Genomic DNA, 72,089 nt, shown 5'->3' on the forward strand with positions numbered 1-72,089 from the left:
CCAGCTGTGTGTGGTGATGTAAAAGAAACAAAGAAAAGTCTGTTGTTCCGACCAGTGGTTCCCAAAGTGGCTGCCTTGAGGATGAGCCAAGGTTGCCACAAGATTTATCACATCATTGTCTATTTATCGTGGGTTTTTTATAACGTGAACCGACCCGCAAAACTAAAAACGGCTTAGCGGACAGGATTTGGCTGCTTCAAAAGGTATTGCTTGTTAACTGACATCATACATGCGGCTCTACATGAACGTGAAGCCAGAAGTCACATGTCCCATTAAAATGCCTGCAATCTTTTTTTGTTTGCATGTTTAGCCGTGTACACCTTAAATAAGCTAATTATAATTTAGAGGATAATGAAAGAAATGCATGCAAGACATGCTCATATTATGCTTCTTGGCTTTTTCCCTGTCCTTTATCATGTTATATATCTTGTGTTTGTTAAAGGTTTACTAAGTGAAAAAGCCCAAAGTCCACCCCTTAAGGATTTACCATCTCCAACAGAAAACACTGTTCACAAACTGCTCCAAACAGCTCTGTTGTAGTCCAGCCTTTACTTTGATGACAAACGTGCGTCACTTTGTAACACACGTTATAATGCTCGCCTAGGCACACCCTCATATTCTGCTTCTGACTGGCGAGTAGTCCTTACCTAGCTACTGCACATGTACGACTCCCAACAAAGATGGAACAGAAGTGAGATGCCTCACTCTGTAGCTAAAACAGAGAGCTCAACACACAGGGTGACAAGAGGAGCTGCAGCAGGGTGCAGTACAACAAAAATATAGTTTTTTTTTTTTTTTTTAAATTAAACCATGTAAACCTATTCTGATAGAACCTCTAAATACAATTAATAACCTGAAAATGAGCATAATATGAGCACTTTGAGTTACGTTCTCATCTGTTTTTTTTTCTTGGTAACTGAGAACAGGCCTAAATTATTTACTTCATAGTGATATAATATATACCATATCAATATATCATATATAGCTTGTGGTGCCATGATAAAATCATTTCTTTGAAGTTGTGCCATGGTCTAAAAATGTATCCCTGGTTTAGAAGTGTAAACACAGTCTGCCTGGAGAAGTATGGTTCTGTGTCCAAAGACACTGTTTAATGGTGATTTAAGACAGAATTGAGGCTTTATGGCACACAGCAAAAAACTGTCTGCAGCAATAAAATCTAGATGTAGTCATCTCTCCATGAGGTCTTATCTTATCCAATGAAGTCAGCGGCCTGTGTACAGCTTTGTGATGTTTCTGGAAAGCTAGGTTAATGTTAAATATTTAATCGCGGCTGCACTTGTTGCAAACTGATAAACTGGAGGGTGTCAGGAAAATATTTGCTCTCCAGCAGAGCGGTAGCAAAGCTGTAAAACAAACCACAAGCATACAAGCAAACACTGGAACAGCTCGGAGAACAGAAAGAAGAGAGAAAGGGTGATTAAAGAGATTACTTTTTCTATTATTAAAACAATTTAAAAAAAAAGTTAATCCAAAAGAGCAGTTTTTTGATAAAAGATTTGCTTGTTTTGCTCAACCAACCGTCCATCCGCCAAAGGGTTTTCACTTTATTAATATCAAGTAGTAGAAAAACTAGCAAACAGTCATATTTAAGAAGCTAAAAATGACTTAACAAGTTAACAATTTCCAGAATTGTAAGAGCAAAGAAAGAGCACCCTCTGCCAGCTCATCCAGAAACTGAGGCACTGAGGCACACTCAATCTATAGCCAAACCAAAATGTCTCAAAAAGGCAAATACATCATGACGGATATGGGTTAGAAATGATGTTGATTTAGCCTTTGACAGAGAGTATGTAATGGCAGGCCAATAAGTCATCAATGACAGGCCTAAACTTTGAACTCTGCAGTGACAGGAACGACATTCTGAAATAAGGAAAGTTGAGTTTTCAAATCTCTAGTTCTCAAAAAATAATATAAATTGTGAGATATCAGCTGCAACATTTACCAATTTTAGTCCCTTTTTTAATGCTGTTTGTACTATTGCTTTTCTGGCTATGGCATAGGTGTCCCATACTGTGTAGGCCTGGAAGGCACCAGTGAAACTGTGTGTGTGTGTGTTCTTTTCTAACAACATTCGTGGGGTCCCAAAACCGGGAGTTCAGTATTACAGCTCAGTTCAGCTTTTTGGGACCCAAATGCTGGACCCCACAACTTTAAAGGGCTGTTTGAGGGATAATACTTTGTTTTAGGATTAGGGTTAGAATTAGGTCATATGGTTAGGGTGAGGGTAAGGGTTAAGGTTAGGCATTTAGTGGTGATGGTTAAGGTTGTTGTAAGGGGCAAGGGAATGCATAATGTCAATGACGGGTCCCCACAATAGTGCCCCCTGTGGTGTGTGTGTGTGTGTGTGTGTGTGTGTGTGTGTGTGTGTGTGTGTGTGTGTGTGTGTGTGTGTGTGTGGTGTGTGTGTGTGTGTGTGATGATGAGTGAGTGAGGTGAATGAGAGAGAGATTTATTTTTGTCTTTACAAAAACACTTAACATATTTGCAAGTTGTACCGCTTAACATTTAAAAGTGCTGACGCATTAAAATGTTTAAAAAAAATGTTATCTGGTAAAAACTTCATCTTTATCGATAACAGAACCGACAATATTATTAAAACACCAAAGCAGTTTGAAAGCATCCAAATCTCTAATGCGTTAATAAAATCTGGAGAGAGAGAAAGCGAGAGAGAGAGAAAGAGGAGAGAAAGAGAGAGAGTGAGGGAGAGAGAGAGAGAGAGCGAGAGAGAGAGAGAGAGAGAGAAGGAGAGAGAGAGCACATTCCTTAACAGCTCCAGGGTGATGAAAAGGTTAAGCCTGCCCCCTCTTTGCTGCTCTCTTTCGGTTGCAGCCCATCAGTCCTCCGCTGCTGCCTCCTCCAGTAGCAGCAGCAGCTCCAGTCCCCTCTTTATGCAGCAGCCGCGCGCTGAACAGACCTGGACATATCCAAACTTTAACTTCCAGCTCGTGTCTCTCCTGCCTACCTGCCTGCTCGACCTGCAGCTCTTCTCCTCCCCGCCCCGCTCTCCCCGCTGAGCTCCACATGAACAGCTCCATTTGCAGCGGACGCATGGAGATCTAATTTTGCGCTCAAGTCCCGTGGAGGCTGTTGTTGTTGTTGTTGGGCTGTTAGTGTTGTTTTGCTGTTCCCTTGGTTGTATGGTCTGCTCATGCGTCGGGAATGCCATGGCCACTCCGAGCGCACAGCAGCAGCACCAGGATTATTTCAGATCGGTTAGCAGCGAGTCCACCACCTACATGATGGTCCCGGCCGGCGGGCCGAGCGGGACGAGGCGCCGGGAAACGCCTTCCAAGATGTGGGTGGCGATGGTGGTCATAGTTGTGGTGGTGCTGCAGATAGCCTGCACCACGGGGCTCTTCCTCTACCTGAACATGTCCATATCGCAGGTAAGAGCTGCTTTCCACTCACTCTTAATGTCATGCAACAAAGCGGTTGCGCACCGAACTGGCAAGAAATACATCCGTTTATACTTACAGCTTAATGTCACTTTTACTGTTGAAGTGATGCTGGGAAAACACCGGGCGCTGCAAGTACCAACTGAAATATTGTAGAAATATTATTGCACGAAACTTCCTTTTATAGAAGAGATTTAGCGAAGTTCACCCCCCGCTTTCTGACTTGGAAAACAGCTTCGCCTCACTGGACTTGTTAAACAATGCAGTCCGGAATTTACAAGCAATAAACGTAAACGGAGAGGGAATCAGCAGCCTGTCTGTCCGCCAGCGTTTATCGGACTAAACGGGTTAAGTTGCTGTTCATCTAAACATGTTGCTTCCATTTGGGACGGCAGAGAGTTGTCCGAGGCTGTGGATTGCTTCTAAGTAGGTTACAGATGTGCAGAGGTGAAATATGCGGGTCAGTGGTGGAGGTGGGCTAACCTCCTGGGGGGTTTATTTAAGCCGTTTTTATCCCCTGAAATAATTGTATATTATATACATGATAATAGCTACTGTTCAATGCGCCTGTGCGTCTTCATTGTAAAGAGATTTTAAATCGGTGTCTACAATTTTTAAAGCCAGAGTTTTTTGCTGCAATATTTACACTGCTGATATTCTTTTTCCTCACTCCAGAAATCAATTAACAGAGCTGCTGTCACCTACAGTTTGTAAAAGAAAATGCTTTCCCAGACACTGTTTTTTTTGGATATACCTGTACATGTACCAGACACTCAAGCGTTTGCATTGAGACGTTGTTCAGTGAGTCCCAGCAGGGGAAAGCAAATCATTAACTCAGCAACGTCCACAGCCTGTCTTCATTTGCTTTTTAGAGTTCAGTGCAGTGAGGCAGAAACTATTGCACAAGTGCACTCTTACATCGCTGTCCTCCTTTCTCTGGTATCAAGGAGAAGCCTGCCTGATACATTTACTCCTCTAGCCCTCAGAGACTCCATTCATTCTCTCCACATGAGAGTAAATACCTGAGCATCTCTTTGACACACTTACTTGGAGAAGAAAATGAATGCTTTTTGCAGCTAGTTTTCATTAAAAACAGCAGGAGTCAATTCACATTTGAAGCTCTTTTGCCGCTGTTCTAATGCAAAGTGATGTGGTTCTTATGCAAAGTGAAACAGTAAGAGTCTGGTGTGGCTGACACAACATTTACACATTAAAAGGATCAAATCTGTGACTTTTTGGCCAGCCAGCATGGGTGAAATTAAACAAGCAACAAGTGATCACATCAGTCCAGGTATCTTTTCCTATTTGCCTTATTGTTTGTGTTACTAATCATGTGTACCAGTAGTTATCATGGGGTTAATCAAATGCTCATTAAACTCTAGAATAGATGCTTTTGTGTTATGCCCAGGAGGGGAAATACAGGTTGGACAATATAACACTATGACACACTGCCTTAAAAAGCTAAACATAGCTAAAATTAGGGATGTGACGGTATGGAAACTTAACCAATTAGAAAAGTGCCCCCAAATGCTTTCATTAGATGGATATAAATCAGTTTCCTGCACAGACTAAACTGCATTCTTGACTAGATACATATTTGAATACCATTTGATCTTTATGGTTTACGGCCTTCCTGCCCTGAAGAGAACATGATATAAAGGCAAACATATGAGAGCTTGCCTCTACCTGCTTCCAATTCACAAACTGGCATGAAATCAACAATCCCGTATCCGCAGTCAGCTGTGGAAATGTCTCTTATATCTGTTATTGATGAGATACTAAGTGAATATATACATTTATAAGCAAGTTAAAAGGCTAAGTTACAACTTGATCTCTTGCTTGATTTCAGTTGTGTTTATGATGCGTTGGCGGTAGCAGGAAATCACGTTGAAAAGTTTGGAGATGACACTGGACAAAGACTATAATGAAAAACATGGAGCTATGTATCTGCATGTGGGGAATCCCCTGGTTCTCATGCGAAGGCCAGCTATTTTTAATCTGGAAACAGGCCCTTCTTTGAGTTGCAGTAGAGTTACACCCGGTGCCAGCCTGGTTAAGACAAAAGCTGCTCGGGACAATGAACAGCACAATGAGGAACACGCCAGTGTTGCCTCAGTGCTGCGGCAGCATTCACACACAAACACACACACAAACACACACACACACCACAACAAACAAACACACACACACACACACACACACACACACGCACACACACACACACACACAACGCACACACACACACACACACACCACACACACACACACACACACCATAAGCTCGGGGCCTCATGCAACTATGTCCTCTGCTGATGTTGTGTCATTTGCAGCTGGATAAGGCACTTTGTGCAAACTGGTTTTTCACTTTATACATAAATACATACTCTGAATGTGTGTTTTGTGTTCATCAGTGAAAGTCGAGCGGATTGGAGTTTGTACATGCATTTCTCCGAGGCTGAAATAAATCCATTGGTTGAGTCCCATCTTAATGGGCTACTACATAATGAACTCAAGACTATTGTCCAGTTTTAAGGAACTTGGTACTGGAACTGTCACAATCAGCCGATCAACAGGAAGAACTATCATAATAATCAATTAATTATTTGAGTCAGACTTCTCCTGGTTCAGCTTCTCCATTGTGAGGATTTACTGCTTTTCTCTGTTTATGTGATAATAGACTGAATGTCTTCAAGTATGGACAGTTGGCAAGACATTTGAAGTGGGTGTCTGTTATCTAACTTCTTTACATTTAAGCTATTTTTTATCTGTGTGATGAAAAGTAATTGAGTTGGTCTGGAGGCTCAGGTTCTCATGGCATTTGTGCTTAGTCGTGTAAAATTTGGGTTTTTTTCATTTTATCTGTGTGTGTGTGTGTGTGTGTGTGTGTGTGTGTGTGTGTGTGTGTGTGTGTGTGTGTGTTTGGCATTCCATTCCTTACATTTCACTGGTCCACTTTATTATTGTTTGGGTTCACAGATCTGTGATCTCTGACTCACCCTTACATGCAACAATACACCCGATGTGTGTTTGTGCAAGTGTGTGTGTGCGTGTGTGTGTGTGTGGTCTGATTCACACAGAAGAAGTTTTGAGTTTAATGTGGATGTTTGTTAGGCTGTGTGTAGATGTGTGTTTTGCCCTAAAAATGCCAAATTTCCGTCTTTTCTAGCTGTGTTTGTGCTACTATTTGTGTGATGATCAGGTGACCTTTAATCATAGAAAGATGAGGAAAATCCTGAGAAATTAGTCTGGTCAACAAGGAAACTTTCAGGTAATATTAGTTCATCGGATTCAGTTAATCAGATTCAGGCTGCTTAAAGTTACAATTTAAAGAAGGTAATGTAACCCGGGTGATGTAGCACCCTTCTACCAGCCATTTTAAAGGACCTCAGTTCTTTGACAAGCATAAAATTAAATATCGAAACCTTATATGCAGCAGGACTAAAGTCATGTTCATCAATTTCTGTGCAGTTTTTTCACTCAGTTTTGAATTTATGTATATTCCAACAGTGGTGTTTGCATACATAACCCCAGCAGACACTTGTCCTCCTTCCCAACGTCCATTAGCCTTTTTCAGACTCCATTTGGTTGGATTCAATAGATGTTTTTTTAAACTTTAAAAAACAAATTTCAGGTGGCATCAGTTTGCCGTGTGGCCTAAGATCACAACGTCCCTGGTGTTATTCCGGCTGGGCATCTGTGTTGCATGTTCCCCCCCTCCACACACACATATTACCCTTCTATTTGGTAAAAATGTCTTGATTTTACAGTTAATAGTAGAAGAACTATCTGTAATTATGTTGATTATGTTTAAAAAAAGGAATGCTTGATTCTTTTGTGGTATGTACTTTCACTCAATAGTGACTGCAGAAGACCAGGAAACATGAGGTGAGAGAAGGGGGGGCAACTATTATGCAACTGTAATATGCAGCAAAGGTCCCTCAGCCAGATTCAAACTAGGGGCATTGCGGTATCTTTTACGCATCTTAACCACCAGGCCACATTAGGCTTGAATTTTAAAGTTGGCGTTACGTAACCACAGCTGTTTTAGTCACTGCCTATGTGTTTTTGTCAGGGGTTGAATCCACTTGATGACATCTAGTCACAGGAACAAGTGGCACTTTAAGTGAGTGGAAGTCAGCCACGAGATCTTGCTGCCAGCTGCTTAACTAGACTGATTGCACCCAGGCTAAAATACCTGGTAGAAAATAATGTTAGTCATTTCCACCCATCATCACACACACACAGCCTTTTCTCATTCCAGCCTCCCTGTGTGGCCTCAGCTGCTCTTGCCAAGACACTTCTGACACTACCTCCTATAGCGCAGTATAGAACAGTATAGTCAACGCTGTATGTTCATCTTAGAGTTTCACACTGGATCAGGTTTCATTGCTGAAGGTGAAGGTCAACCTTACCATTTAGTAGAGCTGGGTACCAAACTTTGAACTTTTAGGCACCGACTGAATTGCCTCGATAATATCTAGTATTGAAAAATGCCCCGTCATTCAACACCAAATTTCAATACCTAGGAGTAAATCTCATCATCGTCAGTGAGCCAATAGGCATGCAGCATGCTTGTAGCAAGCATGCTTGTCCAATAAGTCTTGTGATTGGCTGTCTAACGTTACACGTTGTAGAGAAAAACACTAAGTTAGGCACAGAGAAAGGGGCTCACGTCTGTGCTGTTGGATTTTGAGAGGCTTGACCAGAGTGTGCCTCACATAGGTGTTAAGGTGCATTTAGGGAATCAATGGATATCCTAACAAAAATGGCAACGTTTCATGCAACAGTTGTGCCTTACAGGAGGGTCATTGAGTGGTCAAGTGTGCTTGCGTTCGTGTGTGGGGACTTTTTACTTTTTACTTCTCCACACACAAACAGAAACACAGGTGGGCACACAAAGACACATGTTCATCATCAGAAACCAATTTAGAGTCAAATCCTTCACTGCAAACATTTTGATTTAATTCAAAGCCCCTACTAATATACTAATATAAACCTCCCACACCAGACTCCATTGCCAAAACACACAATTCCCCCCCCCCTCCCTTCCTCTCTTGATCACACCTTCCTTCCCTCTCTCTCTCTCTCTCTCTCTCTCTTTCCATCTTTTCACCTCCCCCCCTGCAGTCTCTATGTATTATGGTTCAAGTCCACATTGGAGAATCGAGTTACAGTCAGTTTTAGGGCTTGAGGGGGACGGGACAAATATTTCAGGAGTGACACAAGCAGTTTTCTTTTTCTTTTATAGGGTAAGGGTTGAGAAGTTAAGTGATTCTTTGGCAGTGTGTGTGCGCATGTGTTGTCTGTGTATCTAAGCAGGCCTTGGGCATGTCTCCGAAGTTACGTGGGGTGTTTATATGGGTGTAGCACACAAAAAGAACAAGAAAGCGAGAAAACAAGAGGCTTACATTATTGTTAACACACATATTGTTGATGGAAGGTGTAACACATACATTTGGCCTCATGTCTTCATGACTCAATGAAGATGACGGGGCCAAAATGACGTCAACCAAATATTTGCTGAATAACAATAACAATACTTGCAAGCCGGCCCTTTTTTGGTCAAGAACTGGCTCTTTGTTGTTGTTATACCATTGAGAAATCAACTCTCCTCCCTCCATTGACTTGTATTGTGTGGAGGTGTCTCCACGTCAATTCAGTCTGCTAGCAAACAACAGAAACATGCCTTAAACCTCCTTTGTAATATTCATTACCAACAAGGTAAATAATCCATGACAAGTGGATACAGATGTGAGGAATCAGCAGTAAATATCGGAAGACTGTGGGATCCTGACACTCAGCTAACGTTATGTCCGACGTTATGCAGTTTGTTACAAGTCAAATATCCAAATGTCGGTTTTAGGCTAACTATACTGTATGTCTGTAAGTTAAGCTAACGGGACTTAAATGCGCTTCTGTCTGTATGATCATACATGATTCCTGTCATCTTCTAACTGATAAAAAAAAATCCTAATTTGATTTCCTGCAAAACAAAGCTCTCTTTCACTTGATATATGCTTTGTTGGTCACAGGAATAATACACACACACACACACACACACACACACACACACACATTGGGAGACACAATGTCTTTGCACAGGCCTGCATGCACACTCAGTGGTTTCATGTCATTTGGATGTGGATGAATATTGGACGGCAGGGACCACAGGAGAGAGATGAAATTGGGCAAGAGAAGAGGGATGACAGAAACAGATGATGATACATCAAGATGCAGATCTTTAATTAGACTTTTGATGCCTAAACTGCGTCCTGTATTTCTCTGTATTTTTTCAAACACTGGAAATTTCAGATGGAAAATACAGACCTGGTCTGGAGAGGCCCTAAGTCATGGCAGGAAAGCAAAATGTGTAGTGGTTGTAAATTTAAACACAGCTGCATGCAACACCCAAGTAGAAGCAGTGATAACTTCATATTTATCATCACAGAGGCTCATCAGAGGTTCATCAAGCAGCAGTAGCTCAGTCCGTAGGGCTTTGGGTTGGGAGTCCCCGTACGGACCATAGTACGGAGTGTGGACTGGTAGCTGGAGAGATGCCAGTTCACCTCCTGGGCACTGCCAAGGTGCTCTTGAGCAAGGACTACTGAGAGATCTTGTACAAAAAATGAAGTACCACAAAAAAGTAGTTCATTTGGTATCAAACATGTCATGTTTCCTCACCACAAAATGTCACATAGGAGATCACAAAATTGTTCAGAGCGAAGCAGAATGAGTTAAAAGATGGAGAGTGGCAACAGGGGGGGAGAACATTTGTATGTTCAAAGAGATCAGAAGAGGAGTCGGCAGCTATTCGCTATGTCATCTGATGGAGTACAGATATACAAACCCACACACACACACACACACACACACACACACACACACACACACACACACACACACACACACACACACACATACAACCTTGGTTTAACAGTTGACACATGAAAACAGGATATTTGAGTTCCCATGTTGGAATCCATGGCTGGAATGCTCATTAGGATGTGGCTACAGCTGTGGTGTGTGTGTGTGCGTGTGTGTGCCAACAGCTGGTGCTTTGTGTTATCACTTTATTTGCTCAGTCAACATGGCTATAAAGTGCTGATAAACGCTGTTATACGATTTTAGGGCACTAATAGACCTCTGCTACATCTGGTAAGTGCTGTTAAACCTTCTCTATACCTGGTAGCAATTTCATGTTGCTGACTGCAGAGTCATTCTCACAACACTTTTTGTAAATCCCTATCTCTGGCTGATAGCACACAGTAGTGATGTAATGTACTGTATAGCCACTTTGTGAAAGCTTCTACATGCATGTTGTTTTTTTGTATATTAAATTAGTTTCAACTTTATCATCGTTGCACAGACTATAGGTACTGTACTGAGACAAGGAAATGCAGTTCAGCAGTGCAAAAAAGCCGCATTGATTGCTTGGTCAAAAAAATGTCAGGAAATAGTGAAAAAGTTCTTAAGAGCCTATGGTGGCATCATCAAATGTCTTGTTTTGTACTAACAGTCCAAATCTGAAAGTTAATTCATTTACTATCAGAGAAAAAGTCAACCGAAGATTTTCGAAGATTAATTCTGTTGACAAATCATTTCAGTTCTCGAAAGTAAGTTCAGGTTCAAAATATCAAGAAATGATATAACAGTGAGACATGAAAGGGAGGAAAGTTCAAGAATAGCTTTTTCTAGTACACTTTCTTAGTAATAGTCCAACATTGCCAGAATCATGATGAAAATATTTCAAATAACTAATAGCATATTAGCCTACTTCCTCCATGTTTTTATGTACATGAAGTTTGTTGGCGCTGGATAAAAGTCCAATTAGTTTTTAGTATGCGTTTGTTAAATGATACAGACCTTGGAGCCAATTCATGAGCTTTTACTCCCATATGAGGACTGATGATCAAAACATGATGCCTGTGCCAAATCGTTCCGCTTAGGTAAATAATATGGTCCAGATTTTATAATGTGTGGTGTTACTAGGAAACAGATGGTTAACAACATAATATACTGTATATAAATTGGAGAATGGAAGTCCACCTCCTGCAACAAAGGGTCCTTCCTCACATCTATCCATCTTCCATCATTTCCGATCTCCAGTATAAGAGCCCCATATGGCTCCCATCATATGAAAACCAAATCCTTGTCATACTCTCTATACGTGTATATCAAAGCAGAGGCAGGAAAAGAAGCTGCTTTTCCTCGTTGGAACATGTCCAATTGAACAACAGATAGGCCGTGAGTTTGGTGAGGGGATGACATAAATAGAAAGAGTGGAAATTAAGAAATTTGAAATGGGTTTTCAGGTTTTTTCCAAAAGTTGACTGTTTGGTTTTAACATGTTTTGCCAGGGTTTTTAGAAGAACGAAAGCCAGTACATTACAAGTACACATCCTGTTAAATCTGGAATCATTGAATGCAGCACTCCAGAGAAAAATGTCCAAATAATGAGTTGCCTTTCACATCTCATCCTTGCTAAATAAATGTTTCTCCACCACTAAAGCTGAAATGATTAGGGGATTATTGATTAGTCATTCAACAGAAAAGCATCTATTTTGATATTAAGAGAAGTTCCACCCTCTCGCTTATAACAACTGTTGTCTGGACCTTTCCAGACAACAGTATTTCACTTTGTATAGATAGACCAAACAACGACCCAATTAATGAAGAACAAACATTCTGCGTGCTAATCGATAAGGAAATCACAGGAATTGTTAGTTGCCGCCCTAGTCACTACAACAAGTGGCAGTTCAATTTCCAACTCTGTTGTGGGTTAGGGTAAAGTGGAAATCCTATGACCTCAGTTATGTTTTGTGATGCTCTTAAATGTGCTGAATGTGTTTGTTTTGCAGGTATAATGTATAATGTAGCCCAATGTCTATCCATTGTAAAGGTGTGTGTGTGTGTGTGTGTAAAAGTTCTCAGTCTAACTAATGATCTAACCCTGGGAATGGGCAGACATCTCTGCCCTGGCACAAGAAAGAGGGCTTGTTAGTGTCAGCTGAAAGTCTGTCTACTCCAATGATTTCCTCCCTTAAAAACACACACACGCAGCACACACACACACACACACACACACACACACACACACACACACACACACACACACACACACACACACACACACACACACACACACACCTCTCTCTCTCTCTCTCTCTCTCTCTCTGATATCAGCATTTTGACTCTGAACTCTCAGTAACAAGAGCCTCCTGTCGCCCTGTCAGCTCTCATTTCTGTACCAATTAAACAACCAGTGAACTCTTTTCTTCTGTCATCAAATCTCTCCCAAATTATCTTTTCCATCTCTCCTCCCACTCATGTCCACAACCTCCGCCATAAACCTTAGTGTTGACGGTCCCTTTGTCAATCTCTTATGTCTCATTGACTGTGAAGAACAAGACTGTTTTTGGCATTTTAATGAAAGCAAATCTGAACTTATTGTTACTTTGGTAAATTAAAAAAGAAAAGAAAAAAAACATGCTGACTGATGTTCCACTTCCTCAGATCTTCACTAAGCTCCAGACTGCAGCTCATTTTTGGCCTAGTGTCTCACAACATAACACATATGCCTCGTTAAAAACTTGTAAGGTTCTTGGACATGTGTGATCGCAGGTCATCCATGAATCAGTTACTCAGCCATTGGGCACAGATTTGGCTTTGTCTGCAGCTGCTGAATGGAAAAGTTTAGTAAGAAAAGCTCTGGGAAAAGAGGTGAAATCATGAACCTGGGCAAGCAGTCAAGGCTTCCCTTCAGGCAGAGACTTTTAAATAATGTTGTATGTTTTTGGTAGACGTTTTGGCTGTTAAAAGTTGGAGGAGAGCAGATGTTGGCTCGATTGTTAGATTAGGGCACAGGAACTTTCGTCATTTTAGCTCTCTATGAAATTAAACCTTGGATGAACGAATCAACGAATTGATGATGTTTAGATCTGCATCAGGATGAGTCATCAATTTAAAGAAAGCCAATCCTTGGTTCTTGTATGTCTTAATATCTCAGATGATTGCAGTTCAATGCCTAAATTTAAGGCCCAGTTGTCGCTGGCATGGATCTAAATCAAACAGACCTTCTAGGGACAGCAAAGAAATGCTAACATACTGTACTCGTTTGGAGAAATGCTAACATACTGTACTCGTTTGGAGAAATGCTAACATACTGTACTCGTTTGGAGAAATGCTAACATACTGTACTCGTTTGGATGAAAAGACAGAAGTCCTGTTTCCAGAAATAGGCTATCTTGGCCTATTGTAGAGGAGATAAAATCTTGCATGGATGTTATGAAAACACACGTCCTATCTGGAATCTGTTTCTCTGCTGATCTCAGGCCGGGCTGCTTTCAAAATATTATGAATAGGATGGGACAGTCGAGAAACATCTATATTGTAACAGAATTTTTAAGGGTTTAAAAGTCACAATGGGTTATTTTAGTCTTCCCCTGCATGTTTCTGCAGGGATATCACAACAAACATTGGGACTTAAGAGTCTACAGCCATGGGGTGTGGGGGGGGGGGGGGGTACCAAGTTTCATGGCGATCCATCCAATGACTTTACAGATCTTTTGGTCCAGACCAAAGTGGTTTATTGACTGATTGACCTTGCCATGCCTAGAGCATGGCTACAAACTTCAGTGTTTTGAAAATCCGAGAGCAAATTTCCTCAGCCACAAGCTTAAATAACAACTTTGACCTTCTAATACGTAATAAGGAGAAAGGAGTTCAGTGAGAGTGAGAACTGGAATAACATCCTGCTTTAGATTCTCTGAAAGGTGAATGTATGTTGGAAACAACATGATAGTGGCGAAGAATCTGTTTGAATCCAAACAGGTTTTCTGGCATTTAAGAGTTGGCAAATGTTGGAGTTGGCAGCGAAGGCAGCATTTAATGCTTCTTGTTAGATATTCATGTCACGTAATCAATTTGGTTTAGCCAAATAGGGCTTGACTGATTCAAGTCACGGCTGATTAAGAAAGCTGGTCACTGACTATGCTGTGTTTGGTATTGTTTTAATTCTTCATAATGCAAGGTAACAGTTTAAAACAAATCAGAAACATTAAACGGGTGTATATGTGCTGAGCTTATTTCTCAGTTAGCAATCTGACATTTAAACTGCTTCCATTTCAAGGATTTGGTGCCTCATGATCAGTCACGGCGGTAGCGACAGCCCATGACAAATAGTGCTTGATACGTCAAATCCATTTAAACTTTATCTGTCCCCAGAGGGGCGATTTGTTGTACAATTCTCAGTATATTAAGAGTTTTGTGTAGAAGAAGCATGGCATTTTAATAAAGTAGGTGTTCAAGCGTGTTTTTTAGCAAATATTTTGTCTTTGTTTCGGTGCAGAGGATATAAATACTCTAAAGCTAAAGAGATGTGCTTTTGGGTGAAAAAGTATATAAAGAGAATTCATAGAAGTCAACAGTGTGTTTATTGTGATAGCTGGTCAAACCATCATCTATCCATCTGCAGAAACAGTATGTAACACAGGCAGCCACTCATGTATGCATTACACCCCCCCCCCCCCAGACTTCAGTTCAGCACGTTTATGTACATTGTTGATCAAAGTGTTTAACAAGCTCAAAAAACCCATATTGGATAATATACAGAAACAATACAAAGTAACCAACAGTAGAAAGAAGGTCAAGGTGTCAAAGCTCAACTTAAAATTAAAAGCCAACAAACAGAAGTGGGTCTTTAGCAAAGACTTGAAAGTTTCAGCGGCCCAAGCAGTTCTTATATGAATAGGTAACTATTCCAGAGATTTGGAGCTGCCACTAAAAAGGCTCGAACACCTTTATTTTTATCTTGGGTGTGGGAACGAGGACCATCTGATTAGAAGACATCAGTGCTCTGACAGGTGTTTGGACATGTAAAAGCTCTGATAAATCAGAAGGCGACAACCCATTTAAAAACGTAGAAACATGCAATAATATCTTAAAAATGAATCCTGAAACGGACAGGAAGCCAGTGGAGCAGGGCTAAACTGGGGTAATGTGGTCACGCTTTGTAGTCCCAGTTTTAACTGGGACTACAAAGCGTGACCACATAACGAAGGACGGCATTGCACCTCCAAAAAAGTTATTAATTAAAAAGGTCCAATAGCAAAAAAAGATTCTTCTCTTATCCCTGGGCTACTGGTTTTGTGTTGAGCATTACATGAAAAGAAAATCTCATTGTTAGAATTTGGTGTTTTTAATCCCTTGTTGTTTAGCCTTTTCCACATTTTTAACAATAACCCTGTCTTAAAAAATAAGCTTTTCAGCAATTCAAAGTGCCCACTCTCCTTGTTTTTCCATCGTTGTGGGGACGTCTAGACCCCACCAGAGAAAACACAGATCAGCTACAATCTGTGCCAGTGCAATAACTTGCGAAGGCCTCACTTGAGTCATACTTGCTCGCCACCTCTGCACACAAAAACACATTAAGAGACACTTTTGCCCACCCATGCTGTCCCTGCCCACCCACAGGCACCCAGAGGACCCATCATGCTACACTTCATGGAGTGTTCTTTGGTCTAGCATTGGCTTTAGTTTTTTTCTTTTCTTTTCTTCAACTTGCCCAAATTGAATTTAGACTTTGCATGCATGAAGCAGATGACTCTTTGGATTAAGCTCAAACTGTTTATCAGAACTACAGCTAAACGAAGAGGATACTCCACTTAAAGGACTACAAATAATGTTGTTTGCCTAATTTAGATTGGTTGTGGAGCAATCATTATCGCCAATTTGTAGCTGTCGTAGAAATCCATGTCTTGACAGATAAAATCACCAATAACGCATCAACGCTGGGTCCAAACGAACCAAGAAATGCCGCTTTATTTTGTCTGAATTTGGTCTCCACAACTAATGTATCTTTTCTGGTCCTGGATATGCCATAATCCACCATGTGCCAGTCAAAAGATTTATGCCATCCCTATCACTTTGTAGAGTCGGGAAATATAAAATTACCAGTTAATGATTACCAGATATTTGTGCTCCAGTCATCGTTAAATATTTCACATGGGCTATACAATCGATCAATTGAAGCCGAGTGTAAACACCACTGTTTGCTCTTGATATTAGCCTGGACGTGTTATTTACAAGGTGTTACAGATAAATAGAAGTCATATTGATATATTAACTATTAACTTGATGCACTATCTGCCAGTTGTCCGTTGTGTGTTTGAGTTACACATCACATTTAAGAAGTTGCCCCAGTTTACCAGCTGGTATTGAAATTTTGGGAGCCATTTGAAAAACTTGGAAATGACTGACTCGCCTGAATGCACCATAAGTTTTGCTTTCTCTCAGACCTGACCATGTTTTGAGGCTTTCATAGTACGCACAATCAAGAAGATCCAGCCTCTGAACACAGCTCATTTATCTTCCTTTTAAACCTTTCTCTGTCTCTACCCCACTAAGTTGGACGCCTCAAGCGGTTCTGTCAGTGGTATTTGTGCACAGGTGACTGAGACAAACTGGAAAGTCCTGACCTCTTCGTGCTCTTGTCTTCTTCTTTTTCTCTTCCTCGTTCTAAGCCAATTGACAAGAACCAGAAACTTAACCCTTGGAATGAGAGCGAAAGCTTATAGCGACTCTTAATTCCTCAATGCCACTAATGTAGATAACACAGCTCACACTCCCATAAACAGTTATAATAAACTCAGAGATAAGTTTAGCAGTGCTTTTATTTTACCTAAACAGTAATACACTCAATTGTTTTAAGGGACAAGGGAGTTAAAGAGTCAGAAAGAAATGACCGGAATATCAGCAGGCAGGTCCGCCCTGCTTTTGTATGTCTTTAAAGTGTATTTAAACTGGAGGGTATCCAAAACAGCAAAATTGACAAAGAGAGGTCATAGTTCCACACGCAAAGGCAGGGAGTGGTATTCTGCGGTAACCTCTTGCTGTGAGGTTGTGTACACCGTCACTGACACTTGTGCATGAATGCATTCACGCAATCATGCAAACACAAGCACGTCGTGTGCATAGATTAGCAGGGCAGCTCGCAGTTAAACACAATAACCCATACACACGTTAGATCACTTACAGCATTCCTCACCACAAAGAAAAGCTAACACACGCACATGCTAACACGCGCACACACACACACACACACAGGAAGTAAGTGCTTGCCAGTAATGCCATTAATGCATCTAAGGAGCAAAAGATTATTTTCTGGACTAATTTAACAATGCAGTGGGTGAGATGAGACAGCTTGTGTGGACCATATGTAAAGTTTTCATGTCCATTTTGTTGAAGAAGACTCACTAACTGATCATTATCGAATACTTTCTAAAGCGTAAAGGATTAGGTTTATTGCTGTGATTTAAGGCTCCAAAAGGGAACATTAAAGAGGGAATTTGGAAGCCAAAGAAGAAAAACAGCATGTCTCGTTAGTGAATGATGGGATTGTTTTTAAAACCCCTATCAAGGAGGTTATGTTTTCGGTTGAGTTTGATAATTTTTTAGTCCGTTTGTCAGCAGGATTACGGAAAAACTACTCGCCCGGTTTTCATGAAACTTGGAAGGATGTAGAATCGGCCGAGAAAGAACCCACTCAATTTCAGAGTGGATCTAAATCACAGGGCAGGTACACAAATGATTTCTCACTTTTGTGAGATTTGATCACCATGTCTGTCTCCGTTCCTGGAATTAATCTCAAGATCTCGAGATATTTCTCTAACCTTATTTTTAATGTAGACTGATAAGATGTGGGTAAGGTTCTCTGAACCGGCATGTTGTCTTTGTTTTGATTGTGTGGTAGAAATCACACTTCACCTAACAAGGGCTTTATCACCGGCTAGCTGCACGCTAAGAAATATCTGAGTAATAACACTTGTATGACTGAATATTTTAACAGAAATTGTCCACACAGTGATTCACAGGTGTATTTGTTTTCGCTTTTAAGACATTTTGTAAGTTTGTTTTTCAAATTTCTTATCACATTTTGGGCATTTTTTCCCGAAGTGTTTGTCATTTTCTTTTCGACCTTTGTGACGTTGTGACGTTGCAGTGTGCAACCACAGCTTAAATGTGCAGCAACGAAACCCTGATTGTTTAAATGCAGAAAGATATATGGACGCTGTGCACAATGTACTCGTATGATATATATCAGCACATGCTTTTGAAGTTCCAAAGTTGTGTCGAGACAAATCGATTTAATTGTTTCTTGTGATTAAAAAGACTTCCCTCCTTATTTTAACCTGACCTTTAAAGTTGCAATCAGAGCAGCTCTTTGAAGGTTGCGTGTAGGCTATAATCATCATTAGTGTCGAGAGAGCAGAAGTCAAAGTTTGAGGGGACAGGATTTAGAGTGAGTCTTTGTGAGAGAAAGGAAGTCCTGAATTGGTTAATCTGGCAACGGTGTGATTGAAATTTCAATGGCAATCGTGAAATTTTAAACATACCCTCAGTTTGTCTTGTCCCACAGAAAACAGCTAAAGAACCGTGGCTCTGTGGCTTGGTCACAGAGAAATTTAAACAGGGAAGATGAAAGAAATTTGATCAATAAAACAGAAACGAGTGACCCACACATCCTCAAAACTGCACTTAGTATTAATTGTTCATAGTAAAGGCTCTTTCACTTTTGTGCTCTGGGAGTGAGGGGCAACTAAACAACTCCCTATCATTGCGCGTGAGTCAGCATATTGTTATTTAAACTGTTTCACTTTTCATACAGCTCATCAGAAAAAAAGTGTTGTCTTGGCCTTGACAAAGCCAACTCATCTCTACATTTTAAAAGGCACCTGCTGCTGTTATCTAGGGACATTTACAAAGACCAAACATAAATTCCCAGATGACTGGCATTTTCAGGAAAGACAAGTGAGCCATTGAGGCGTGAGGATCAGTTTGGGTGGTTTTTAACCACCTTTAGGCCAGGGTTGAGATGTTCTCAGGTTTCCGGATGAACAGTGATTCGAGGATTGAATTTAGATTGAAGTCCCATGTTTGAAGCAATCAATGTTGAGGAGTTTAAAGACATACATACGTAAACCATATACTGTTATTAGCAAGCTTAATACACATTTTGCATTTGATTATGTTTCTTTCTTTGTCTACGGTGTGGTTCCTTGAAGCAAAGTGATGCGGACATGTGCAGCCATGCCAGGACACATGTGGTTTCATGGACCCATGTTAAAAACAGTGGTTTCTGCTCCCCAATCCCCTAATGATTGTGCCTCAGAAAGCTGTTCTCTATGTGTGCTGGGGCTCTGGCGGGCCTGTGGGGGAGTGTCTTTTCACTGCAGACAAAAACTTGGCCTGCGCTGTGAAATGAGGTAGAAACTCACAGTTTATCCACTGTTCATAATCAAAATGGTCTTTGTTTTTTCCCTCGTAAATACTTTTGTCTACGGTTGGCAATCAAAAAGTTCCCGGCATGATCGCACTCCAACATGATGGATTGTTGAGAAAGCTGTTGGTCATTTAAAGTATGGCAGGGATGAATCGGACATCTTTAACAAATAAATCAACGGTCGGCACCACGCTTGGCTGTCAGCCAGATACACCGGCACCCTGAAGGGATGATAAACTGAAAAAGACACACATGCTATTACATTAAATACCTTCACAAATCATCGATACGGCATAAACCCCTGCACGCACATTTAAAAGAAAGTACATAAACACACACACACGTTGGCAAATAAAAACTTAAATGGACTCACTCTCACCCTTGCACACTTACACAATTACCAGAAGCTTGTGTGTTTATTCAACATATGGGTCCACTGGTTTAGGTGAAATAAAACTACATGCAGTGCGGTTTTTAATGATTGCTTTGGGTCCGTTTTCACAAAAGCGAGTCAGAGTATAACTGTCTGAGGCCAAACAAACTCCCCAGTCAAATTATTGTAGCTTAAGTGCAAAGGTCATAAATCACCAGCTCACCAACCTCATAATAAATATGGGTGGTGTTTATGGACAAAATAAGACTTTCACTAAATCTGTTGGGATCACACCAGCAGCAACGCAAAATCGGGCCAGGGAAGAACTTGGCGCCCTACTTCGGACGCCCTTGCCCCGATCATACCCATCTTTAAACTCAAACTAATATTTGCCAATCACTACTTTAACATCTTAGGAAACCTACAGTTTTAAAAAAAAAGTGACATTTAGTGTTTTGGGCTTAATAATGAGACATACCTGTCTTTTTTTTGCAACTCCAAGGCTACGGTAGTTAATGCCTAAAGCAATTTTCTTTTTTTTTTGCAACGGTCGAGGATTTTGCCAACACAAGAGTTGCTATTTCTGTGGGTCGACTCACAACAATCTGTACAGCTCCGTCTATCTTATCCACTCTGGCTGACACCAAACGCTTGTGGCTGGCTATGTAATTAAATCCCCTTTTTTAAATCTAACCTTCAAAACTCTTCATGATTGCTTTTTTCTCACCAGAAAAATTTGAATCACTTAACAAATCAGAAGTGTACATAGCGACAATCTTTCTAACAACTGGTGTTAAACATCACCACAGACGGGCTACGGTTTGGACCGCGAGAGAGCCACACAATATACACAAGTGGTATTAGATTTTGGAGTTAACGTAGGATCGGTGCATCCCTAGTGTCCACTATCATGGCACATCACCTCGACGATACTTTTTAATGATGCGGTATTCTAAATACACCGTGTACAGTATACATCTGGCAGTTCATGCAAGAATCCTTTTCTCCTCCAGTCACTTACAGTAAGGCATGTGCTGTGAGTTATGCTGCAGGGTGTAACTCAACCTGATGAAGCTGGTTCCTTGTCTTATTTCAGTCTTATTTCAGCCCTGCACTTGCGTATCTCCCTGCCTCTGTATTTGGGTAAAGCGATTTATGTGCAGTGCCACTGCCAGTGAGGTCTCTGCTGTTATTTCACCCCAACGCTTTCTTGTCTTGACTGTTTTATCACAAAGCAGAGAAAGTAAACTGAAATACAGCCAACTCTCTCCCTCGCTTTCCCTATGTGTTTGCTGTTTTCCCCCCAAAACGCACACGCACACCACACACCACACACACACACACACACACACACACACACACACACACACACACACACACACACACACACACACACACACACACACTCTTGAGCCAGACCTCTGGCCTGCTGGATTTGAGTTACGTGGCCGAATTCTCCTTTTCCTAATCCCTTCAAATTAGAGTTTTGGTCTGCCAAGGAACTCCCAGACCAGCGCACACCACACACACACACACACACACACACACACCACACACACACCACACACACAAATTGTAGCTGGGTTTCCAAGTAGCCCTCTGAGATATTCTTTTCAGGGTTTAGTGTCCAGCAAGGGCCAGCTAAACACACACACACACACACACACACACTCTGAGGGCAGGCCACACACACACACACACAAACACACACACAGCTACACACATGTAATATGTGCACACACACACACACACACATTCAGTCACACAGGGGAGGGAACAGTGAAGCATTGTTCACTGCTTCCTGAAAGAGTCGGCATCAGGATCACAGGAGCTCCGTCAGCCTGGACCCTTCCTCTCTCTCTGGAGCCCAGTCATCCAATTCAGTGTGGACAGCCATGGGACCGCAAGTCTTGTGGCTAAGAGAGGATAAAAACTGCCTAAGTGTGTGTGTGTGTGTGTGTGTGTGTGTGTGTGTGTGTGCGTGCAATATGAGTTCTAAAAGCAGATCAACAGGGACGATCCCAGTTTAGCTCTTGTACTTAAAAGAACAGTAGTTACAAGCTATGAGTGATTATGGTTCAAAGCCGAAACATAACATAATGACAGTTTGACAAAACCTTTCTAACTGTTGTTTGGCTTCAGCAGCTCTGCAGTTTCCTCACAAAACAATCTGGCAAGAAAAAAAGCGATTTGTTAGTAGTAAACCTGGTGTCAAAACAATTCAGTACAATATGTGAATCCGAAACTCGATTTTTCTCTCTGATATCATACTGCCTGAGGAATGGGAACATAATATTGCATTTACCCATCTATATCCTTTAATGAAATTACCACAATGAACCGAGATGTTAAGTTATGTCACAATACAAGAACACTGTCTATATAAAAACCCTGGTTTTGGCAAGTTTTGGTAGTTGACATTTCTGTTTATTTTTTTTGGTGTTGCCAGCAAGCAGACTTGCCCGTTAGCTAAATCTAATTCCAATTTGGCGCACCATATCGCTATTTTCCAAGCTACTGTATCTGTCATATGTCATTCTGCCTGAAGAGAAAATGCTTTTTTATTTGGGTTTCATGACTACGCAAGTGATTGACGTCCTGTTACTGTCCCAGTTGCTCATCCTCAAAGTGGAGAGAGAGCAGACGACCAATATCTTGGTTTGAGTTCAGCAGAGCGGACAGCTCCGCAGTCTTGTGTTATTAAGACTTCATGACAATTCATAAAATTCTGAAGCAGCATCAGTAATAACGTTACAGTGGCATGCTGTGGTGTATGTGGGGAACCTACCGGTTCTTGTGTGTACTATGAAATTGAATCCTGCCGGAGCCAGTATCAAGGACCACCAACATGTGTAGGCTGTCAAATCAACTGAAAGCTCCTCTATTCTGTCAGTGAATTCAAAGAAATGACACCATATTTAGAAAAAACAAATTCAGAGGCAACGTCCATTGAAAATCATAATTACAGATGCATTCCTTTTCTTCTTACATCTGTGCCAGACTCATACGTATGCATGCAACCTAGTTTTACAACACAGCTGGGAGTTTCATCCGATCATTTGTGTGTTGCTGAATGTTTTTAGCATGTGTAAGCCTGCATTTTGGCTGCTGAACCAGCCCGGCGGACTCATTGCTTAAAAGCCCAGGAAAGGACAAGCCATCAATTGTCAACACACTGAGAATATACACCGCTCAGGGGACAAGTTATAGACACAAGAATTTAAGAGTTATTTGCCAAAAAAAAGGATACATGCCATTTGTGAAGAGAGAAGTGTGTCGTTTTAGAATAAAAATGGCACAACTGCAAAGCAGATTATGGGCTACTAATACGATTGTGATTGCTCTGAAGACCTTTGGGAATTAAAAGTAATATACAAGTCAAGTTATTTTTATTAAAACACACTGAGACCTTTTACAATTCTGAGGCATACCTGCTCTCAGTTTATTGATTTGTGAACGTTGAATCATCGGGGTGTAACTTGTTCCTGAAATGAAAGCTAATAGGACCAGTTTTGCAATTTCGGGAGTGGAGTCAGGACTTGGCAAAGAGAAAATTCTGGTGAAGGAGCACTCAGGAGAGGGGGAAGGGTCTTCTAACTGTTGATGTTTAAAACCTGTGGCGCAGTTCCAGTTGCATGCTCTCAGGGCATGGTAAGGATGTACAGTCCCCTATTTCTCCAGAAGCTTGCATGTCTCTACTAGCCCGCTGAATCTCTCACATTTTCCTTCTCTGCTTTTCAGCAGTTAAACTAAACCGAAAACACAATGAGAAAAATAAATAACTGATACGATTCCCTACTTCCTACCCATTTTTGAACTCGGCCTTCATTTTGATGTCAACTATATATGTATGTTGCACGGTTGTCAGACCAGGGGCATAAATTGGGTGTGGGGTGTGGGGGGGGGGTCCACACATCAGCTTTCACCACACAGTTTATGATGCTATTGCTGCGACACAATCTGGCCACAGAATCATAAACACCTGGCAAAGTACTTAAAACCACCTCAGTGGTAGTTACCGCTACAGTAAAATCAGGAAAAAATGTTGCTATCATGACACACATGCACACACACGCACACAGACACACACACACAGACACACATGAAAACATAATACCAGCTTGTAAATATCTTGCAGGGAGACCAAACTTGGAAGAAGGAAGAACCACCTTAGCAAGAAAAATATTTAGGCAGCATCTTCAATTGTTATCAAAAGAAAAAAGGTGCTCACCTGTGGTCTTTTCATGATGCTTACTTCCTCATTGAAGTGGTAACGATTAACCATTGAAGTGTTTGGCCAGGTGGCACATATATTGGCCAGTTAGCTCATAAAGTGTCAATTTAAATGGCAGTGTTTTGAAATGGCAAACATGTGACTTGATGTCAGATTGTTGTGTCTTATGCAGAAAACCGTGTTCAGGTCAATTAAAAAGTGCCATTTTGAATTGCAAAATGTGCGTAAAGCACAAAATGTGTTTAGACTTTTAGAGACTTGAAGGAGGTGTGGCTTTCTGTGTGCCAGTTTAAATAAGTGTGCTATGCATGTAATTTTAGTGTGTTAGCAATTGGAAAAAAGCTATTAATACAGAAACAACCACTGGGGGAAGGAAACTAAACATAAATGTTGAGTCCTAACTTTCTCAGTAATATATTTAGTGCAATAAAACTCAAACAGACTGTGTGGCTCTAGGGGATGGCAGGCAGTCGATCCACCACTTTGATCTAGACTGAAATATCTCAACAGCTTTTGGATGAACGGCATCAAATTTGGTGCACATGTCCACGGTGCCCAAAAGATGAATCCTAAAGAATTTGGTCATTCATCCCCTTTTCATTTCGCACCCACATGATGTTAATATTTGTGGTTTGGTGTGAAATGTCTCAACATTTGAACAATTGAATACCTACATTCATGTTGCGCTCAAGATGAATTCTAATGATCTCGGTGATGCTCTGACATTTCAAATACCAAATACCTGCAAAACAATAATATTAGCCTTAGCTGCAGTTTGAGTTTAGGGTTCATTAACAAATGCTAACATGCTAAGATGGTAAATTGCATACCTTCTTAAAATGAGCTTGTTAGCATGCTGACGTTGGCATTCAGCTCACATCCACTGGTGTGACTGCAGACTCTCAGCCATGTTAACAAGTACCTGCTAATTACATCAAAATTATATAACCAAAATATCCTGTCGAGTTAGTTTAGGTATTCAGAGTTCATTTAATATGTGATGGATTTGCATTTACAGTGTAAAGTTCTCATGACCTAACTGAAAATAAATTGTCTTGTTTGTCGTTTATTGTCAGTGGCAGGGAAAAAACACAATTGTAAAATACAAAACTGTCTTCGAACCAGCAATAAGTATAAACATGTCTCACTAACTATGGGGAGAAGTTTCTTTGTGCAGCTTAAACCCTGAGAAAAGACCGCGTTTCAGTGTGATGATGATGTCTCTCGGCATACCTCGGTTTAGCCTCTGGCCTCGTTACTATATACTAATGGAGCAGAAAGTCTCGTAATCTTGTTTTTAGCTGAGGGCAGTGATGTGTACGGGCTTTATCTCCTCACTAACAGGGATAAGGCACTCCCTACCATCCCTCTCAGAACTTAATGGACTCATATGCGCAAACACACACAAGAATGCCCTATAAGTTCAAAGCTTTTATTCTCACATGCGAAAAACACTCCTCAATAACAATTAATCCTTCAACCAGAACCACCAAAGCAGGGAGTGTGTTTTGGCAGAGGCGCCGGGGAAGAAGCTAAGCCTACTTCCACTCCATTTGTTGCTGCGAACCGACTCAGATCCACTCATCCATGTGTGAACCTCCCCAACACCTCTGCCAGTAGTAGCTGTCATCACAATAGACAGACTGTCTCTGTCGGGGTCCACTGTCAGCAGTTTCTGTTGCGAAGTGTCCTGATTGTATTCATGAAGATTATGAGCTTCTGTTCTTCCTTCATGACGTTGCAATGCTTCCAAGACAATAAAGGGTATATGGATCTGTGAGTTTTTGAAATAAGCCTTTATGCAAATACCTAATAACTTCCTGTTCAATAACCCAGCAACACTGTCTCTAATCAGTCTGTTTATTGGTTCCACGTATTTATCATTCTCATTCTCTATTTCAGAGCTGTTCATACTGTTCATAATGTAATATAATACTGATATAATAACAGAATACTATTTATTCCAGCACCCTTTGCACTTTGCTCTATAATTAAAATAATAACTATCATAATTATAATTTTACTCCTGCACTCTTCATTGCACTATTGCCTCAACCTGTCGATATTGTTTATGTTTATAGTGTGTATATATTTTTTGTTTTGTATAAGGAAGCGCATTGTGAGCAATATGATCCAAAGCAAAATTCCTCGTATGCGTCCTCATACTTGGCAAATAAAGCTGATTCTGATTCTGGAATACTTTGAGGTACTTCACTTGAATACTTGTACGCCACTTTATGCTGCTACTCCACTACATTTTCGAAGGAAATAATGTACTTTCATTTCAGATTAAAACATGTACCCAAAATATGATTATGTCAAAAAATGTAATTCATTATTATAGAGTAAACTTACAGTATATGAAAGGGGCTAATATGCCTAATGAGTACAATTGTTACAATTTTGAGTAAAATTTTGCCTATAATACTTTTGCACTTTTACTTGAGCAAACCTTTGAATGCAGGACTTTTACTTCCACTGAAGTTGTTAGTGTTGTATTGGTACTGCAACTTAAATGAATAGTTGACGCCCCCAGTTTGGCAAAGCAGGCAGGAGTACCGGCACAAACGTTGAAGAAGGCAACAGCTAAACGCATTTAGCCACCTAAAAAAGGCTCACCAAAACTAATTTTCTGTCTGGCTGCCCGGATAGCTCCGTTGGTAGAGAGGATCTATATATAGAGGTTTACTCCTCGACGCAGCGAGCCAGGGTTCCACTCCGACCTGCAGCCCTTTGTTGCATGTCAGTCCCCCTCTTTCTCCCATTTCATGTCGTCAGTTGTCCTGTCAAAAATAAACGCAGAAAGTGCCCAAAACAAAAAAAATTGTTTAGGTGTAAGATTATTTAGAATATTTTCACGTCTTTACCCTGCTACCAAACAGCCCTCGGGGCGTGCCAACCACAATCTACTGCAGGTAATACACCGACTATGAATACGTGTCTCATACAACCCCACTTCAAAGAATCCAAAGTGTCTAAACACTTCTTACACTACTGGTCCTATATTCAAATACAGCTTTAAATGGGGACTGTAATGAGGAAGCTTGTTCCATCCACACTAAAAGCTTCAGATTTGTAATGTTTGCCCAAATTTATGATCCCAGGTGCAGAAATGTCTCTGCCAACTGGAAGAAATAAATCTCCAAACTCCAGACTTTAAGAAATACTTTTGTCTCTCTCGTCTCTTTAGTTACAGTATTAAATGCAAAAATGTTAGTTTACTGAAATTATACATTATTTCTGGATTTTTGGACCAACTAAAGTTCAGACAGTTGTGGAAGCCTGCTTCTCAGCTTAATGGACCTTTTTATATTTCCCCTTATTTGACATAACAAGGCTCCCAGATTTGACCTGGATACAAATTTGCAACCGGTATGTACACCGACTGGAACAATTACATGTGTGTCCGATTAGACTCATTATGATGTTTCGTCCCACAATAGACACGTAAAGCCATTAAAGACATGAGTCATCCAGGACTGGGGAACAGGCTGTTGAGACGTGGCCCCATCTTTTTTTCAAAGAAATCCAGTTTTTCCCGTAAGTGCCCTGTCCTTCCCGCTTGATTGGGGCTAATTTATACACAAACTTAGACAAACACACCTCTATCTTCACAAGGAACAGGGAAATCCACTCATGCATCAACATGAACAGTATCGCTGAGACAAAGAGAAAGAAGTAAAGAGAAAGAAGAAAAGAAAAGGCAAATGGAAGGCAGAAACCACCGGGAAAGAAGACAAAAGGAACAGGTTTCATTAGAAAGCGGGGGTCAAGCGGAAAGAAATTAATAAAAATAAAGAACAGGGGTGAAGGAGTCCAGCTCTGTAATCTCTCCCTCCTCATCAGAGCTTGTTAAAGAGTCATTAGACGGGCTTTCAGACCGTGACGCTTACAATCTCCCTGAAGGGCACACGCGCACGCACACACCACACACACACAACACACAACACACACACACACACACACACCACACACACACACAAACACACACACACACACACACCACACACAACTGAGCTACATAAAGCCTCTCTCTACATTTCAGTTCCCAAAGATGTCTTATTCGACCCATGCTGCCCCAAAATTACATGAAAACATTTATTTTTTCAGATTCAAGTCGCTGCCAAACAGGAGGCGTAGCAAAAGGGAAAAGAAACAATTTCCCCTTCGCCCAAGAGAAACTGTTGTTGGAGAAATGTAATTATCTTGAATTAGATGTCTCATTAGGAATGCACTATATGTGAGGGGAAAGTCTTCATTAAGACATGCATGCCCTCAGTGTGACATAACGATTTGTGTTACAGCTGCCTGAGCCAGCAGTCCGTGTGCCAAAACATTTGGGTTACATTCGGTCTCAGGTTCTTTCACTGCGCCGACTTCCGCGCTGTACTTCTTTGCCTTTCAGTTTCTTTGTACGTCACGATAAGACAAATATGCAGTGTCCCCTGAAGGACAGTTACACTTCAGGAGTGAAAGAACATTTTGGAAAATGTGCACCAAATCCAGAAATGAATAGCACAAGATGTACAGAAAAGCTTAAGAGAGCCATGCAAGAGGAAGACTGCTGATACACTGAAAGGGCAGCATACTGTATTAGAGAAGTGCAGAGAGAGAGAGAGAGAGAGACCGTGACAACTAGTTTGACTTAGCAGCATGAACATCCCATGAACTAAAAGGAGATGGTGGAAATCATCAAAAAGCAAGATCCATAATTACTATTACCTTAATTAATAATAACAGCTGCAGAACATGCATGAGAACTTTATTCCTTTATTGTTCTTCCGTGCTCAGTCGAGGGTTGTGTGACTAAGCCTGTCTGTTTTGGCTGATGAGCAGTCTGTTTGTCTTTGTGTTCCAAGTTGCAGATGCCAGTAGGTGTGGTGGGGACATTATTTATTGGAACACCTGGGCCTGGTGTTTCCAGTATAGGAACGCACACCACGTGTACCACATAGGGGGCGAGAGAAGAGAAACGCTGTTCCCTATGCTCCACGCTTCCGTTATTCTGTTTTCCATTTTAAGACAAAACACTCTACGCTATTTCATTTTCATGCATACGCGAGGACACCACTGACTTATGGCAGCCACACTTCGCAGCTTATTGGAAACAGTCTGTTTGTTGTAATGTGCGTGTGTTGTTTTTGTGCCAGCCTTGGCGTCTTGTGTGTTGTGCATGGTTTTTGCCAGGCTTGGCGGTGCTCGAAATTTGGGGCTCAACAGTTGTCCCATAGGTGGTTGTGGGCATGTAACGTATATAGGATAAACAATTATCCTTCGTAAAAAGTTGGTAGGTGTTGTCATTTTAGTCAAATACCAATCCATACCACTTTTTTTCATGCAACAGTGTAACAACAAATTGCCAAGGCTGACAAACTCAACATTGACAAATTATGTGTGTGGTAAACTATAAGATTTGGTTTAAAAGTTTAAAAAAAAATAGTAAAATATCTAAATTCAATCAATAAACAGTGCATGGCCTTGAGCGGCCACACAACAAATTGGGTAAGCCAAGAATAACAAGGTGGTTTAAGTGGCTAAACACTTCAACTTGGGGCTGTCGGACATTGGGGGGGCAGAGGTTCCGAGTCAGGCGCCAAAAAGCTTATCTTTTATCTTAATTGTGATTGGTCATTTGCCCAAACTAAATGTACAGGATTTTTTACTTTCTTGTTTTGTGTGTAAATTGTCCTTTGATTACAAAATTTTACTTTGGCTCTTTTTTAATGTCTGTGAATGCTCTGTAAACAGCCGGTTTAGAGATTGCAATATTATTTTCCACTTGTAGGGAAAAAGCCTGCATTGAAATCGCTGAGGAATCATATGGACTATTTATTCTGTATATTTTATGTTCTGTTAAGAGCCCGTAGTCCAGAACAGAGAGTACATAGTATGTCTAAAACCCAGAAAGTTCAGCACTTGTCTAAATAATTAAGAGATGGTTATTGACCAACAACATTGTAAATATCTTGTAGAGATATGTTTACTGTTTGTGAGGATCTAACTTGTTTCGATCTGTGTTTGGTGTGTAGGTGCGTAGCCAGGGGGTCACAGAGGAGCTGAAGTGCCTGAGTTTACTGAATGCTCTGGATAAGGACCAGGACATCCCCGACCAGCTGGCCCAGCTCTTCGGGGAGCCCTGCATCAAACTGGCCGAAGGCATCAAAGCATACATCTCCAAGGTGAGAAAAGACATTTAAAACTACATTACTGACATTCAGAATAAGTGCAGTACATGCAGCGTTTCATTTTAGATTTCTGTATTTGCTTTAGAGAAAAAAATCCTACTCAATCACTATTTGATTTATGATGAAACCCACAAAAACATCAAAGTTTTGTATTATAAATGCCTTCTAATAATAATGAACCTCTATGGTATAAGAACATTGGTATTGGTGTGAGCCCATTCTCTAGGAAAGTATGCTGAATAGTTTTCCAATGGAGGACATTATCTTGGAAGGACAAGTTGATGGCAAGATGGGTTTTGTTCTACGTGTCAATGAAAAGCAGCCATAACAATGAGTCTATAGTAACAAATATCATAAGAAAGATAGTGGGAAAACTAAAAGATTTAAAAAACAAAACAACAAAAACAACAACAAAAACACACATAAAATGTGTATGTAAGAAATGGGAAGAAGGTGAATTAAATGCATCGTTGGCAAGTAGGCCTGTAACAATTATTACCTAATTGTCTAATTGCAGATATTAAACATAATCGCCATTTCTTTGTTTAACCGTAATGAATTGCCAACATTTGTCCTAAGGGGTTTAACTCTTGATGGTAATAGTCAATTTCCTGTTAATTTAAGAAATGTTTTATTATAACAAACAGGCAAGGTTTATGTCATAGGCATGATGTACTTGTGTTATTACATTATCTGGGTCACATGACAGTGATATAACCAAAATATTCATCCTGGCATTCATTCAAAACTTGTTTTTGTTTGGAAATGTAACATATAAATAAATATTTTCAAATTTGACTGAAAGAGACAATTACATGCATAATTGCAATTATTTCTGAGAAAACGAGATGCTCAGAAAAATTTGGAATAGTTACAGCTCTATTGCCAAGCTCCACAAATCCAGACTATCATTTTTATTCCCTAAATGACATATTTTGGCTCTGCTGGCCCTGGGTTTAAGAGCAGATGGAGGCTGGTTACAGCGTGAAGGACTCCGTTAGAGTGAGCTGAGAAACATGTGTGGGGACTGATGCAGAACTGAACCTCTGGGCGCGAGTGATTGGGCATATTTGTCAACCTAATAGAGAAACTTTCAGCTGTGAGGACACCCATATAAAGATATATACAGGGCATATGTGTTGAATTACACAAACTAAGATGGACAATTAAAAATGTAGTTTTATTAAAATAGCAGATGTATTGACTTTATTGGTACTGTGTATTTGCAATAATGTTTTCATTGATTTCATCCGCTCGATCATCTCACTTCTAGCCATGAACTAAAGAGCATCCTTTAAAATACAAAACATTAAAATACACTAAGACCGTGAGTATGAATCATGTCAATGGTGTAAATTGTAATACATGATGGAATGAGTGGAAGAGAAACCTTATTACTATTAGAAAAGTGAGAGCTACATTTGTCATCATCTTTTCTGTCCGTTTGTATCTGACAGTGTTGGCCTCGGCCATTTGCTCAACCTGTTTTCTACAGATACACCTTTACAGCTGCAGTCTAAGTAAAAGTGACTCACTTAAAAACGTGAAATATTGGCAATGGAAGTTTGCAAATATATAATATATGGGTATGGGCAAATATATGGGTCATGTTATTTAGGCCTAGCGTCTGTGGAGAGGCTGCTGGTGGTAAAGCGTTTACGAGAATGTGTGCAAGTATAAACACGACGATCTGTTTCGCCCCGTCAACAATGTAACACGAAACCAATCAATACCTGACAAGAACCAGTGACCTGAGACCTCAGATCATAACAACCGCTGTTTACATTTATGTGCTCTAACTTGTCGCGTTTCACGAGTTTGTGCTGGAAACGGTTTTGTGCTTCTGGGTGTTTTTAAGCCCATGCTGGCACAAACAGAGATGTGCATATACACTTCCAGCTGTGTGTGTTTGGAAGCTGTTGTACGCATGCCAAGTATTTGAGTTGAACCTTCTTGGCTTATATCTAAAAAACAAGTCAGTCACATTACTGTTACCCATACACTCCTGCACAATGCTCTCGGTGCATGTATGTCGAATAAGCATGAAATACCAATGACTCCGGGAAGCTGTGGTTCTCACATACACACACACACACACACACACACACACCACACACACCACACACACACACACACACAACCACATGCATCACGTCCATGTCATCATAGTAAGTTATCTTCTTGCAGCCAAGAAGACGTTTCCGCCTAGTGTGAATGTCTGGACGCTTACAGCAGAATATCTTCAGCCCCCTCATTTCCTACACCAACAACCCCCCACCCCCCCACCCCCCCACCCCACCCCCACCCTCACACACACATACACACAAACCACTGTCAGTGTTTAAGCCTCTCTTGGCCTTTTGCTTCAAGACTCTCTCTTTCTAGCTTAATCTTTCTCCCAATCTTTTTCCCCTTTACCTCTCACCTCTTCACCCTCTTCTCTTTCTTTGCTCTACTTGGATGATACAATCAGAGAGTGCTGCTGCATGCCCTTGTGGTCCGCAGTGGACGGGAACAGGAATGTCTAGTTTTTTTTCCAGTGCAATCGCTGGTGACACACATCCAAACAACTTTACATCCAATTACTTTTTAATCTAAACATTCGCATATGCGGTATTGTCAAGGTAATCCAAATCCCATTCATTTCCGTGCCAGCACTTTGCATGTTTTTTTTTTACCCTTGAGCAAGGCATTTCAACCCCTTTCTGTTTGCTCTTTCAGCTGTCAAATCTCAAGAGTGACAGGAAGTGAAAAGAATGGAAAACTAAAGGTAGAAGCATAGACTGTAAATATCAATGGACAGAGGATCCGGCTCAGCATAGTGCTGCAAATGCGGAAGTGCCTTAAAGCTGCATTCTTTGTGAATCCCAGCAAAGACCCATGTGGTTGCAAAAGGAGATCGTTTCTGTAGAAGTCTATGTTGTTGATTTTAAAATCGGCGATGAAGCAGGGGGTGTTTTAGGGCGTGGCTATGATGTGATTGTCAGTGAAAGTGTGTAACGTAATGTAGAGTGTAAGGGCTCCTCCCTCACGCCTCACTCCTCCCTCTTGTCTAAAATCGTCACATCCGCAACCAGGATGGTTGTGGATGTGACGACTCATAGCAGATCTCCACAAACAAATGGGTGACGTAACACATGCGCTGTCCATTAATATACAGTGAGTGGGTCGAAGACGAAAAAGAGGGGCATTAGTGCAGTTTGGGCTGTAGTTTTTCTCCTGGAAATGATTATAACTATGTTGGCTCTGCATGTAGATTCCTCTGTGGATACATGCACACAAAGTGTACTTAATGGGATCAGTGAGTGAGTGATTAAGATAATGATGTGTGAGAGGGGGATTGAGAAAAAGGATGAAAATAGTGGTGTTGGCATGAGATGATGAGGATGGTGATGAAGATGTTGACTTGAGAGATTGACGGGATTGTACTGAAAGACGTCACAGAACGGAGCCAAACAGAAGGCAGGAATAATGGAAACAGTGTACAAAAGAAAAAGGTGGGAAGAAGAGAGAAGAAAAGAAGCCCAGCTGGACAGGAACAAATACAAAATTTAAAAGAGAGTTGAGAGATGTGGAGGAAAAGACGGGAAGTGAAAAAAAAAATGTGGTGCAGGAGAAGAAAGAAGAGATGAATAAATATCACGTTGAGGTTTTTATTACACAACACTGTGTGGAGAGAAAAAGAAGGGAAAGAAAAAAATGGTTAAAACTCCACAGGTCCAAACTAATTAGTGGTTTTGCAAGTTTTAGTTTATTATTCATAAATCCGAACTACACAGCAGATACAGATGCTGAGCGTTTTCCAAACCATATAAAAGCATTGCGATCCCTTTCAGGAAGCCATGAGTTTTAGACCATTTGATGAATGTATACAAATTCGATTAACTATTATCGAACTATTCGATCGATTAACTTACTTCCAAAAATAGAAATTTGTCTGCGGGACACATTTGACAAAATATCCTTTGCCGTGTAAGTGCTAATGCACTAATTCCTTTGCATAAAAACAATGTAAATATGTTTAATTTTAAGTCTGTGCAATTACATTATATCATGCTGCACTCATGACTTATGACCTATAACGTGGATATCCATTAAGAAATGCATTTTATGCTTTGTAAAATAGTCAGCCAAAATGTAAAGTATAAACGCTTTAAAGTTAACGGGGTGGACTCTGGAAAACAATCAGGATGGGGCGCGAGGAAAAGAAAAGTTTCCTTGCCGTCTGGAGGATTTGGTTTCTCAGGTCTATGTATGAATGAGCACATGCAGCGAGGGGTTTTTCCATTCCTTCTTGCGCATACACAGTTTTGTGTTGCGTGCCTGCATTGACTTCACGTGAGACAAAGCAAAACTACAAGGAAGGCTGGAAACCAGGGGAGAGGAAGGGTAATGGGGGAGCAAAGGAGGATTTAGGATGGCATGCGTGAGTCTAAGCTCAGGTATTCAAGTCTTAAGCTTTCAGCTCTGGTGGCGACCTGAGTAACTTTCCTTCTTCTACCCGGCTACCCTCTGTTTTAGAGACGGCACCGTAACGCCTGCACCTGCTGAGAGACATTGCTAATACATCAGCTCGCAGCTTCCAGCTGCAGTGACGGATAACGCTCTGAGTTATCCAAGTTATTCCGCTCTGAGACTCGGTCGGGGTTGAAAGGAATTCACATTATCGTCCTATCAAATGTTCTCTCCTGGGTTTCAGCTGCGTTGTGTGTCTCTGTCTCTTTTATTTGTCTTACTTACCGATCAGCGTGGTAAATATTGTCTGCATGCATATTTTTCTGACGGAAAGGATATTTTTTTTAGATTTTGTTTTTGGCAGAGGCATCTGTTGGTATGCTCTGATTGGTGTCCAAGAATGTCCACGATTTTGATTAAATCCTGTTTTACTGCATGTACTGCAGACAAGTGCCTGTGTGCAAGTGTGCAAATGATTATTGGTCAAAGGTCGAAAAACCGGCTCCCAAGCACAAAAAAGGGATTTACTTTTGCGTTTCAGAAAGGGCTTGGCAATACAGGGCTTAGAAATAGCAGCTGAAACCCAAGACAAACCTGCTCATAGATCTATGGATGTATTAAGTAAGACTTAGTCTGGAGGCAAATATTGTGGATTTAGATTTATTTATTATTATGAGTAGGACAATGCACACTAGTCAACATTTCTGTAAATGCAGCAGTGTTAGCCAACTGTCTATTTTTCAAATGTCTAGTTCTACCTAGTATGCATGGGTGAACATACAAACTCCACACAGAGAAACACGGAACGACCTGGATTCAAATCAAGAACCTTCTTGCTGTGAGGCAGAAGTGCTAACCACTTAGCCACTAGGCTGCCTTTTCGCCACCAGAGTTGGGAGTAACGTGTTACAGAAGTAACGCTTTTTGCTGTAACGCAGTAATAAAACGCATTGCTATCTAAATTTTGGTAATATTAAACTTGTTACAATCTCAGTAACGCGAGTCACAACGGATTTTAACGCAACATTTAGTGACGTTTTGTCTTTTTAAGAATTCATTGCAAAACATTTCTTCACAGGAAAAAAAAAGAAGCTGTGAGTGTTTATTTCCTGTGAATGTGTAGACATGTAAGCTGAGTAGACCTTGAAAATAGTAGTGGTTTAGTAGTAGTCCCAACTCAAGCTCCACATACTAGCGTTTTCAAGAGCTTTCAACCGTATCACACTATCAGCATCAAATATTCTTTTCAAAGTCAAACATGAACTTTGATGCTTAATGTTTAGGAATTGAAGTCCTAAAGGTGCTATGGATGAAAACACAACAGCTCACATGTCCAACAGATGCAATATGGTTGAAAGCTCCTAAATAAGCTAGCAAGTGCCCCTTGAATTGGGGCTGTTTCGCCAGCTATTTAAGAGGAAGAATACAATTTGATGTTCAACTAAATAAGTTTAAAAAAGTAAAATTCTACGTCTACGTATCTGAGAACACATTCCTTTTTTCCCGGCATGATTTTAAATTATGATCATAAAAATAAGAGATGAAAAAGAAGAAGGCAGGAAGAAGCTGTTTTATTCCAACTTTTGACTATTGACCCATCATGCTCCATTAAGTTATTTCAAATAAAAAGGTCACTTGGCTTCTCTTTGTTTCACACAGATGTTGTGTGGGTGCCATATCTCTAAATCTGCTCAGTGTAGAAGCAGTGATGTTATAGCACATATTTAGCTTTTGACTATAGATGCAAAACAGCTGTTTTGACATCACTGGCCAGGGTGTGGACAGACACGCAGCAGGCTTTACAGAAAGCAGTTCACCATGCAACTCAATGTTAGATTACTTTTTGACAAAGAACTATGCACTCTGAGCTCTGTAATGAAGGGAGGCATTTTGATCTGCAATGGTCTGTTCAATCAACTTTCTGTTCCTTTCATCAATCCTTCTCCTTGTCCACTGTTTGTCATTTAGAAGAGCTTTGTGTTTTACAAATCAGTGCTAAATGGTTCTTTTAGTGAAGAACCACTCAAAGAATTATATACACTTAAAAAGTAAATGGTAGTACTGAAATGATCCTTTAAATCAAATTCCCAACATAAAATCAATGAGCCCATGCAAGAGTTTCTTTCAATAAGTCTTTTAAAACCAATGAATAATTTGCAATGCATATTATTACAGTAGCCTTTATTTACGAATGGGCAGCATATGACAATGTTTTTTCAAAATACTAACACTAGTTTGACTGTGTAGCATGTAAAGATAATGGTTTCTCCCTTCTCTTGTTCCGTCTTCATTCAACTACAGCAAAGAGGACATATTTTAACATCATATCCTATCAAAAGGGATGGCCCCATTTTTCACAATCGGCAGGCCTACTTTAGGGCCACACACACGGGTTGCATATGACGTATGTCCAAACACCAGCACCAACTCTTTTCTATGCAAGTCCACAAACCAGTGATGTCTTGACCACATACTGAAAAAATAAAAAAATAAAAAATAAAATAGATAGACGACATGTCTCCACTTCCTCCTACTGTACAAAGGGGAAGCCAGAATATGTTGGATACAGCCACCGCCATCCTAATTTTGCCAAAATCTGTGTAGTAGCTATTGGGCGGTGGAGCCACTTTATCAAAGTTCCACCTACACTGTACATCCGCCCTACCAATTGCCAGTCAATCACAGCTGTCAATCATGACATTTCACCCTGTTTTTATAGCACCCAAATCACAAAATAGGCCGCCGTTATTCTATATTTTTGTTTTTGTCAACAAATCCAATGAAAAGACCCCAAAAAACAATGTGATGTATCCATCTCTTGTGCATTTGTTGGGGACTATTTAAAGACTTGGATTATTACGCATTTGGTGCACTAAAGAGCATTTGCAAGACGTATGTGGGACTGACTACATGTTCATCATAATGTAAGAACATGTCCATTGCAAAAGTGTGTCTTTAATAGTTTTTAAACAGGGGAGAACACACTGAGGAAAAGGAGATATGAGGCTTACAGACAATACTTGTTAGTACAGTTGGATAAGTTCATGTTAGCTTTGGTGTTTGCATTGGATTTGGGATGATAAGAAAAATATAGAATATCACCAGATTTATCACTTAGGAAAGTAGTGTGTAGTGTTTTGGTTAAAGGTGCCCTGTCACATCTATTTCATTACTTTGTGGTAATGTCTGAAGTTCTACCATGGACTCTGTAACATTCTTTGGGGGAAAAGAGCCTTGGTTACCTTGTTTCAAGCCATTCTAGTGTGGTATAGAAAGAAGACTCAGCTCGATTTGTGCCAGTTCTCATTAATATTACTCATTAACAAACTAAGCTGTTTGTCTCTGATTGGCTAACAGCTCGCCAGTGAGAGCCTGGCTATCAGAATCCTTTACCCAGCGCAACTGGGCAAGCTCATGAATAGTAATGAGCTCAGGCAACATGACATCAGACTGACCAGCTTTTGTAACTGATTTCTCCGCTTATTTCTTTTTAGTGGCTAGAGCTGACAGAGGAGGTGGCAGTTCATTTTCACATTCTCAACATAACACAAACATATATGGACTTATTTAAAAAAAATGTATTTCAAAAAATGCAAGTGAAAAGGGTTTTGTGTGGCAGGGCACCTTTAAGGCTAGCATACAGTCAATTTTACGGTTTTAGTAGGATGGAATAGAGAAAAATAATGTCTGCATGGGTGTCCTGTGAGGACAGACTCACAAAACTTTCAGGTCATGTTGAAGAGATGCAAGGCACACGGATGTAACCATAGTTACATGGTTATGTAGAGTGAACAACAAATGCCAAAGAAACAAGTCGGTCTTTGAGCCGCAATTCCTTATCTTGTTCTGTTCTACAGTTGGCTATTGAAAAGCAAATGTCAGTCATTGCCATGCTGTGTATAAACCACCCACACACACACACACACACACACACACACACACACAACACACACACACACACACACACACACACACACTTAAACACAGGGAGGGGTGGAGGGCTGTAGTGTTGTTAGTGATTTCCAGCTGATACACAAACACAAAAGACCTCTGTGTCTGGCGTCGACCACCCTCCCTCTCCTCATTCATCCCTCAGGCAGAGTTCCTGTCCAGCGACCCCCAATACAAAAACCCCTACCCCCCTCCATCTTCAACTCCTTTACCATGATAATTTCTGTAGCTTCTTTAGCATCAGCTGTTTGATAAGACAAAAGACAAGAAGCGTCAGTGCTTTCACAACCCACGTATTAAAGGCCAGACTCATATGCTCTTTGGCGAATTTCCACAAAGCGTAAAGCTCCCATCAGATGATCGACTTACTCACCTGTTTTAAGTCTTATCTATAGACTCGGCACGTTCCCAGGGCATTTCAAAACTCACATAATAAAGCTCACACTCAGCATTCCTACAGCATATGTGCAGCTTTAACTCCTACTTACAGTAAAAGCACAATGTAACTTCTCTACATCAACACTTTTGCAAGTACTGGAAAGATGGAAAAGTATCAGGAGAAGCCAGATGCTGGCAGTTAACTTGTTGTGATATTGAAAACATTCTCTCGAGTTGTCACATTGGTTTCACGCTCATCGTTCTCTCACTTACTCTCATACTGCAAAACATTTGAAAGCTTGTCATTATTACACATTGATACATCTGCGCATTGATGACCCTTTGGGGCGACCTGTAGTTCACCTGCCTGCTTGAGTGTCCCCCACCATACCCCCACCCATGCGCACCACAACACACAAAAAAACACACAAGGGCAGTCCCGCCAGGATTTTGCAGCCTTTTTTTTGAGATTGTTGCGGCCAAAAATGCCTGTTTTCCCGTGAGCTTTTGTAGAACATTTAGATAAAACTCTCAGAGTGCACATGGGACTGCTGGGATTGTCGCAAGTAATGAAAATGTGATAGGGGGCCCCAGCTGTCAATCAATATCTTCCAGTCACGCAGGCCCCTGATTGATCCGGGCCCGTAAGCAACTGTTTACCCTGCTTACCGATAGTTACGCTTCTGCTTCTGAGAAGGGGATTTTCACCGTCTCTGGACTTGGTTTGTTGGCTGACCATATGATCTCCAATTATCTCAAATTTCAATTAACTTTCAAACTGATGTTCGTAAACAAGTTACACATTTCAAAACTACTTAAGAAGTTGGGAGTTGGACCCAGCAAAAGAAAATCTGATCTTTTCATTATTGTGTTATATAATAAGACTGTTTGCCTATTATCAACCATGTAATGTATTTCTTTTGTTTCTTAGTTGTATGAGGAAACGTAACATTTGGGTTTTAAAATGGGACTGAAGGTGTATGTGTCTCTTGGGCTATTATACTTGTTTCATGAAATTTTGGCAAATCTCCCATCACTATTCTTTCTTTTAATCTTTTGCATCGCTGCATTTTGCCTCTTTTTGAATCTCGTATGTTCCCCTCAAATCCTTGTAAAGTTGTTGTGTCCTAGATATTTATGATATTTTCACTAACACAGAAAAACATCCAAGAATAGGTGGAAGATAAATGCTGAAAAGACAGCTGGGGAAGCCAAAAAGTAAGTGCTTAAGAGAGTGAAACAACAACAACAACCAGAGTGAGGGAAAAGCAGACAAGTTTTATGCTCCTGATGAAACGTGACCATACACGTGTGCAATAACCATATTATCAGCAGATTGCGAAACACTCTGCTAACACCTACTAAAAGAAAATTGCACTCAATTCTAATGGCTCAGGTTTTTCTTTCTTACATTGAGGATGAGTGTGAAGAGGTATTACTATTTTATTTCATACATGACACACAATTGTGCCATTGACTAGTAGCCAATGAAACTGACCTTTTGTGTGAGTGCCGGAGTCAAACAAGGAGGAAGCTTTTGTAGCTGTTTAGAAGTGTTTAGCAGCACCACTGACTTTTATTTAGCCTCCTCTGGCAGACTTGAACTTATTTTTGATGACTTCATCAAAAATCCACTGCTGCTGTCCAATATTTCATCAATGGTTATATGACCCTATTTTGTAGCGTTTTTTCCACTGCATCTTTAGTTTTGTGTATTTTCTCGGTTAAAACAAGGAGTTTTTACATGGGGCATTTACAGACCAAATATTGTTATACTGCTACATTTGGCATTTTTGCTTCTAGCTTCAGTAAAAAAACTCAACAGTAGGTATATTGGAGTAAACAGGCTCCACATTGTCTCGGTTATAACAAGCCTTTTTTTGCAACCTTGGAAATGTGACGTTTCAGTTGCGTCTGGTGAAGTCATGGTTCCATTACCACAATCAAGGATGTTTTTGTTGATTAGGATTTTATTGAGTTCTCTTCTGGGGGAAATAAAGTCCCTACAGATCGCAAACCACAGGCCGCATGATGTGCTTGTGTGAATCCTTAAATTGTTGTGTTCATGTCTAGTATAATCTTTTGACCACAATGGCTCCTTGGCTCAGCCTTTTATCTCTTTTTATTCATAGCCATTTCCTAGATGTGCACCGACTTCCTGGACCACAGACTGCCCCTGCTCTCAGTATGAAACATAGAATGCTAACCTTTGCATAAACACTGACTGAAATAAAAGAATAAATACACAACTGCCACAGTATAAAGCCCTCATACTGTCTGCAGAAAGTCTGAAACCAAGCTGTGCGCTTTGACAAATGGGATGTTTTGACAGTCCAAACAATAAGCGTTGGAGGCTCACCCCCTTGCAGGCTTTAGAAAGACTTGTATGTATGTATTTTTCTTTACATTATATTCAAAAGGAAGCTGTGGGCTTTAGAGATGACTTAGTGTAAGTAAGCAAGTCTGGGCCAAACTAAATCGTAGCGTTCGTTTCGCCCTGTCAGATGAAGCAGATGGGTGGAGTCATTGGGTAATACAAAAACGTACGACATGTTTATGAGATATACTGCAGATGAATCAGTGTTTTTTACTGAGTTGGACCATTTTCCTCTTCAACATTTGCCAGAGTTAAGCTGCAACAAAAGAAAATCACAACTAGACTGCAAAAACACTCTTTATCTTCATGCAAAACAACCTAATAGGTATTAAAATAATGCCTTGAAAATACAATTTCTACATAAAAATACTTATCCTATGACAAACTAAATAAAAGCAAAGATATGAAGAAAACTAAACTTCAAATCCCATGTCGCACCTGGAGGTAGGGTAGCTTAAATGGAGATTTAAAAAATGTACTCCTTTGAAAAGTCTAAGAAAATTAATAACTGATTTGTAATTGTTCCCTATCTGTTTCCGCCCTGACTAAAGCCCTATTTGCACAGGACTAGTATTACCAGGGGACCGCATGGGATTTTAGGACTCATGCTCTTCCTGGCTGAGCTAGAAGCCGCCCCCAAAGTCTGCTTTTTAATCAAATTTACTGACATTATCCCCCAGCATTGTCAAAATGTTAATTGCCAACGCAGCCAGTATAACCCAAAATTAGAGAGATGATGATTCACACGGGACAAATATTATAAGACCTCTGTGCTTGGCGGCTGAAAAATGTTACTCAACAAACATGGACTATTCACAATGGATGTGCAACACACCAGCCACATCAACCAGCCTGGCCCATTACCGACTTAATGTTCTCTTTGTATTACAGGCTATAAACACAATGTAAAACACGTTACATGAGTTATCCGAGCTTGCACCTTGTTCACACAAACTGTATATAAAAAAAGCTGTTAGAGTAGGCTGATGTTTACCATTAGTTTGCACAAAGCCAGTTCTCCTCTGAACCTGTGACGATGCCACACGTGTCGACAGGGTTGCAAGTTAATCTGTGATGCAAATGCAAAGCTTGTATACTTTTTCAGGTGCAGGAATATTACGTTATTCCTGACCTTTAGGCCTATAAAAAGGTTTTGTTTTATATTAATAAAACAAATACTCCAAATATTCCTGTAACAGCTCTCTGCCTTGTGGTGTCAGCACAAATCAACACGGTCAAAGTCCTTCCCAAAACAATAAAAGAGATTGAGACTGGAGATGAATCACGAAAGCCAACGACTGTGTTTACATGCACGTATGAGTACTGCTGAGGCAAGCATCGAGTGTGCTCTTGTTTTTATGCCATATCACATTCAATATTTTTATGTAAATATGTCTGGGAACAGAATTGGACAGATGCAAAACCAGCACTGACTTCGTTGTTTACATGATGAGACTGGGACATGAAGTGTTTTTTGAAAGAGATCATGCATTATTATTCCTAGGTAATATCTAAATTATATCAGCCACTTATTTGCAGGATTATCAACCTAATGATATAAGAAGCACAATTTATTCTAGCAATTTAGTATCGCTAATTTGATGTAAGGTGTATATTCATAGAATTTACTCCACATATCCATATGCAAAATGGCCTTTTTTCATTTAATATATTGATTATTACTACATCAGGGACACAGAAATTAGTACAGAAAAATGTAAATGCAATAATAAAACAGTATTATTACCCCAAAAAGAAACTGAAATACGTTATCCTCAGAGTTTGCATTATACTACACCGGTGAACACATCGGCCATGAAGGCATGACATGTCTAAGTATTTGTATTGTTATTAGTATTTGCTTGCCTGTGACCGAAGCTGTAAAACAACCCCGCCCTGGCCTAGTTACATGCTGTTAGTGTCCTTTGGAGAAGAAATTGTGTTGTGAAAGAGATTAAGGGTGAGACATGAAGAGACACAGGGAGGGAGGAGAAAGAGATAGAACTAATGTCAGCTATGTAGAAACTGCCTCCTCGTCTCGACTGCAGTTTGTGTCTTCCTGCAGAGCAACCAAAGAGAACAATACAGAAGGAAACACAAACAAACACATATAGGTAGGTAAATGTGAGAACCGACTCAATGCTGCACTGTTTGTTGTGTTTTGTCCTGTATGGTGAAATCAATAAAACAGCAAGAGGAAGAGAGGCATGCTAATGACTCAAAGTCCCATCCGTGTGAAACTCAACTCGAAACAGCATAACAGGGTGATATCAATCTGTTCTTTCTCATGTGTGTGAAGCCAACTGCTTCCTTAGCCGTACACAACAGTTGCCTGGCAGGAAACTCCCACAGCAAACAGGTCAATTATCAGTGACTGGCATCGAGTCGGCCACTGGTGCGTTACCTGTTATAAAACCTTTACTCGCTGTTTCTCAACGATAAACCGCTAACGAGCGACTCCCGTTTGGTTGCAGTAGGTCGAGTAAATCACAGTCAGATGACTGTGCTAATCACAGTGACTGGTAGTATTGCTCTAAGCCTAATACAGTTGCTTAAAATAGGTGAAACAAAAGAAAAAGGTCACGCTGACACAAAGGTGCCTCAAATAGTCTTTGACATTATAAAATAGGAGAGAAAATGTCAACGTCCACATCCCAAGCCTTCATGGAGCATTAATGGTGAGGAGTTAAACACATTTTCTTTTTTTTTGTTCTTAACTGAAAATTCTCACGAGATTTCAGCCACATCTCGGGGCCTTCATGGCCTTCGTGGCCTTTTTTTTTATTTCAGCTGTCCCATTGTGAATTTGACAGCATTATAAAAGCGGCATGTTAAATGGACAGTAGTCCTCTGAAAGTGAACAGTTGAAGCTCTAGTGCGTACTTTCTGTCGGCCCAATGAAATGGACCTGAAATATTACTGGCCATTCTTTAAAGACTTCCAAGTCTACTTATATTGGACAGATTTAGATTTCCAAACCAAGCACTAATGCAATAGGTTCAATGAAACATCTATAAAAGACAGTCATCATATCGCTGCTGCAGGTTGCCGCAACAGCCGCATCCTGTTTGAAACAGTAAATGAATCAACAACCGTTTCTTTACTTTGTTAATTGTTTTTAAGCATAAAAACAACATTTGCTGCATCCATCTTCTCAAAGGGACAGATGTGTTGCTTTTCACCCTGTTCTTTCATTTTGAATGGAATATCTTTGGGCTTTGGACTGTCGGTCAGACAAAGACTCAACTATTAACTGAGTCATTGGCAAATTAATCAAGGGAATAAACCGTAGTCAAAATCATCATTTGTTGCAGCCCTACTTTGGAGCCTTGTACTGTAGGACACCTCAGTACAGATATGTGTGTTTGTGTGTGTGGTGTGTGTGTGTGTGTGTGTGTGTGTGTGTGTGTGTGTGTGTGTGAGTGTGTGTGTGTGTGTGTGTGTGTGTGTGAGTGTGTGTGTGGGAAGGGGTGTGTGGAAATAACCTTGACCGTGGTAAAATGTGGCTTTCCCTGTCAAGCATCAATAACTAGTCGTAGCTCGGGGGGAGGTTTTAAAAGTGTTGATGCAGAGGTGTTTTAAATTAAGCCAAATATGCCAGGAGCCCTTTGAATTACCCACCTGTAAAATAACTAAATAAATAATTTGTTTTGTTATTCACTCTGGAGCTGTCTCTAGTTTTCCTTTTATTCTTAAACAGCGTTGTTCACTTTGACTCTGCCTTAAAAGGGAAGAATAGCAGAGCTAATAGTATTAAAAAAACAAAAAAACTTTGTCTACATTCTTTATTCTCTAAATCTACATACCATTCTGGCTTTAAACAAAGTCTGAGTTACTTATTAATCATCGGCCCAGCTTTAAAAAGGCCATTAATTATAAAGGCGACATTAGCCATTAGACACACAAACACAAAGGTATTTCTTCTCCATCTTTGTACACATGTACTCAAACAGCCACTGTTTCTGCACTACACTTCCCAAAAGTCCCATTTCAGTGCACACCAAAACTAGACAACTCTCACTCACTCACACACACACACACACACACACACACACACACACACACAGTGAGGAATGAGTAGCCTCTTAGACTAGATTAGCATTGATAAGAGTTTGTCGCCGTAGCTCAAAAACGCACACACACACACACACACACCACCACACACACACACACACACACACACACACACACACACACACACACACACACACACACACACACACACACACCACACACACACAGCCAATCCAGGCCTGTCGGGGTCGAGCAGGATATTAAAGTATTGGGTTGCAGCTACTGCTAATCTGCAGAAGAAACGCTCCTTCATGTGCATACTTGTCCCTCTTTTCCTCTCTCAATCCTCTCTTTCAGTCCTCCTCCTGTTCTCTTTTTTCCCTTACTTGTCCACTCTGACTCTCCTCTGTGTTTCCCCAACTTTTTTTTTTAATCCTGATTCATCTTCGTCTCTTGTTTCCCATAATTGTAAATCATCATCTTTTGCTCTCTGGTTTTCTCTTTCTTCCCACCAACTTCTGATTTTTGGCACTGCAGTCTCACATACTCACATTTGCAACTTGTGCAGTCAAAACAGTCCTGTCAGAACTTTAAGTTCATACTGGGCCATAAAAGGCAAAATAATAGGAACAGTTTGTCTCGATCCATCAATTATGTTTGATGTATGATCCTTTAACTTGCTTTGAATTTTTATAAATGAGTGTCCTTTGAGTCTCCCAAATTTTATCAAAGTGCAATGAGTATTTTGAAGTTGAGGCATGTAGCAAGTGAATAACAACATCAAAAGGATTTACTCACACCGTCTTAGCATTCTCTTTATCTCTTTACATTTGTACATTTCCCCCTCTGTTTCTATAATTATGCCTTTTTTTTTAGCTTTAGGCCAGACAATGTATGACGTGATAAAATCAAAATTTCTGTCTGTTGCTTGTTCTCAACAGGGTGAAAGGAGAATTCAGGGTTTGTTTGCTGTTGGTGTTATTGTAGCTGGACAGGTTTTAAAGACTTCTTGTGTTACAGAATGCCATAAGCCACTGACCTGTGTGCCCTGCTGTCGATGTTGCCTACATCCAGTCACATAAGGCCACGCAGGCACTGAATTTAAACTCACATCGAGGCTACAGGCTGCTATACTGAAAAGCTTAAAGGGGCAGTAGTGTAGTCTCTTACAGTAAAATCGCCATGTGACAATTGCTAAACCCCTAATAAAGGGAAAAGCTAAAAAAACAAAAACAAATATACTTTCACCCTGGTGGCAGAAAGCAGGATCAGAAGCCCTTCCTCCATGTGGGAGCGCATCGTGATTTACCCATGCAAGGTCAGATGGGCATGGCTTTGAAGAAGATCATCACAAAGCATTTCAATGTATGGCAAATAGTGACAGACTGGGATCGAGAAATGGCCCTGCTTGACTTTTGCATGAAATAACCAAAGACAAATTATTGTTCTTTCCAACGCGTAAAATACCGACGTTTGGGCAGTGGCTGTCCGAGTCTTTTTTGTATGACATAAATGGCACCCTATGGCGTGTGTGCAGAACGTACCGGGGAGAGCAGCATCAAGAAGGGGTTTAGCGAGGTAGGTAAGGGGAAATTCCACGTAGGTTGGGGTGGTGGATGGGTCTGATTGTTGCTGTTTAACCAGCCAGTATTGTATAATATCGGCCATGAAAAAAGAGAGATGCTGCCTGGCTGGCACACAGGCATTGAACGTGATAAAATGGGAAATGTACCAATAGCATCACATTTTGCAAAAAACAACAACCATAACTCAAACGGACTACAAACCAGCAAACTGCTTTTGGTGTGCGTCACACTGTGCACTTCCCACATTCAGCATGAAAATCCCCTCAGCAGGTGGTGGTCCCTCGCTTGCATTCGCGCGTGTGTGACGGTGCCCTTGGGTTATAATCTTGACATTGGTTTTTATTTAACGCATGTCGCTGTTATTAGTTCACTGCACCCACAAGCAACAAGCCGAAACCCTTATTATCTGGGATTATCCCACGGTGTTAGCCGTTATTGACCTTTTATTTAAAGGGCCGAATAATGACTCCAAGCTGGAATCATCCACACAAGGCAAGAAGTCAAAAAGTACCAGTCGGTTCCAAATTTATCACATTTAAACCACCTGTAGAACCCCAAGAGTATACCGTTTCTACACAGTTACACCTGATAATACTGCAAATACTTCATGTGCTGTGGTGCTGCTGAGAATTGGTTAGAAGATTAATCAAGTTTAACGTAAGTATATTAGAGGCACGTTTTTAGGTCATAAATTGTGTCTAGTTGTTGGGATATCGTGACCTCTTTTCCTTTCTTCAGCAGAGGCCATTTGCAGCTATTTGTTCTTGATCAGTGTGAAAAACAGCCTGTTTATCACATTTAAAATTAAGACTTGTTTTAGTACAGCGAGAGTTTCTGTTGTATCTCAATTCTATTGTGTCAGCTTGACATTTTTTCACATCTTCATGGAAGTCACCTCCAGGAAATAATTTCTCAAATAAATCTTCTCTATTTAAATATCTAAGTATTTATCCATGCAATTTATTTCAAGCAGATTTCTAAGCCTTTTACTCTAAATATAATAATATCCCTCCACATACAAGGTGTTCTAATTACAGACTACATGCAACCAGGGAGTAAGAAAACACTTTAAATGGACTATAACTCTGCATGACGGCGGCATTCACCTTTAAATATACATCTGGTCAAAAGTCTCTCAGGATGCCGTAGAAGACTTCCACTGCTGTGTGGAACATAAATTATGCAAGAAACCTCGACAGCTGATTTCACTCTTTAGCCATCCAATAGTTTCCCATGTGAGCCTTTAAGCATTAAAGACAGCAGACATGTTGAACTTGCATATTGAAAACATGCTGTTCTGGGGTCGCCCTGACAGAGGCCTGAAAGGCCACAGTGGGTCACAGCGTCTGAAAAAATCCCCCCCACATCTTTTTTGTTTTTTTACTTTTCTTGTTCAACTACAGCCACATGGAGGGTTCAAAATCTGTTGGCAATTTTCTCTCTCTCTTTAAGTGTGTGTGGGTGTGCGTGTGGGTAATTTTCTGCTTTCAGGACTCGGGGAACGTGAGGCAGAGACAGGCATGACACGCCTAGCTAGACGAGCTAGAATGGTCGGGTCCACGCTCTGTACTACACTGTATTGGGGTCCCTTAGAGTATACAGGGTAAACATGAGAGTGGGGTGGGGGGGGGGGGCATTCATACAGACACACACACACCACACACACACACACACACGTCAAACCCCAGAGCGATCATGTCCAATTTGCAGGTTGAGTTGAGTGTACGGTGCTGTAGGCCGCTGCCAAGAATAACATCACAGTATGAGCTGGATGACCATTAAAACCACTGGTGAAATTAATCATATTCAGGATTTTGGGACATTTCGGCAAATTAATCAGGGAGACTCAATGCAGGGATTCCAGTGCCTTGCTTAAGGGACTTTAGACTAGTAACAGGTAATTAAACTTGTGACCTTTTGCTTAAAAAGGTGAATGGACGCAAAAAATAAAGGGGGATGAAGTAAACCATAGAGTTAAAAATGAAAAGAATGAAAAAAGAAAGGCAGGATGTTGGAAAAGAAGAAAAAAACCTTAGTGAAAATGTATTAAAAAGGGGCGACTTAAGCTTGATTTACAAAGTGAGAAAGACCAAAACGAGCAACAGTCAGCACAGAAAGCACTAACATGAGAGAATTACTGAGTGTGTGAGAGTGAGAAAATGCATCTGTGTATGTCTATTTTCTTATGAGCTGGCTGGCTGTGTCCACATCTGGGCAAGATGAAACCGAGCAAGGAGGAAATAAAACAGAGACAGGACAGAGAGGAGATGTGTGCCGCCGGGGACAAAAGTGGGAAAGTCCATAGTTATTAATTACTGGAGTGATGGAAAGAGGAAGATTAAAGTGTCCTGTCTAACTTCAAACCGAACCGAACCATAACCATGTTCAGGGTATGATATGGTATTGTAAAATACCACCTTCTACACTAAAGTAACTGAGAGTGGTGTTTACAGACACCGTTATCCCACATTGCAATGCATAACAAAAAGTGAGGAGCCCCTCAAAGCTGCAGCAAGAAAGCAAAAAAAGTGGGGTTGTACTTATTTAAAGTCAGTGCATTATGAATCTGAACCAACACTTTATAAATTACACAAACTAACAAATCGTGGCCAGCCGCTCCCATGTTCTGCAAGGTAAAATTACCATTAACATTATGTCTCCTCCAACATAGAAATGATAGATTTCAGTAAGATTTTACCCCCAGCTACGATGTTGCCAAGTAAACAATAAATCTAGCTTGTAGACAAAATACTGTACAAATTACACATGCATAAGCATTATTATTTTTTTTTTTAGCTAATATGGTCAGTTGTTTCTTATGCAAATCAAATGTCTAAAGTTGTCTGAGGGAGATGTTTTATTACAGAACTTTTAACACAAACAGTACAACCTTGTTTAAAACAACCATTTCAGTCTGCTCACACACAAACACACACACACACACATAGACACACACACACACACACACACACACACACACACACACACACAACACCAGTATTAGCTATTTAACCATCACAGCAATGAAAAAAACCCTGAACAATTAAAGGTTAACTATTCACTTCACTCACACAAAAGTTAAATAAAGCCTGAGACAAGTGGACAAATGTTATTGTTGATATGTTTTTTTGGTAACCAGCATGTTTTCACACTTTCTTTTAGGTGACAGAGAACATCATCTCTAAACAAACCTTCATAGGTGAGTATTTCACTCTCTCCACACACACACACAAAAACACCACACACACACACACACACCACCCATATCTGACATTCTTCCATTTCCTCTCTCCCTCAGAGGCGAGAACCATGCCTCGCTCTTTCAACAACTCAGGGTCAAAGTTCATGACCTCGGTGGCCCAGAGGCCATCTGCTCACTTGACCCTCAGAGACACCGGCTCTCAAGGTGAGGTTCGGCTGCTATTACTTTGGGTCAAATGTTTAAGGTAGAGTTGAAAGGAAAGCAAACTCAGATCACATTTGAGCAAGGGTGAGACTAAAAGGTACACTGGTTAACCAATGTGTTTAATGAGTTTATTTATACAGTACAGCGTCACAGATAGGAATAATGGCGCGTATGCGTGTGTTAAATGTGGAATTTGAAAAGTGGGAATGTGTTTTTTTGTGTGTGTGTGTGTGGTGTGTGTGTGTGTGTGTGGTGTGTGTGGTGTGGTGGTGTGTGTGTGTGTGTGTGTGTGTGTGTTGGTGTGTGTGTTTATCCAGACCTCTGTATCGTTTCATCTGAAACTGGCGTGCAAACTGAAGGGTGTTAACAATCTGGCAAAGACTGACTGATGTTATTTCCATTGAGTTGACAAAGGGCAAGGATAGTGTACGTGTGTGTGTGTGTGTGTGTGTGTGTGTGTGTGGTGTGTGTGTGTGTGTGTGTTGTGGTGTAGAAGGAGAGAGGGCAATGTTCACATTATGCCTGGATTTCTCATAAGAAAGTACAACAGCTACAGGGGTTGACGTTTGATGTTTTTTCTAAGAAAACATTATCTTACAAATGTGAAGGACACAAGTGCGTTACCCACACCAGAGCATGAACACACACACACACACACACACACACACACACACACACACACACACAACAACCACACCACACCCACCACACACACACAAAAATGAGTTCCCGCAACACTTCTTTGCAGGATTTACATTCTGTAGGTGTTACTGTGTTGAATGTGCAATCTGCCAATCCTGCACAACATGTAAACATGCACATGAATGATGAAGGCATAAAGTAGGGAGACAGAAAATGATACACGCAAGCACAGAAAAAAAATTTTGGAATATGGACGGAAAGCCCAAGACTTGCTGGCTCAGAATCAGCCGGCATCTTTCCCTCTTTCTTTTTTACTTATTTATTTCTCCCCACTCTCTCCTCCTCCTCCTCCTCACCAACAGGGTTCCCTCCCTACCTGACGCCAGGTCTCCACCAGTCCTGTCGCCATGTGGTCCGCACATGGGCCAATCAGAGCTTCGGAGCTCACCTGCACAACATGACCCTGTCCAATGGGAAACTCCGGGTGCCTCAGGATGGGCGGTACTACTTGTACTCACAGGTGATCATACTGTACTTTCAGTGCTATTTAACTTGAAGTCCCTGCAGTATTGGGTTTTGTTTGTGTGTTTTGGTGCAAACTCGTTTTACTTTTCACACAGGAATTGTGACAGTAAAACAAACCAAAAATCATATTGTTTTTGGAAAGTACCATTTTAGTTGCCTACAAATTGAGTTTAATTTCTTTAACATAGGTAGTTATTGTGATGCATTTGCACATTGACATGACTGCACAAGGGAAAAGGTGGACCTACGTCAGAACTGGAAGAGAAATACTGCTCAAATGCATTTTAAATGTATTCAGTATATCCCACCAAATATATGTGCATTAGTGGATGCTCTACTCTCAGTTAATTAGCCTTTAGTCTATACATTGTTGGAAAATAAGGACACATTCCGACGGAAGTGCTCAGAGCTCAAGGTGTCAAATGCAAAAGGTATTCAGTTCATAATAGTTTTCTCAGATAGAGAAAAGCTATGCATCCTCATATTGGTAATCTTCACACCACAGCAAAAGTTGGCAGTTTTGGAAAGAGTTTTTTTAAGAGTTTTAAATGAATCAATGAACAACAAAATTAATCAGAAAATGGTTTAAGTACTGATCCAAAGTGCCTCTCACTGTCTATTATTCCTACCATAATGGTATAAATGGAAAAATGCTAATGTTAAGCTTCATCTTTATCATCTTTCCCACTCTGCTCTCTCCTGCCCACAGGTGTATTTTCGTTATCCGTCCCCAGCAGCCAGTGACGGAGACCAGCGCAGCGTCAGCCACCAGCTGGTGCAGTGCGTGTACAAGAAAACCTCCTACCCCAGCCCCATACAGGTATGTTATCTCTTTCCACTTGAAATAATTAGCTCATGTTAATTGATTCACCCTATTAAATATCTTTCCTACCTTCATTTTCACTTCAGCTCCTGAAGGGGGTGGGAACGAAGTGCTGGGCTCCGGACGCCGAGTACGCCCTCCACTCCGTCTACCAGGGAGGTCTGTTTGAGCTGAGGGCCGGCGACGAGCTCTTCGTCTCCGTCTCGTCCCCGACCATGGTCAACGCGGACGACTCCTCCAGCTACTTTGGCGCCTTCCGCCTGGACCTCTGAGCGTAAAGGATGGAAGAAGAAAGAAACAAACAGATGAATAAATGGGTGGGCTGAAGACGATGAGTTAGGGGCCTTCTGAATTTCCGTTGATTGAAAGAAACATTTTTGTCAGAGCTGTAGGACGTTGGCCTGGATCTTGGATCCTCAAAGTTTGCTTGGATGGAGAGATACACTGACGGATGGAACCGCTGAGAAATATACAAAGACACATGTGCAATCACGCAAAAAATAAATGTGAGGATATCAATTTTCTGTTGATTCTTGGGAATAGCAAATTGCCTTTTGGATGTCAAAAAAAAGAAGTTAACCACAGAAAAACATGTAACACCTTCCTGTCAGATGAGAATTTCCCATAGAATTAGGCCACCCTACACCCACAAATACCACATGAATCGCAGTATATTTCGAACAACAGCATCCTTTTTGTGGGATTTGGATTCAAGACCGAAGAATGTAGACAATAAAAACTCAAATCCTCTGCATCCGAGATGTGGGGAAGGACTGTGGAATGGTAGCAGAAGAAAGTCAAATGATCAAACCAAAGCAAAGCTTTTTTTTTCTTTTTTTAAAGCGTGCCATGAGAGTACTGTACATATGGATGGCTGAGAAAGAGATTTAGACAATGAACTGTGGTGATTTAGAAAAATAACTCACATGTATTTTACCTTGCCTGGACTTAAAACCACTTGGATTTTGCCGAGGACTATCTACAACACTAGATCTGTGGATTTTATGCAAAGACATTTTTTGGATGATAAGGATTGTTTCTTTGTACTTGATTGAGTAATATGACTGCAAGACCGTGAGCAACATATAGTGCCTTTTTGAACAAATGACATTGCAAGGAGGAATGAAAACAGAGAGGAAGAGGCAGAAATCTTGTAAAAGGCCAATAAGAATGACCTCATGCAGCAGAAGATAAAAGGAAAGAGAGAGAACAAGGCTGGTATGCAGCCCGACCAGTCTGTGTTGTTGAAGATTCCCTTGCAATCTCTTTTTCTTTTCCTTTTCCTGTAAAGAATTTAAAAAATCTTGTCTACCCTGTGAAGCTGCATTCAGTTTTATTTTAAACATCAGTGAAGTCACCAACCACAGACACACATGCCAACAGCTAGTCGCACAAACACAAACACACAAAGGCATGGTTTAGGTGCTTATCAGATCAAGAGAAAAGAGGTTTGGCAATTTTAACAAACACTCACTGTCACTGATATGTTGTTAAAACATCTAAATGTCTGAAACTACTTTTATTTTGCACCAAATTTAGCCCAATCTTAACCAAGATATCTTTAGTCTTGCAAATCACACAAAAACAGTTACTTTGGAGAGTCATCAAAGACCAAATAAGGAAAGTGGCCACTCATTATATAAAAAAGGTCAACTGGAGAATTGACTGTACAAAAAATAACATCTGTACAATGAGAGAATTGCCTGAAATTGGAGCAGATTTACATCACTTTAGCACGGATTAACATTAGAGAAATAGGTTGACATTTTGACATTTTTATCCATCTTTCTGTGAGTTAGATGAGTTTCATACCACTCCCAGAACTGCTACAAGCAGGAGACAGTTCATCTGTTTTATATTAGTCTATTTCACGGCGTTCCACTTCCGGGATTGCTCCGTTGCTGATGGAAATCCGTCGGATTTCACTTTTAGGCCGGATGTCCGTTACCTTCTGCTTTCTTTGTGTTGGTATTTTAATCTCCGGTGGCCTGATGATATGTTTAACTGCTCCTCAGATCTCTGCAGGGTAAATCCAGACAGCTAGCTAGACTATCTGTCTAGTCTGAGTTTTCTGTTGCACAACTAAAACAACCTTTTAACGTACATGTTTCACCAAAACAAGTTCCCTTCCCATGGCTATTTTGCAGAGACACCGTTGCGCCATACAGCAGTTAGTGCCGTCCATGACCACTGTGATTGGTTAAAAGAAATGCCAATAAACCAGAACACATTTTTCTTCCATCCTGGAAATGTTGTGTGGACTTGCCAGAACCTCCTCCACAGCGCTGTAGAGAAAGGTCTGGCACTGCGAGACTGATTTATTTGAACAGATATCTGCATATGCATGCCGAATCTGGAGGCAACGGGACAAGATTTTGTTATCGTAAATGTTCTGGTTTACCTTTGTAATCCGAGTAGTTTTGACCAATCATGTTTGAGCAGGCTTTGGTTGCATGCAGGTAAACAGTCTGTGTGGAGCGTAAAAGAAGCGGAAAGCATTGGCCAAAATGCAATATCGGAACCCATTAGCTCTCTTAACTTAGCTTAGCACAAAGACTGGAAGCAGAGGCAAAGGAGGATTTTGTCACTTGCCATGCTAGCTGTTTCTCCTTGTTTCAACATGTTAAACTAACTGCCTTCTGGCTCCAGCTTCATATGGTATCAAACTCATCTAATCCTTAGCAAGACAAAATGAGCTTTATTGCTTTATTTCACAACCAGTCACTTATCATGTGCCAATCAAATGTGTTTAAATATTATTGTATTAGTTAGTTAACTGGATAAAAGTTTAATGCTAACAAGAAAACAAAAGTACAAAAACTACATTCACACACACCAGCAGATGAATTCCTCCAATATGGCTGCCAGTCACCTGGAAAACGTTGACAAAAATAAAAACATAAGCAAACATTTTATACAGTTCTGATTTAGAAACACACCGAAGAATTGCACAACAGTTCAGAGGTGAAGACAGAAAAGATGAATTTTAGGAAAATACAAAGCAGATATTAGTAACAAAACACAGACTCGCATTAAGACAGATTTGGAAGGGGAAAGAGAAGATATTCACAGACAAACTATGCACCAACTCGCACAGACTCCACCCCGGCACACTTTATCTCTGGCATGCACATAAGGAGATACAAACACCACCTCTCACCACATCCAGGCTGTGCTCCGCAGAAACACACATCATCCAGCTTCACATTCTAAAGACCCAAACCCACCCATTTATCCACACCATCTTGCCTCCCTGTGTCATCTGGTAGCTGTCAGTGATCAGTTGGCGGCATGCATGGAGTGTGTGTGTGTGTGTGTGTGTGTGTGTGTGCATGCACTGATGTTTCTTTAAAGTGCTCGGTTCACATGGATAATTCATAAAACGAGGTCAAACTAACGTAAACGCATTTCTTTGTGTCTCTACTATTTGTTTTCCCTAAGAGAAAAGGTTTTATACACTCACACACACTCTGACGCACACTTTTAACCAGGTGACTCAGTTTGATTGCCGTTTCAACTGTGTTTTGTTTTGCACCAGGTCACGTTTCTGTTGGATTTTCTCTCAGCACGCTGACGCTCCATTACATCACACATACCAAGCTTGCCCTCTCTCTGTAAACTTGAGCCAAAGTTGGTTTGTTTTTCAGTATAAACTTCCAACAATCATACGGCCTTTTCTTTCTTGCACTCCGACCAGCACAAACAGATCACTCAAACAGGTCCAGCGGCGGTGATAATGCAACTAACAACAACAACAGCTGAAATCTCTGGCCAGCGGGGGAAACATTTGCATTGAATGTGTCTGAGGTGTGTTTGTACTCAACAGTTTTGTAGCTGTGAACATGTGTAGCACATGGTTGCTATGAAAATAAACAAATATTTGAACTTTCCCTGTGTATCTGCAGATTTACAGCGTTGCATTTTGGTGAGGTAGTGAGCAAAGAGAATATCCTGTAACCATGAATGGTTTACCTGGCATAGGTCCAGGGGATCAGAGTGTCAAAAGATCAGCGACAGTGACCACTCACTACATACACACATACACTGTATATACACAGGGATGGATTGGGGTAAGCCCTTGCACTCCCATTCAACACATGTTCATACCAGCAGGGTTGATAATTAGCACAATTTGGCTGCCCAGGTAGTTCAGTTGGTAGAACGGGCGCCCATGTACAGAGGTTTACTCCTCGACGCAGTGGACCAGGGTTTGACTCCGACCCTTTGCTGCATGTCATTCCCCTCTCTCTCCCCTTTCATGTCTACAGTTGTCCTGTCAAAAATAAAGGCCGAAAATGCCCAAAAGATAATCTTAGAAAATATATATGCAAGTGCCTGGTAGATTTGCTTGACTCACCAGCCAAAAATAAGTAAAATTTAACATTCAGCAGTATTTGGTTGGTAGACAAAAAGTTAATTTTTGCCACAAATAAGGAAAACAGGAAAAATAGGCAAAAGTACAAGACTATGTGCATAACAATTCATCTCCATGTTAACAGGGAGCTCCACCAATCCGAGAAATTGCTTTTACACTTTAGGATTGTGGGTACTGTAGTACTTCTCCATGACAATAAAACATGTTTTCTAAAAACAAGGTTGATATCATACAGCCTTGTGGCAACAGGATCATTTACCATCGTTTCACAATCTCATAGCTTGTGGAGAGTGTACCGTGGATGTAACCACATCATGGCTAATAACCAAAATCCTTGATCCGGAATATTAATGGGATTTTCATTCCCGGAACGTCACTGCCAAAATGGGAATGGGAATGGGAATTTGTTTTAGGGGTAATTTTTCTCTCATCTTTGCTCTTTTTGTGAAATAATAGTTGGAGTTGTTAAAAAGTGAAATTCACTCTTTGGTGGAACTAACCACAACGTCCCCTACAATGATTTACAATGTCAAAAAAAGTTAACATTGACTCCATTGCCCCAAGTCAATGCAGACCAGGACGCATTTACTTTGCTGACAGTGAAAGCACCCCACGGATTCACTTGCAGCTGACTCCTCCCTGTGAAGCAGTGGGTCAAGCAGAAATGAGAATACCTCCAGGGATCCATAAAGTATACCACTTTTGCAAATAATTGGCAGTATTTCTGTTGGAATTTAGTGCAACGACTTAAGCCACAACTACACATGCTGCTTTAGTGCGACACTCATTTAAAACAAAGTATGGGGCCATGTCATCTCAAATCCTCTTAATAACTGGAGATATGTTAATTTAAATGCTGCAACAACCAAAATCATAATTTAGCTAATTAAGTTAAAAATTAGGATGAATTAAAAAACTGTTTTATTGTTTTGGCTCTGTACTACAACACATTGTTTGGAGGTAGTTAAATTGCTGACTTTCAGTTTTAAAAAAGTTGGGTGATAACTGTAGGAGTTTTTATGACCAAATGGAAGGCTCTTGACTGGCCACTTGACTTCAGTTCAACTGACCATGTGTTAGAGAAGATCGGAGTGAAGGCAAAAAGCCTCTTAGTCCACACATACATGGGTATTTTTGAAGAATTGCTTTTCCCTCCTACGTTTTCAAAAAAAAAAAAAAATTACATCCACACAACCACTTTTACAAAATCGTGGACCAAGTGAAAAGGCAAAAAACACACTGTATCACTGTGAAAAGCATGCCAAACCAACAGGTGGCAATATAACCCTAACGTCATGTTGGCCAATCAGAAGCCTGGAGAAAAAAAAAGCTATTATCAGAAGGCTACCAGGCTACAATAGCAGATAAATCCCTCTGTAGCTCATTCTGATGCCTCTGTTCCTCAATATAGTGGAAGAACGTACGTGTACATTTATGTGTGAACATGTAAAACGTCCTGTTAGCAAGGTGAGAACCGGCACTATTTTGGCCACTCAATTACACAAAATGTCACCTCAACTGTGACGCCTTACAAGGAGATAACAGCGCACATTCTGACACACACTCGGACCAGACAAACACCTAGTTTTTGCTGTATTACACAACAACACTGAAAACAGAGTCTGACAATCTTTACCATGTAAGGAGTTTAACAAAAGATCCGTTTTCAGTGACCTGAATCGCATTTTGTGTGGACAAAAGGCCAAGACACTGAAAAAGCTGTTTAAAAAAAAGTTAGCTAGTTTACGGTAGGGCTAGGCCTGAAGAAACAAGAGTGAAGCAGAGTACCACAAAGGACCAGGGGCCTCATGTTTAAAAGACTGCGAAACCTTGATACCAGAAGATGGCGTCCAGCCAAAACTTGAAAAGTACCTCCACACAGGCGATTGGCTGAGGTTGAGTAAAATGTCAGGGTAAGCCAATCAGAGGTAGAGTTGGTAGTAACTTTTCCTGTGTTTTCTGACCACAGGGGAAAAGTTACCCCTCTCCTTGATTCCACAACGCCATACCTGTCTCTCGTTGACTGACTCGCTTGTGTTGTTAGTTGAGCGTCCAACTATGTGTGCTTTCACCCGCCCAACTCTACCTCGGATTGGCTTACCATGAAATTTTACTCAACTTCCGCCACTTGTCAGCATTTATGTGCTTGTCTCGTGAAAGGTCCAATAACCAAGTTAGAAAAAAAGTCTTTGCCTCTCGGCTCGGAGAGCAAGTTGGTCTGATGAAAAAAACTTAAATTATAGTAACGCACCGCATTTTCCGGCAACGGCTTAAATAAGATGGGAAGAGTGATCAATTAGATTACTCGGTACTGAAAAAAGAAACACCGTTAGTAACGCAGTTATTTTATAACGCCGTTATTCCCGTCACTGGCACAGCTCACTTATCCTTCGCTCTATCACCGACACACACACACACACACACACGTGCGCCAGCTCGGCGCACACACAAGTGCAAAAGTATAAACATCAGGCCACTTACGTTATTTGCACTACAAAGAGTGTATATATTTGTTATTTATTATTGCTATAGTGCTTAACATGCATTATTTAATTTTGCCCAGTTATAGCCTGTTGAGGGGCAATAAATATCAAAAGTGTTATTTGTATCGATCCACTATATAAACACAATATCTTACATGTACACGGCATGTACGTACATGGCATTTGATTGGAGGCTAGTCTCACTTTGTCCCACAGCAACATGAATATAGTTTAGATGTGTGTTCATTGTTTCTGTTAATAATGTATTGTTAATAATGACATGGAGGCAAGTGTCCATTTCATTATAATATTCAGATTTACCGTAAATAATTGAACATGCACATGTATTTTAAGCCCATTTTAAGTTACTTGAAAGTAACTTTCTGAAGTAACTAGTTACTTTAATAATTTGTAACTGAGTATCTAATTTAGTTACTTTTTGGAAGAAGTAACTAGTAACTGTAACTAATTACTTTTTAAAAGTAACTTGTCCAACACCGTCAAAGAGTCACTAAAATCATTACTCACTAATATTTTCTAGAATTACATTTTTTAAGTTTATATTCATTTTTACAAATACATAATCCCCCCTCCCCCCCTCCCGGAAACTGGGGAGTTGGAATAAAAAAGGTTACAATTCTAACAGCGTTCAACTGAACTCAAACTAAAGCAGAGACTTTAAGAGTTAACCCAAAAAATGTTCTGACTGCACCGATGTCTCTAATTCAAATCAGATCAGCTGTACAAAACAGCCAAGGACAGTTTCATTTCATACACAGTATGTTAGTTAGGGATAGTGTGTGTATGCGTTTGTTACACTGACATTTGAAACTAACAGTTAGCGGTCTGCTGTGAATCCAACACGAGACCACAGCCCAATACATTATTTGTATTATTGAATAATGCCTAGGTTTCAAATGTTTACAAAAAATACTCCGTGTAAAATGTCTTGTGTGTGGCTCTGCATGAAAAGTTGTTTTCCATTTCTACAGTTTGTAGCATTAATTCAGAAATTGCCAGGCCACAAGTTGGACACATTGTCCATTATTTGTTCTCCATTAGACCTGGAGAAAGACCCTGAGCTTCCTGAACGTAATTATATATTTCCAAGGGAAATGCATCACAAGCCCCGTTTAAGTTCGACAGACTGGTTGTCCAGAAGCAATAGTTTTTGCATCGGCTTTGGAAGGGTTGGAAAAACATCACCAACCAGCCACTGTTGGTTCGTCTACCACAGTTAGTCAGAGTACTTTAGCTGTTAAATATACCCTTTGAAACCAAGTTATGTTTACATTTACTGTTTCTCACCAAAATGAACTGTGTGCATCTTTAAAAACAAGTAACAATCTATGTCAGTCCTCATAAAACCTCTCCAAGTGAACTTTTGGATACATTTTAACCTGCATAGTTTACATTTATAGGTGTTTCTCACTTCCCTTTGTTAATTGCTCTTTGCTTCTCGATGCTAGGCTGAACCAGAAGTGGTTCTGGCCCTCCTTGTGATGGCTGTTTCAAAGCTTTTGTTCCTGCCCCGAAGACAGGGATTGAGGACCGAGGACACAGGATCAAAAAGTGATCTCTGAGGAGCCATGAGCGAGGCACACGAGAGCAGCGTTTCCGGGAGTCGTGCAGCAAAAAGCCGTTGCTAACTCCTTGCATACAGCTGACGGATTCCCGTGAGGAAAGGACGTCTCATTTCCTTGCTTCCTCTCTCCTCCCATGATTTCCTCCGTCTCTCCCATGCTTCCTCACTAAGACGAGAGGAAGGGAGGCGAGTAGAGGAGCCGGGGATGCATCCTTCTTCTTCCTTGCCTTTTTTGGCACATTGGCCCTTCCTACCACTGTTTGGAATGGAATAGCATGAAACCATTTGCAGGACTGTGTACCTCGTCACCTCTGCATGTCGTCCCACTCCTAAAAACATTGCTAGTGGTTAAAAACTAACTAGCCTTACTCCAAGTTTAGTTAGGTAGTTTGCTAGTTTCCAAACCTTCTAACATCAAAAATTCTACCTTCATGAATGAATAAAAAGAGCTCACTGTTCTATTTATAATTATAATCCCAGCTCATGCTTGGTCGTTCTACTTCCCACGTCCGTTAGCTAATTTTATTCAAAAGGGGTTCAATGGCTCATCCAGGTGCAACTGAACCAATTTGATTATTTCTGCTTTCATTCAAGCTTCAAACAACATCTGTGGCTTATGAAATGTATGGCTGCTGAATAGCAAAAATGGCTAGTGAGTAAGGAATCCACCCCAACTGTTATTGGTGCACAACACACTTGGACCCTAGCAAATATGCTGTGACATCATGTCGATGCCGTTGAGATGGATCAACGTAACTCATCAGGACCAGATTACTGTCATTATACCGCTGACTGTAATGTGTTTCTGTTGTCAGTTTGTGTATGAGCGTGACTAAATGAAAAAACAATGTCTGTGGCAGGGTAGTATCATTCGGCCAATTTGTGAAGTGCAACAACCGATGAGGGAAAATGCAATCCAGATCATCTGTCGTCCAGACTTTTCTATTTCATAATGTTTTTGAGAAAAAAAAAACATAATTGAGTCTTGTTTAGATATACTGGTGAATAATCTAACCTTAACCTTAAATGAAAGCGCAAATCATAAACATACCCAACAGGCAAACTGTCCTCACTGTTATTTAGATCAGATCCAAATTGAAATACAATAACTCAAATGTAGTACACAATTAGTAAGAACAAATGCAACAATGCCATTTTTAACCACTCAGACATGCACATCAAGACCTTACAATCTCGACCAAGGAGGTTATGTTGTCAGTTTGGTTTGTTTGTCAACAGGATTGCAGAAAAACCACTAGCCCAAGTTTCATGAAACTGGAAGGGTGTACCATGGTCCAAGGAGGAACCCATTACATTTTGGAGTGGATACACAAATCATGTTTCACTTTTGTCAACATTGCGAGAAACTACGTGGATTTTGTCTTATTGCCCTTCTGGTTTGCTGCTGTTTTACTTTAACATCGCAAAGTATTACAGTTTCGTACCATGGGGCACTGAGCACCTCTGACTGGGTTTGTAACACTTTAGAGCCTTTTGAGTTATACCTAATAACTTTGGCAGGTTTCATTTTCTTCTTAGTCCATATTTTACTCACTTTAGTACAAATTTGAGATACTTGTACTTTACTTGATTTTAATTTTTCTAATCCACTACGTGTTGTCTGACAGTGATTGTCTGATGTACCGCCAGATGTGTTGATGTTGAACGTTCGTGATAAACTGAAGGACAAAGTGTTCCTTTTGGATCAGTTTGGATATGCATTGTCACAAAGCTGAAAACAGGGCTGTTTCTTCTGACAACATTGAAAGGTTGGCTCTAGAAATACATAGTTCTCACAGGCCAATAATACAGCATAATACATACTTTAAGTAGTTTAAGTACATTTTGCTGATACATATTTTACATACGGTTTTTATTAATGCAGGACTTTTACTTGCAGTGTGGCATTAGTTCTTTTAGTGGAGGTAAATGATTTGAATACTTCTTCCACCACGGCCCAAAACGATCCAGGCAGCAGCTGTAATCAACTACAGATGTGGTGTCAACATCAATTCTGGCACCGTAATCACACACTGACACGTGTATATTAGGTGCGTTACTATACCTACAACTACTCGCCCAAGCCATTAACATAACAAATGTGTTTTTAATCAATTTGCCTGGTTAAAAAGGTTAATCCAGAACTCAAGCTCACCTTTGGTCTGTGTCTTGCAGGAATTCAATTATCTGGGGACGTCCAGTATTTTGTGATAATTGCAGAGACTGTCAGAATTTTTTATCCCATGTGTATCTACTGTGTCTGTAATTTGTCGAGTGAAAAATTCCAGCACAAATTGCCGACCATAATTTTGTTAGGACGGAGGTCTCTTGATAACATTAAGTAACTGTAACACAGTAACTGCAGCCAGAGTTTTTTTTCATTTTCCTCCTGTGTTATATGGATGCAGGAGTGAAATTATTGAAAGGAATGTTTTGTTTTAATTTAATAACCCTACAAGATCGAAGCGAAAGAAGAGGTCATAAAACCAATGAACTGGCGATTGTTGGAGCAGGCCATGCAAGAAAGAGTTCTGTGTGGACAGACAGTTTTATCGTGTCTTCACAGTCGGAGGGTCCTCCATCACCCTTTCGAGGTTCAATTCCCCATAATGACTGGCTCGCCTCAAACACAACTTGAACTGTAAAACAGCAGGGTCTTTTTCCTTTGTGAAGATGCCTACTTTTTGGATGCACACAAACTGTACTTTATAAGAGATTAAAGATAAGGGCCTCTACCTCTTATCCTTACACCTGTTACATCGGTTTATATGATGTTTTACAGGTTTATTAAGAGAGACGAATGGACGTTTTAGAGAAAAAGCTGCCGTGCGGATGATGAAATGTACTCTTGTACTTTTCCTGTCCATGCCTGTAGTCTTCCCAGCTCCATAAATAAAGAATCACATGTGGATCCTTATTGACCATCAGGGTCCGGGCAACATGGTGGCCCAATGGTTAGCACTGTGGGCTCACAGCAAGAACGTTCTGGGTTTGAATACAGGTTGTTCCAGGCCTTTCTGTGTGGATGTTCTCCCCAGGTTTGCTTCGGGTGCTCCGGTTACTTTCCACTATCCAAAAACATGTACTAGGTTCTCCAGTCAGTGCCCTTGATCAAGGCACTGGCTCAGATCTGGAGTTGGTCCCTGTAAAGCGCTGTAAATGGCCCGCCCACTGCTCCCTTGAGGGATGGGTTAAATGCAGAGAATGAATTTTGCTATGTGTATGTGACAAAAAGTACCTTTACAGTAATGTTGTCGTGGTACGTTCAAATTTACATTAATTTTACATTTACTCTGGCTTAATTTAATGCCTTGCTGATGTTAGGTGTATTACCTTCAACCAGAACCATAGAAATGACACAGCTCTTGGACCACTCACGAATGCCAACATATGGCGTTTTTCCATTGCTGGTAACGGCTCGCCTCGGCTTGGCTCGGTTCGGCTCGGCTCGCCTCGGCCCATTCTATTTCCGTTTTCCATTACAGATTGAGTAACGCCTCAGCGTGGCTGGTCACCATAGCAACGCGTGATGACGTAATTTTCAACGTGACTCACAACAGCACGTCGGCTACTCGCCGCAGCCAGAAGAAATGTTTTGTTTCAAAAGAAACTGAAGGAAGCAACAAAAATCACCGCTAAAAAAACGCGAGTTTGGGAATTCTGACGGAGTTCAGACGTCGACATGACGGTTGTTCGCCGACACAAAAGGGTAAGTTAAGTTTCCTGGTAACGTTAGCTAACATTTGCATGTGTTCAGCATCGCAGTCAGTATTTACTATACGCTATATAAAGTACATGAACTTTAGCAACCACGATTACACACTAACGTGTTTGCTGTGTACTGTTTGTGTTTCAGAGCATTCACGCTTTGCAAAATCTCCGCCGCAGACCGTCTGGTGGGCGATGTCCGACCGGTGAAACCTCTGGTTTTGACTACTGTGCTTCGTATAATCTTTATGAGAGTTACGGAGAGGCTTATGACAACGACTGGGATACATCTGGGACAGCAGAGCCGGGGGGGACACTGTCACAGGGTGCAGAGGAAGAAGACCGGGAAGTTTGGGAGGGTTTGATGCGCTACTTGAAAAGCTAAATAAAAACTTTTGTTATATATATTGTCTTGTTTTTTTAAAGTGTGCGATATTGGAAACGACATGAAGCCGCTAGTAGCCCGAACAGTTGAAAAGTGAGAATAGTGTAGAGAGTGGATAATCTGTCGGTGTCGGGCTAGATTTGTTTTAAATGTCCCGTTTGTTCTGGACACACACTCTGCACTCTTGTTTGCTAACAACGCAGTCATAAGTGACGATTCTCTCCGACCAACCAGCGGTCTGCAGGTTTTCACGTCACCTTTTGGTATCGCCTCGGCTCGCTTGGAACCTCGACTGAGGTAGTACTACAAAAAGTACCTGGTAGCAGGTCCCAGGGACTTTTTTTCGTAATGGAAAACCAAAAAAAGCGAGTAGAGCCGAGGCGTGTCGAGTAGATACCACGCAGTGGAAAACCGCCATAAGATAAACCAACTAAGGTGACTTCCTTCATTCTTTCTTCCAACGCAACTGATGCCAGGATGAAGAAATCGAATGATAAATAAAGAAGGTTCAAGAAGTTGTCAGGCAAATTCCCTCATGATTTGATGAACAAAGGGACAGTGTGTGCAAGGAATGTTGAGTTTCGTTAGCCTGCAGAGGGGATAAGAATGTGTGTCATTTAAGTATGCTATGTGCTCCGCTGCATGGACAGCTTGGAGATACTGTGGCTCCAGAAAGCTTACACACACACACACACACACAGGCTAAAGTTGATTAAAAAAACGTCTTTTGGAAATTGATCTTAATGCCTTAATTCAAAAACATTACGATAATCTAACCTTTTAAGGACACCAATTTTCTTTGTGAATGAATAATGTATTGTAAATAAATACATTTTCTTCCTTAAAATACAGGGGGCATAAATATACACACCCCTGTGTTAAATTCCCATAGAGGCAGGCAGATTTTTATTTTTAAAAGGCCAGTTATTTCATGGATCAGGATACTATGTATCCTGATAAAGTTCCCTTGGCCTTTGGAATTAAAATAGCCCCCCCCCCCCCCCACATCATCACATACCCTTCACCATACATAGAGAAAGGCATGGGGAACTTTTCATAAGATCATCTCTCAATGCAAATCAAACCAGCTATTAGGCTAACTGATATAACGCCATGCCAACAGCAGAATAATTAAACATAATCTGGAAGTGGTATGCCACAGAGTATGTGGCATGAGGAAGAAAATGTGTATGTGTGAGAGATTTCAAATGAATGCATTTTACTATATCTGTATTCATAAATACAATTTTTACTAGGTGAAAAAATGAATGCTGCTTTGTGGAGATCTGCAGTTTAATGATTCCTAGCACAGCGTTGGATTTCACCCGTTAAATCAACACTACAGTTTATGGACTTGTTTTGAATTTTCAGGCACTCTTGGGCCTTTAGAATATAATTATTATTGAATACACGATTTTATATAATGTATGGAGGAGGTTTTTCAATTGGAAATATCATCCTTAGATAAAACAAAATAAATTAAAAAAAAAAATGCAAATACTATTGTAGATTGTGGCGAGTTTATTACAAAGATCAACTGGGAGTTTTTTTTTCAAGGCCAGCAAAAGCAAACTTTTGCATTTATCATATTGTTTCAATATATCATATTGTATTTATGTATTTTATGTTCAGGAATTAAAATTGACTTTTAATCATCAGCCAACATAGCTAGAGCATTTTAATGTTACTAGCCAATCAGATTTTCCATTAGCCAAGTTTGAACAAATTTCAACAAATTTGAATAACTTTACTACCGTCATCGTTAGGGCACGCTAGGCACGGATGGCCGACAGCATAGTGTTGACGTGAAATGTAGGATTACTACCACTAACAGTGTTGCCAGATAAACATTGTGTTTACAAGCCAATCCCACAAAACCGCCCAATTTTCTTGGTGGAAAACAGACCAAATCTGGCACATTGTTTCCGCGGCCTGCCAATTCAAACAGACGGTGTTATTCGCTTCTTTCGTCTCCAGCCATCTGGCTACTAACTTTACAATGTTCCGTGCCAAGGATAATCTTAACCAGCATTTGGCGGGTTGGCGATTATCAATTTAAAGCCCTGGTTACAGCTCTAATGAGAGGCTTTTTTTTTCATCTCGATGGGTCAGCACATTTAAGATGGTTTGCAAAAAGTCCACCAAAGTTAAACTCTACACAAAATCTTGGTGCAACTTTACTTGCCTGTGAGTGAACTCCACTGTTAAGAGAGGATTACCGTCCAAGTTTTTTCACGGTAGACATGCAGGAGAAAAGACCACATGCACGACAGCTATGGCGGGATAGACAACAAGAGCTGCTGTGCATAGTTTCATCATCATCTTTACTTTTTACGGGTGCTACATGTAGCATTTTCACATTTTCTTGAGAAGCAAAAAAAACAATTTTCATCAAACGCAACCATCACCTCCAGAAATACGGAGCTGCCAAAATCAAAAATAAATCCCTCGATAAACTGGTACTGGAGTTTATGCACTGATTCAATACCACGTAACAAAGCCCTGAAAAAAACTGTGTTAAAAGTAGTTTATTTATGTTCTTTTTCCGTTACAGCTGACTGTCAAACTGGATGATAAAATAAAGTTCTGTGGCGTTCATTGTTTGTGTTTGTTCATGTTTTGCAAAAAGTTTAACCTGAGCCAGACTGACAACAAAGAGCAGAAAGATAGAACTCATATCACATCCATACGGAGTTTATATATATATAATATATATATATATATATATATATATATATATATATGACTCAGATCAGTACTCGGTATTGGCCAATACGCAAGTTAAAGTATCAGAATCGGTGTCGGAAGCAAAAAATGGTATTGGACCATCTCTAGTTAAAAGGTCCCCTATTTAAAATACAAAAGCAAATACATGAAGAAATACATTTAAAAATTAATAAATGGAAAAATGAAATTTAATTAATACAAAAAGGTAAATACATAAAAAAAGGAAAAATAACACAAAAGTGTAAATTAATGTTCTGTCATTTATTTATTATTGATTTTGGCGTCTTCCGTCCTCTACACAGAAACACTGCACGTAACTATGTAACAAAAGAGTCCTGTCAACTGTAATTTCAGACCCAGACAGACGTTATGATGAATGGAAGCCATCGGTCATACAAAACACTGTTCTCTGACCCGCTGTGTTTTCATAGGAGTGTTAACAAAAGACCTATTGGCTTTTTTAACCTGCCCCCTCATCCAGTACCGCCCTTCCTGACACACACGACCCAGCCACCTACATACTACAGTTATCTCCATATCAGCATTCTCCTCATACTGCACCCGCTTTCCCTCCGTCTCCTTTTCTCACACACAGAAACACACAAACACACAACACATCTATTATAGCACTGCCGCACACCCTTCATATCAACAGTGCTGCCATTTACTCCACGTCTCCTGTATTATTGCCCAACATGCTCTCTGTTTTCCTAAGAGCCAGTCAGGAAATTAGTTTCATGAAGCTGGAAAACACACACACACACACACACACACACACAGAAAACCCCAAACATCCTGAAGAGACTAAGTGGGGCCAGACATGCGCTCAACCTGACACACACACACACACACACACACACACACACACACACACACACACCACACACACACACTTTTAGGAGAACAATACTACTGCCTAAACCCTGCGGCCCTGACTACCGGCCATTGGAAATGGGAATTTCAGCATCAGTGGGAGTGGTGTGATCAGAATACCTTGCAGGGCACCTAAACAATGCGTGTATTCCTGCAATAAAGCAACAAACAGTATTAAGCCTTTGATAAGGTCTTTAAAGCAGCCTCTCTGGCACACAAAGGGTTTGTCACAGGAAGCTGAAGGAAACAACCCGTAGAGAATGAGATAATGAAAAGCTGTGTGGCTCAGTCGTACGTACACACACACACAGGTTGGAAAATCCAAGAAAAACATCATAAATCTATGTAGTTTGTTAACAGGATAACATCCCTTTTTAAAATGTCAACTGAGCTCCGGGATACTAAAACACACATCTGCAGAGGATTTTTGAAAGGCTAAATAACAGCCAGAATAGGAATGGGATCAATATGTGTGGAGCATATCAAATGTCTGTAGCATGGCGTTGGGTATGAAAATAAACTTGACTGGAGGTTACTGTGATAGCAATCTGAGCCTTGATATGGAAAGTTGGAGAAAATATGAAAAACATGTAAAGGCCAGAAAGCCACTTCACTGTAGTGACTTTCAGCCATACTGGATCAAATCAAGTATTGGATTACACTTCTTGTCAATACTTTGATGGACAGTTATTATGGTATGAATGTAGGGTGTGTTCAAGGATTTAATGCATGTGGAAAACGTGCTGAGTAATGGAGTGGATCAGAGGGGCACTGTTCATTCACCGAGTGACAGGCGCGACCGATTTTGCTACAAACAATGTCCACTGGTTGTTTTTGTAACTGTAGTCCGGGGTACGAGTACTGAGTCAACCAATTTTATATTAGAGGGGTAAAATGAACTGTATTGATGGTTACAATTTTGAGGAACTTTCAAGATGCTCAAAGAGATGTTTTGATTGAAACATCTCTTTTCCACAGATCTCATAATTAAGAGTTCCTATCTCGTTATTTTTGAGAAAAGATCTTGCAATTTTCGAGAAAGTTAGGAGATTGAGAGATCTTTTCTCAAAATTACGAGATAAGAACTCCTAATTACGAGATCTGTGGAACTCATATAATTACAAGATCTCTTCTCAAAATTACGAGTTAGGATCCTATTTACGAGATCTTTTCTCAAAATGAGGAGTTATCTTCTCAATATTACAATATAGGTGTTTTCCATAGTGAATGTAATACGCTTCCATAGTAATTAGCCAAACTAACTGAAAAACAAGACAATTCTTTGGCCCAGAAAAAGGGCAAATGAGATAGTTCTTTTAATTATCAAAATATAATTTTCTCATATGAACCTAATTAACAATGCAACATGGTGACTAGTCATAAGTGTGCATGGATTCACTTTAAACTATTCAATTTCTTTTATGGCGTTTGATGTCCCATGCAAAGTTCTTTCCCCTCATGCAGTGAAAATATTGATGAATGTGAATCCATGGTAAAGTGACTAAAATACATCCAATATATATTTAAAGCTCTAGAACAATCTCAACAAAAATAAAATAGCTAAAGTTTTGCAAAAGTCCAAAGTTGTTTTGTACTGGAATGCATTACACTGCACAGATGGTTCTACTTCTGCTCAGTGCGTAATGCATGTTTTATATTTGGCCTGTTATATCTTGGTCAAACCCTGAGGGAAAGCTTTACTGTAGATTTTATTATACAATAGGACAAGATTAAGCTGTTCCCCAATCTTTCTGTTTTGTGATAACATCTTTAAAGACATAATTTACATACCACAAGTCTCCCCAATCTCGGCAGGGCAGGTCGCTCCAAAAGCATTTTGCAGATAGTTTCTAACCTCTTGTGGTCCATTTGTATTAAGTCATCCGCGCATGTTTGCCAATCCTTAGGATGGGAAAGGGGCAAACAGTCTAGTATTAGTATTTAAAACGCTTGCTTAGACAAACAGCCTGGATGCCAGCCAAACGTAGCCACGCCCACAACATTTGAGGTCGGGGAGTTCAGCCCGGACTTGATCCGTTGTGGAGCTTCTTTGCTCGAACCCGAGCTGTTTGGACCAATCAAATTGTCAGGGTAGGCTTTATACGATGATGGACAGATTTATTAACAGTAACGTAATCAATTATGTCACCAAAGAGCACTTGGGTTGAATTGGTTTACAACAAAGATGGCCGTCGCTGGAGAATGGAGATGTGTAGATTCCACCACTGCGTACGTCTGTTGTAGAAGATATCGACAGCGCACTAATTTTAAAAGAGAAACAGAGAACTGCGATCGGAAATAGGTTTTTGCCATCCTTCCTACAGGATTCGGTAAAAGTTAAACATACGTCACATGCTCCGTTGCTCTGATTGGTTGTAGGTCTATCCAATTCAGTGCAGAGGCCTTTTCTTTCCTGGTCCGGTTGAGAGACGCCCCATAATCACAGCCCAATGGAGCAGTATTAGACTCATATTTTTTTTCTGACTAGAATCTAAGTATAACGTCAGGCTACTAGACAAACACTAAAACAATATAAATCAAGTGTTGGCGTAAGATAAAAGTTTATGTGAAATAACGGGTGTGGTTGAGTTTGTTGGCGTGTGTTCCATGAAGTCAGAAAAAGTGCTGATTTTATGCAGAAGTAGGATTATATTGCAGCTTGGGGATGTGAATTGGCTCTGTCACACTCGATGACCTGAAGTTTCCAGTATCTGTGGAGAGAAATTACAACGCGCTGTCCAGCGGTTGAACAACATGTTGGATGAAAACAGATCTGATGGCAGCCGTAGATCTATTTTGGGATGTCTCGCGGAGATTAGCGATAGCCGTCACACTGAAGAACGGGTTGATCCCAGTTCTCTGGAGTTAAACCAAAACCCACAGCGAGAATACAATTTCATCTGGTACTAGTATGTATCAGATTGCTTCCAGAGTATGTGTTGGCCCCATCAACTTTTTCTTTCCATTTTCTCTGGATTCTATTACCCTTATCACCTCTTAAAACCTTTGAGTGTGATCAGCAGTTCTCAAACTCCCTGCCTCTCGTGAGCTCTTGAAAAGAAGCAGTGCCTGCTCGTGTCACCCCATCAGAGGCTGCGTTTGCAGTTTAACCAAGGAATGACATTCCCTTTTTGGATTGCTTCATTTCATTAACTACTAAACAGGCTAAAAAACCCTCAGTGTATCCCTAAAAGAAACTAATTTAGTGCACAAACACTAGATAAATAATACAGATGTATGGTAGCAATAGCCCACTTGGGGTTAAATTGTGCTGAAGCTACATTCATGTAGTGTGGGACATGCTACATA

The 72,089-nt window shown here is 40.5% G+C and overlaps 1 protein-coding gene across 1 annotated transcript; it reads left to right on the forward strand.

Moving 5' to 3' along the window:
• The first annotated feature begins 2,833 nt into the window (after window positions 1-2,833).
• On the forward strand, window positions 2,834-56,534 carry tnfsf10l (TNF superfamily member 10, like). Its single transcript, XM_032544565.1, has 7 exons — window positions 2,834-3,407; window positions 30,332-30,481; window positions 50,411-50,447; window positions 50,547-50,654; window positions 51,659-51,816; window positions 52,531-52,641; window positions 52,731-56,534. The coding sequence occupies exons 1-7, from the start codon at window positions 3,159-3,161 to the stop codon at window positions 52,914-52,916; spliced, it is 999 nt and encodes a 332-aa protein (XP_032400456.1). The 5' UTR covers window positions 2,834-3,158; the 3' UTR covers window positions 52,917-56,534.
• The last annotated feature ends 15,555 nt before the right edge of the window (window positions 56,535-72,089 follow it).

The sequence above is a fragment of the Etheostoma spectabile genome, chromosome 19 (assembly GCF_008692095.1).
Source record: "Etheostoma spectabile isolate EspeVRDwgs_2016 chromosome 19, UIUC_Espe_1.0, whole genome shotgun sequence".
NCBI lineage: Eukaryota > Metazoa > Chordata > Actinopteri > Perciformes > Percidae > Etheostoma > Etheostoma spectabile.

Coding starts and splice junctions, on each gene's coding strand:
- tnfsf10l (XM_032544565.1), top strand. CDS start 3,159: ATGGTCTGCTCATGCGTCGGGAATGCCATGGCCACTCCGAGCGCACAG. Junction 51,817..52,530: donor GGTACTACTTGTACTCACAG/GTGATCATACTG, acceptor TCCTGCCCACAG/GTGTATTTTCGTTATCCGTC. Junction 52,642..52,730: donor CCTACCCCAGCCCCATACAG/GTATGTTATCTC, acceptor TTTTCACTTCAG/CTCCTGAAGGGGGTGGGAAC.